Genomic DNA, 69487 nt, shown 5'->3' with positions numbered 1-69487 from the left:
AGCTTCCCTGGCTTCCATTCCAGTAGCCAGAGCCCTCAGGGTCTGGCTAAGTGATCTTACCACTAGTATTGATGAAGGTACCCCCAGAGAGGTGTTATCAGACACTATGCCGATATTGAAATCCGCAGTCGAATTTCTTGCTGATGCTCATTTGGAGGTCCTCAAGTGCTCATCTAGATCCCTAGCAGCCTCAAATTCCCGAAGAGCCCTGTGGCTCAAAATGTGGATGTGGTATCTAAGATTAACTTCTGCAGTTTACCCTTTCAGCCGGCCTCGATGTTTGCTCCTCTGCTATCCACAATATTGGAATCGCTAGAAGGAAACAAAGGAGCGAAATTCCCTGAAAAGAAGTAACAAACTACTAGATTCTTCCGTTCGCAAAGGAGAAAATCTCCAAAAGCCAAATAAGGGAAACTTCCTCCTAAGCAACCCTCCTTCAGAAGGGAAAAGGAACCCTCCTTGGGTAAGAAAGCCGGCTATGCCTCAAAGTTGGGCCTTTGGCGCCAGGAGTCCCTTACCGAAGGTGGGGGCAAGGTTGGGAAACTTTTGGCGTCAATGGTCAGAAACATCGTCAGACGCCTGGGTTTCCTCAGTGATATGCAGAGGATATCAACTGGAGTTCAAACAGTTCCCTCCGAACAGGTTTGTGTACAACACACGATCCAATTAAGTCCTTTGGCAGCTGATCCAAGAGTTCATCCACAAAGCAGCCCTGGAGCCAGTCCCCGCCGATCAAAGGGGACAAGGTTTTATTTGCGTGTGTTTCCAGTTTCGAAACCAGAAGGCAAATGGAGACTAGTGATCAACCTGTCATTCCTCAACAGCTTCCTGGTCCAGAAGGCTTTTCGGATATAAACCATTCGTTCATTGATGACGACTTTACAGAAAGTGGATTTCATGGCCAAAATCGACCTCCGGGATGCATATTTACACATTCCTATCTCCTCACAGGAAGTACCTGAGATTTGCCATCAAAGATGGACTGGGGATTCATCATTTTCAATTCACGTGCCTCCCCTTCAGAATCTCGTCGGCTCCGAGAGTATTCACCAAAGTGGTAATAGTGCTAACTTCAATCTTAAGACTACAGAATATATGCATCATCCCATACCTGGACGACTTGCTGGTCAAGGCCTCATCCCAAGCTTTTCTGGAGTCTCAACTCAAGAGAACCTTACAGACACTGCTAGATCACGGTTTTCTCATAAACCATCAGAAGTCTCACCTTACACCCTCTCGCAACATAATGTTTCTGGGGTTCATCGTAGATTCTGTCAACTGGAGAATCACGTTATCTCCAGAAAGAATACAGTCTATCCAACAAATAGTGTCCAATCTCAAAAGTCAGCGGACAGTGACTATCAGATTCGCTATGAAAGTCCTGGGGAAGATGACCGCGACAATCGACGCAGAGCCTTGGGCCAGAGCAAGAATGAGGTCCCTCCAAAGAGATATTTTGAGGGCTTGGCGACGGGGCAAAAAGGATCTTCAATCATATCTAACAGTCTCTCAACAGACAATCTCAGATCTCTCCTGGTGGCAGACGCCGTCCTCTCTCCTCAAAGGGGTGTCCTTGGTTCCCCGGCCACAGAAGGTCCTCACTACGGATGCATCCTCCTGGGGTTGGGGTGCCCATGTAGATCATCTCCAGTTCCGGGCCAAGTGGAAGAAGAGAGATTCTTACCTATCCTCGAATCTAAAAGAGCTGAAGGTGGTCAGATTGGCCATTTCCAGCCAATATTAAGTGGTTGCAAGATTCTGGTGCAGTCAGCCAACCTAGCCACGGTTTATTATATAAACAAACCAGAAGTTGCTCCATGATGAAGGAGTGCAACCAGCTCATGAGCTGGACACAACTCAATGTCCCGTCCATCACAGCAGTCCACATCAAAGGTCGTCTGAATCATTTGGCAGACAGCCTCAGCAGAAATTGTCTTCCACAAGCGGAATGGTCACTAAATCATCAGATTTTTTCCCTATTGACAAGCAGATGGGGTACACCACTGATAGATGTGATGGCGACGGAGGAGAACTCAAAATGCATTCACTTCTGCTCGATAATTCACTCCCTGAAAGCCCTGGCTCTGGACGGTCTATCAATCAGTTGGTCACATCACCTGATATATGTATTTCCCCCGGTGGTTCTCATCCCGAGGGTCCTGACGAAAATCAGAGAGGACGAGGCGGAAGCCATAGCCATCCTTCCTTTTCGCCCACGCAGGGCCTGGTTCTCACTCGCGTGGTCGCTTTAGAAAGAAAATACTTCCGGTTTCCCACAACTTACTCTCGCAGAGAGGTCAGGTTCTCCCGAACCCAGGAATGCTACAACTAGCTGCCTGGAGACTGACAGGGAAAACTTGAAAAATTTAGGTTTTTCAAAGGAAGTCATAAACACTCTGCTATTATCAAGAAGACAATCTACAGTGAAAGTCTACAATAGAGTCTGGTCTCTGTTTAAGTCATGGTGTGCTCAAAACACCACTACCCCTGATTCCTTGAATTCAGTACTTCAGTTTCTGCAAGAGGGATATCAAAAAGGCCTCAAGATCAATACTCTTAAGGTCCAATTTAATGCGATAAACGCACAATTGCAGAATATCTTCTCAGGTAACCCCTTGATAAGAAATATTTTCAAGGCTCTCTCAAGAATGGATCCAAATCCTCATCCTCCAGCCCCTTCCTGGGACTTGCCTACGGTTCTGGAACAACTGGTAGGTGCACCATTTGAACCTTTGCAAAAGGCTCCGATCAAGTGGTTGTCAGTGAAAATTCTCTTCCTAGTGGCTATCTCTTCAGCAAGGCGCGTTAGCGAGCTACAAGCCTTGTCCCATTGGGATCCATATTTAAGGGACTTAGGAGAATGCCTTATCCTAAGAACCATGCCAGGATTTCTTCCCAAAGTTCCATCTTTCAAGAACATTACACATGAAATCTGTCTACCAGTTTTGTTTCCAAATCCACAAGATGAGGAACAGAGAAAAGGTCATCTGCTGGATGTCAGAAGAGCAATTCTGATATATATCCAAAGAACGAATTTCTTCCGTAAATCCGAAACACTATTTTTAAAGCTAAGAGGCCCCAACAAGGGGCAGAAACCCAGCAAAGCTACGCTAGAGAGGTGGATTAGGTCTGCCATTGAAAAATGTTATCTTCTAGCGAAACTTCCATCTCCCTTGAAGAACAGGGCCCATTCCACCAGGTCAACAGCGACCTCATGGGCTGAGATGGGCCATATTCCTCCGGATGACATTTGCAAGGCTGCAACCTGGTCAAACTCCTCTACATTTATTCGTCACCACAGGCTTGACTCATTAGTGGCAGAGGGGTCTAAGTTTGGCAAAAGAGTGTTGCAGTTGGCGTGCTTGACCCACCCTTCACAGTAGGTATTGCTGGTAAGTCTCATTGTTCTTGTGCTGCCTTAAGGACGATCAGGAATGATAGAATTTACTCATGAAATTCTCTTTTCCTGGAGTCCAAAGGCAGCACAAGGCTCCCTCCCTTCTCAATATGTTTGAAATTATTGCTGTTTAATATTACAAAGTTCCCATGCTCCTATGGGAGCTTATATGGGTGGGGTTAGCTCCACCCCATGGTGATTGATCATTGCTGTGCAAACCTGTCTCTATGTGATTATGCCTAGGGACCATAATCTCATTGTTCTTGTGCTGCCTTTGGACTCCAGGAAAAGAGAATTTCGTGAGTAAATTCTATCATTACCAGAGAAAGTTGGATCTCTCCAACCGTACATAGACAACCATGGTCTAAAAAAAAAAAAAGCTTTGCTTCTCACGAGTATCACTAACCCTTAAGAAGGTGTAAAGAATTCCATTAAAGAGTTTGCTTTCTCTATTAGTATTCAAATTTATTAGGCTAAAAAACACAAAATTAAAGAGTAACTAAATATTTGAATAGTAATCACTGTTATAGTTATCATTAAAGGGAACCTACCGCCATGATTCTACCTATAAAGGTAGATCGGGGGGTAGGTGGATGAATGGGACGTGAGGATAGCCCTTTTTTGGGCTAATCCTCACGTCCCGACTATCTTTTAGAATATTTTAATGCTGCGATATGTAAATTTTTTAAGCATCTACTGGGGCGTGGAGTAGGCGGACATGAGGCTACAAGTCGCGGCTACTCCACGCCCCAGTAGCCTCTTTTCTCCGTCTACCATTTAATCTTCGGCCACGAGGATCTGCGCGCCGAAGATTAAATGGTAGACGGAGAAAAGAGGCTACTGGGGCGTGGAGTAGCCGCGACTTGTAGCCTCATGTCCGCCTACTCCACGCCCCAGTAGACGCTTAAAAAATTTACATATCGCAGCATTAAAGTTTTCTAAAAGATAGTCGGGACGTGAGGATTAGCCCAAAAAAGGGCTATCCTCACGTCCCATTCATCCACCTACCACCCGATCTACATTTATAGGTAGAATAGTGGTGGTAGGTTCCCTTTAAGTAAAGCAGCTTCTCCATGCTTTGTTTTTGCAATTTTTCCTGTAGAAAACAATGTATCTGAAAGACTTTTGATGTCCTACATCTGACAGATAAGGAGGCTAATAATTAACTCTTTCGAAACACAGAGAATATTTTCCTTTGATACAGTTCTCTATGAAAATTAGACTATCCAGGGACTATTTGTAAGGAGATGAGCTGCTAGACACTTTATCAGCTCCTCCTCCGAGCTGTCAGTGAAGGACGGGACACAAAGCTAATGCAGCATCTGTATCAGCATCATCCTTAGACTGAGGAGACGCAGAATTTTTTTTTTTTTTTTACTTTCTATATTAAAGCAGCAAACACCTTTTATGCAATCAACATAAAGTGCACAATGTCAACATATGGGGGTGGAGGGCGGGAAACAGCTGGTTGAGGGAATAACAGGAAGGAAAAAAATGATAAAAAATAAGGGAAGAGGGCAAAATAACAACAAAATTTTTGATGCAAAAATGGTCAGGGGACTAAAATGATTGTTACAATGAATGAAAATGTAGTAACACATCACAAAAAAACATTCAACAAAATAAGGAAACAATCAGGGGATTCATATGTTCAGGAGATGAAAGTCAAGGGGTTCAGCATTGAAAATAAGATTTAGCCGTGGAGTGGAGCTCAGCAGTTTGTTCCTCCATTCTCCTAATGTGTTCAATTTCAGCAACAAATACGTAAACGGTGGAGCTAATATTAATCTGTGATGTGGTCTAGGACTAGGAGCTCTCCTTCACTCCCCAAACGCATCAAATGAATAGTGCCCAAGAGCCAAACTGACCACACAAGTTTTCTGGATAAAATCTTCCATTTACTTCATAATTTCTCGTAAAACATTCACATTTTTTGATAAATTGACCGTAGATTCACTATGATAAAGTTCAAAGAGCTTGCATTTTCAGACCACAAGGTAACGTGAGTGTGTTAACATATTTGTAAACTTATTTGTAAACTTGCATAATCACAGTCCATCCTTTGAATGTCCTTTTAAACAACTCACGTATCCTGGTGCTGACCATTCACAGGATTTGTGACAAATAAGTTTAAATTCTTACCTACTACAAAGTGTTACTATTGTTCAGGGTTAAAGGAGCCTCTTACCGATTGTGTTCATAAAATAGTTTTATTTTAGGGCCCCACTTTGTCTAATACTGGCCCTGGTCACATCCTCTGTTTGCATTGCGGAGCTGATAGTTTGGCCCAGGGGGTTGAGGGATTTGGCTCTGCTGCCCAATAATCATCCCTTTACCCAGCTATGAAGTCTCCTTGCCCCTGGGATTTCCTCCCCATCCCTCCTGTTAGTCCATGTTGGGAACCACTTGCGACCGATAGTATTGGGTGCCCGTTTTCCGTGTGTATATGTGTAACCTGCTCCCAAACACCTCCTAAAAACTGTCAGAACAGTCTAGATAGCAGGAAAATTATTGCGGTGACCTTCCTGTATTCCTGACTCCGATGATGAGCCCCCACTGTAAATATATACTGATGCCATATACAGGGAACATGTACTAGAATAATAAAGTAAATCAAACATGAGATTTGTATGAAAAGTGGGATTTAAGGTAAAAATTGTAATATGTTCCAAAAAAAAATAATTATCCTAAATATTTTATTATGTTTTTCATTATATTATACACGGCTCAAAGTTTTGCAGTTATTTCAATAATTGGGTGACTATTATGGTTAAAAATATTTTCTGAGCAGACAAATTAATCTAAAGGGTAATAGTCAATTCCAGTGATAATTAACCCGAGAAATTAGCACCAGCAATGGGAGTAACACGAGTCTGACACCAGGACAAGCCATCAGGGAATCCGAGAGGAATGGAAAACAAGGTGAAGAGCAAAGAGGAGGGAAGAATGGAGAAAAGAAGATGAACCAGGAGAAAATGGAGAGCAAGGAGAAGATGAAGAGGAAAAAGAAAGTGAAGGGCGAGAAGGAAGAAAGTACAATGAGAAGATATAGAGCAAAAGGTGAAGTAAAGAACAAGATGAAGAACGATGGAGAGCAAGACACATGGCTTCATCTACATCTCAAGCTGCCCTAGGCACGGAGCCCGAGTGTGCTCCCGGTGGAGCCGTGCCCCTGTAAGCAAACAACTTCCGGGTGGCCCCCAGGGCAGCAGGACTCAGGACTTTACGTGTCCTGCTGGCTTCCAGGTGGATGTAGGGGGCTGTGCTACCATTACTGCTGCACAACCCCTCCATCATAACCAAATTGGTTGGGATAGGGATGTAATATTACCACTGTACAAGGCACTGCTTCGGCCTCACCTGGAATATGCTGTTCAGTTCTGGGCACCGGTCCATAAAAAGGAAACCCTGGAGCTGGAGAGGGTTCAACGTAAAGCCACAAAAATGATAAGGGGTATGGAGGGTCTTAGTTATGAGGAAAGATTAAAACAACTAGATTTATTTAGTCTGGAAAAGAGACGACTACGAGGGGACATGATTAATTTATATAAATATATGAATGGTCCATACCAAAAATATGGTGCAAAGACGAGGGGGCACTGTCTCTGTCTGGAGAAATCAAAGTTTAATCATCAGAGATGACAGGGATTTTTTACCATGAGAACTGTCAATCTGTGGAATAGCCGAGCTCAGGCGCTGGTCACAGCAGGGACAGCGGAGAGCTTCAAGAAGGGTCTAGATGCCTTTGTACACCTAAATAACACTGATGGTTATGTTATATAGAATTGTTTCCCCTAAATCCCTTCCTCATCCAATCCCTTCCCTTCCTTGGTTGGACGAGTGTCTTTTTTTCAACTGTATAATCTATGTAACCACTTCCATGTAAGTGATTGGAGGGCAAGTGTGTGATGGAGTTTAATCTTCGTGGCACTTGAGGGCACTGGGACCTCCCATTACGTGGCCTAAGCATATGCGATGTAAGGCACAATAGTTTCATCTTTGTTGGTAATAGAAGACTAGGTCTCTCAGCTAAATCCCTCCAGGACCTGCAGTGATTGGAAGAACTGGAAACAGATGTCCCCTAAATCCTTTGAGTAAATGTCCGACCAGCGATTTATCCACTGCGATGACGCTGCATGAAATCAGTGTCCCAGCAGCACCTAGGAAACGGCTGGAGCCCATTCCTCCGGTCCCCTCTTCTCCCAGAGGTAAAATCTCTGACCCATCATCTTTGTGGAGACAAAATGGGACTGAACTCTATTATATACGACCCCTTATGATAAAGCATCGGAAGCTGCTGCTTATTTCCTAGCATCTAAACAAAATAATGATTTTTTTAGCAACATAGAACCCGTCAGCAGAAACTCATAAACACGAACATTAAGAAGCTTAGCACCTTCCTAGATGCATCATCCCTTTAGGAGAGCAGGATCAGTAACATCACTGGGAGGACCAGGGGGGAGTCCTGCGGAGACTTGACTTCAATGCTGACAATTGATCTGCATCAGGATGCATTTCTTGCATCCAACGGGGCGGGCAATGGCCTTGGGCGCCACCTGATAGAGGAAATGGGGGAGAGGGGGCACAAGCATCCGTACACTGCCCTCAGTAAAGAAACAAAACAAATAAGTACTCACCTTCCAGCGCTCCTGCGGCTACTCTTCTCCCCTCTTTTTAGCAGAGGGGCAGGCAGAGCCAGCTCTGTGCACTCAGCCTGCACTAGTTCTGAAGAATTGATGCTGCCATTGGCTACCTATATACTGAGGTGTGCAGTGTGTTGGCTACCTATATACTGAGGTGTGCAGTGTGTTGGCTACCTATATACTGAGGTGTGCAGCGTGTTGGCTACCTATATACTGAGGGGGGTGCAGCATGTTGGCTACCTATATACTGAGGGGGGCAGTGTGTTGGCTACCTATATACTGGGGGGGGGGCAGTGTGTTGGCTAGCTATATACTGAGGGGGGGTAGTCTGTTGGCTCCCTATATACTGAGGGGGGGCAGTGTGTTGGCTACCTATATACTGAGGTGTGCAGCGTGTTGGCTACCTATATACTGAGGGGGGGGCAGTGTGTTGGCTAGCTATATACTGAGGGGGGGCAGTCTGTTGGCTCCCTATATACTGAGGGGGGGCAGTGTGTTGGCTAGCTATATACTGAGGGTGGGGCAGTGTGTTGGCTACCTATATACTGAGGGGGGGCAGTCTGTTGGCTCCCTATATACTGAGGGCGGGGCAGTGTGTTGGCTACCTATATACTGAGGGGGGGTATCAGTGTGCTAGCTACCTATATACTGGGAGAGGTATCCAGTGGTAAACCAAGGGAGCAACAGTGAAATGGATTTTGGGGGACCACCGACTGCTACATGGGAATATTAAATGTACCGTATAGACTCAAGTATAAACCGAGTTTTACAGCACAAAAAATGTGCTGAAAACCTAACTCGGCTTATACTCGAGTCAATAGGTTTTCCCAGTTTTTGTGTTAAAGTTAGACACCTTGGCTAATACTCGAGTATATACGGTACATTTTTAGGCCACAATGAAAAATGGTGGGTTCCCCTCTCTAATTATGGCCGCCCTAGTATATACCCCTCTCATTGTGGATCCCCTTTTATCCCTGCTCATTTTGTAGCCCCTCATCTGCCCCTCTCTTATTGTGAGCCCCCTGGTATCTCCCCCCTCTTTTTCTGACCTGCCCTCATTGTGCACCCCCCTCATCTCCCTTCTCTTAATGTTTCCTCCTCATTTTTTTAGCCCCTCACTCCCTCTTATTGTGGGTCTCCTGGTACACCCCCCTCATCTCTCTGTATACTCTTATTATGGGCCCCCTTCATCTCTCTCCTCCTCTAATTTTTTTTGTCAGTGTAAATGTAATATATAAGAAAGGAGGGTATATAAAGGGGAGCCATCATCAGCAATTGGCCTAATACACCACTACCAGAATATTGAAAAGCAGAGTAGTGCCTTCTAGTTTCATGACCCTGTGTGGTGGCATCATCCAGAAAATCAACTTTGAAGTGAGATGTAAATTCCTTGTACAAGTCAAGGAGGAGGGTTTAACACTAAAGTCAAGATGGGAAGCTCTGAACGCCTTCTCGGTCATAGAAATCTGGCTAGTGATGCAGGACCATCAATTACAGTGAAAAGGGCTTTCTGAGGAAGAGAGAGCTTGACTTCAGTGTTAAACTCTCCGCCTCCTTGACTTTTGAAAATGTGAAAAATTATCTGATAAAAAAAAAAAAAGTCATGCAGGGCTTACAAGGTCCCCCTGCTCATGCCAAACTGATCCAGAAGAGGCATAGTAGAAGGTCATGTGGTCAGATGAGACCAAAATAGAGCTTTTTAGGACTCCACTTGAATATCACTGGTGGAAGGTAGGATGGATGGGCCATAAACACATTGAAGATGGGCCGTGGATGGATCTTCCAGTATGACAATGACCCAAAACACACAGCCAGGATAACTAAGGAGCGGCTCCGTATGAGGCTTTTCAAGGTCATGGAGTGTTCTAGCCCTTCTCCAAACATGAACCCAATCAGAAATTGAAACCTGAAGGATCTGGAGAAGGTCTGTATGAAGAAACCAATAAAGATGATGGACCTCTCCATTCGTTTGTAGGTGGGAAAACTTGCAAAATCGGCCTGAGATCAAATACTTATTATTAGCAATCTGCAGACATTTACCCTGTATGGAGCTTTATCCAGGCTGTATCCCAACATGGCGGAGAGCGCCCTCCTGTGGGGCCAAATGTATAGGATAAAAAACTAAAATATTCTAATCCCATAAAAATAAATATCAGTAAAAACCTTTATTACTGTTCGTCACATGACCGAGGGAAATAAAAAGATCACACTACAAATCAATGGAGCGAGAAATCCTGGTCATTAGCCCCAATCCAGGCGAGACGTCAGCAGTGGAATCATCATCATCAATGTCCGTACATCACTGCAACCAATCGTCAACTGCGTCCGGGTAAGAACCCAACGTACGATAAAAAAGGGCTCCCTCCACTGCGCAGGGCTCTTCTCCTAGGAACAGTCCAGGCGCGGCCTCCCCTGTGCAGATAAGACTGTGTCACACATCACCTAGAAGAGCAACGAGAGAGAAGCCACACGTGGGAGTAGACCAGTAGACGTGGGAGTAGCACTACAGATTCCCCTGCAGGTTCTGAGCCGGAGACTTGCTTCTACCTGATCTCCCGTACACAAGAGATTGGGAATTGCCTCTCCAGGTGCATCCTGGGACACACAGACTCAGATACATAGCCGCATTTTTTGCCCCTCCACTAGGTGGGGATGTCAGCGTGTGTGCCATTTATACAGACTATACCAGCGCCCCCAAACCTTCTCGTAACCAGGGACCAGAGGGGATGCACCTGCTAAAAAGAGATAAAAGAGATTGTGTGCCCTTCCATTACCTCTCCCCAACCAATATATAACCCTAACCCTTTCCTTCACCCCCTTATAATACCTCCCCTCTTTCTTATAGTTCCCTCTTTCCTGCAGCCACGGGCGTGAGCTGTAAAACGTGTTGGTCTTGTGGATATCGGAATCAAGAATTCAATCTTTTAAAAGAATCCTTGGAAGTGTCCATGGAGCGCTTAGTACTTTGGTTTCCACCTCCTTATAGTATCCCATTTTTGGTGGTCAGGACCACCCACCTCCTCTTATACCTTCTCCTTATAGATTGTAAGCTCCTGAGGTCAGAACCACCCCGCCCCCCTCCTCTTATACCTCCTCCTTATAGTTTGTAAGCTCCTGTGGTCAGGACCACCCACCTCCTCTTATACCTTCTACTTATAGATTGTAAGCTCCTGTGGTCAGAACCACCCCCCCTCCTCTTATACCTCCTCCTTATAGGTTGTAAGCTCCCCCCTAATTTGTTCTCTTTATAACATTTAAGCTCCCATGCAGAGAGCGGTCTACTCAAAATGTAGATAACACTAGATAAGCTGTTCCGGATCAGGGCACGGTATCCTCAGGATTAGTGGTGGTCTCTGTATTTTTGACACAACTGGCTGCCGATCTACGCGTCACAGGACACTTACCTGCCACAAGGTGTTAATGCAGCGTCAGGTCAGGAAACACATTCAGGGACCTGTAGATTTCCTTCAGGATGAGGAGCGCCGTGTCTTCAGATTCCCTGTGGGGAACAATCATGGGGGTTACAGGGGGTAGGAGTAGGCCGGCATTAGGCCTCAGTGGTCTCTCTAATCTTTCCTCCGTATATTCTATCCAGCCTCGTGCAGGTTCTACGCTCCTTCCATCTCTGGACACTCACCAGTAGCAGAGGTGACTCTGCAGCGCAAACAAATACTCATTAAAGCTTTCGATGGGCTTCTCCTGGAGGACGTAATCGATTCTGCGTCCCGCATTCAGCGCGCCAATCTTCACAGACAGCTCCTCTTCCCGCCAGGACTCCGAGCTCTCCAGCTTCTCAGCTGCCATTATAAAAAGAGAGAGTGTAAGGTGTTCAGTTTTAGGGTTTATAAGGAGTCTTGGGGTTCGCTATGAGGCTTGCGGTCACCTTCTACTTGCTGCTTATCCTCCTCTTCTTTAATCTGATCGGCCACTTTCTCCAGCTCCGCCTGAAGCTGAGATGAAGACGTGTGGGCACGGGCAAAGTCATTGAGGGTCTGCCAGGCCAGACGGAGCGAGCTCATGAAGCCCTGCTTTATGTCGGAGCCCATGCGGCTCAGGCTTTCTTTGAGCTCTGCCAGGGAGAAGGAATGATGCATTGTGGGTCATCGCTCATCCCTCTCACACCATCAAGTGACTACTGACATTACTTACAAGCCACATACCAAGATGCAATCGCTTCCTGCCCTTGTGGTGAGGGACCAGCACCGGCTTCAGGTCCAGATCCGGTAAAATCATTGGCTCCAATCTGTAGGCGACAGGATCCAGCTGGGAAGGAAAAGCAACAAAGTCAAGTGTGAAAAACTTAACAAACCCTTTGGGCCACGCTTCGGCCATTGCCGTGGGCTCACGACAACCTACCGGATGGTAGATATTGAAGAAGCCCCCACAAGTCGGCAGTCGGTAGCCCTCTTCGATCCTATTGATGCCCCTGACTGTAAGGAACATACCGATGGGGGAGCCCAGGGCAAAGAAGTTCATCGGCTCAAAGTCCAGAGTGTTATAGCGCACAGATACCTGCCGAGAAAACATGGAGACCATCAGCATAACCAAGAAAGCAGCAGAGCTGTTTGAATAAGCACTACAAGGGTTGGGGCACAAAGAACCTACTAGTACAATTCTTTTCAGAGATATCCCCCCCCCCCTCCCTTGCTGATCCTAAGAATGAAAGCAGCACCCTAAACCTTAGGTTACAGGGTGGTTTTTGGAGGTCCTTGTATAGGGCAGGACACCGCCGGTCAGCACCTCCCATTCAGCTCATGTTCACTCATTACCTGTCCAGTCCCAACATCAAAATGCTCATAATCCACATGAACGGAGGAGACTGAGGCGCCGACGGGCAGTTTCCTCTTTGGAGGCTCCGAACCGTCACTGGTGTCGTACGGCTGCGCCTCAGCTGGCTTGGTGGGGTCAGGATTTCTTCTGTCAGGCACAGCTTTTTTTTCTGCCTACATGGATAATAAAAAGAAGTGGATGGTAAGGATTATCCCGGCTAATCCATCAGTCTCCTCGCTTTCTCTACCAGTCGCTCTATTGGTTACTCATTGCCCAGAGAATTCAATTTAAAATACAAACCGCTTACAAAGTCATCCACACCCTATCCCCTCCATAGATCTCTGAACTCAGCGTCCAATACCGCCCCATACATATTGTCTTCTCCTCGCAGGACCTTCCGCCATTTCCATCCGCTCTTCTCCCAACCACATCCAGAACTTCTCACTGCATCTCCCAAACTCTGGAACTCGCTACCAAAATGTGTCACTGTCCCCCACCTTCCAATCCTTCAAAAGTAAACCCAAAAACCCTCCTACTTATCTCCTGATCGCTGTAATTTTGTATTTGTTAATGATGTAATATGAACCCCAAATAATAATGTGTCCCAGCAGTCAGGTGCAACACTTACCTGCCGGGCAGACAGCTCTGCTACATACTTCGCTATCTTCTTCCTGGGACCAAGAGGTATTCCCATCTCCTTCAGGTCATCGATGGTACACATCAACTAAAGACGAAAGAATGACATGAGCAGAAGGGGCCGAGGTGGATGAAGGTATAAAGGTCCTGGCACGTCAATGGGTGTGGGTATACAGGTGAGCAAGTGCCGGTGGATGACAGTGTGAGGTTGTACCCACAGGCGAGGGTATCCGTCTGTGTGGGATATGATACTGTAAGGATCTCACTTCCTTCTTACAACCAGTGCAGGGGCAAATCTTAATAAAAATTAAGGAAGTCACCATTGGAAATCACTGCAGCTCAGGTTTATAGACGTACAGCGAGTGGAAGATGTACGGAACCAGTGGTAAATCTATTTGTGCAGGGGCTACTGACAAGAAATCCCCATAGATGTCCATAAATGAGGTGGACTAATGAGGAATCAAACCGGGTAACGTTGTGATCATATTCAGGCAACGTTCACATCACGGTTTTGCCCTTCTGTATGGAGACACTAGTGTCCTGCATTGCTCAGGGGAGGTTCTGGCCCATTCCGCACATCCTAAAGGTTCTGTGAGCTCCTTTTAGGACCTGGATCCTATAGGATTCAGGTCAGGTGGTCACCACCACCATAGGCTAAACATTTGGGTTCTTGCTGTAGTGTCCTTCTGGTGTCATCTTCATCATGGTGGTAGACGGCAGCAGATCTTTATCATGAACGTCTCCATATATTCCTCCATCAATGATCCAAAGTCTCCCGCACCATGACGTTCCCTCCTTCACCCTTCACTATTAGTCTGGTGTTTTTTGGGTTATAGTGGCAGGAGTTACATTTTGGTCTCTTCGGACCTCATCTCCCAGTTTCTCTCATGTTTTGTGTTCTGCACAGGAGTCCTGCGTGGTGCCTATAAACCATGGAGGGTGAGGATGTTACCTACTGTTGTAGCTGTTGATTTCTTGTCCTCCAGAAGTTCTCCACACATGGCCCTTGGCCAACTCTTCTGAAAATTATTTTCCCCTCTGTCTGAAGTATGTGATATTATGCCTCCCCCATGTTACCTGGCAGCAGGAGGCCCAGGAGAACGGTATATACATCTCACAGCTTGTCGTTCAGGTAAAAGAAGAAGACTGCACCACCCCCTTTATAAGTGCAGTATGGGTAACCCCTTCATTACCAGCCTAAACTTTGATGACACCATTACTCAGGATTGCTTTCTAATTACTAATAGACTTCAGATGGTGTCTTGACTTTTCAAGTCTTTTTGCTCTGCTCTTTCTTCATGTGTTCAATACTTTTCCCTTTCTCGTTCATCAAAATTACACCTCATTTATGGACATCTATGGGGGATTTCTTTGCCAGTGTGGATCAAATGGGCTGTTTTTGACATCTGGGCAGAATTTACTGATGGTGCTCAGTATTAAACCTGGCTGTATAATATATAGTGAGCATAAGGGAAACCGCAACAGCAGGAGACAGTCATGTCACCCTTGCCCTCTTGCATCACAGAGGTCCAGACCCGGGGATAATGCTCCAGTTACCAGAGACTCCATGTCCATCTTCTCCTTCTCGAGCACAGAGGTGTACTCCGCCAGGCTGAGAGACTCCAGAGCCTCCTGTAAGCTACACAAGTCTTCCTGCTCTAAGCCAACTTCACCGGACTCTCTTGTTTCTGGAAATTGATTCTGGTGAAGGGGGAAAGATGGAAGAGGTTAAAGTTCCCTGTATCTATGATATACTAAAATCAGAGTGATGAGGCTCCATGGCGAAAGCTCAGGAACACTCTCAGCTCTGACTCTTATCTAGTGGCAGGGGGAAGATACTAGACTGACCTGCTTCTCTACCACCGGTTCCTCTCTCGTAATGGCACTGACCATGGCTGGCGGTGTGGACGTAATGTCTGTCTGGTTGGATAATATATCAAACAGAATCAAAGACCCTAGAAATGAAGGAGGAAAGGTGATGGATCTCATCAGAAGACCCCCAGTTCTATTATACATGTTTAAACCAAGACATTAAAGTAAATTGTTAAGATTGTAAAGAGTCTGATTATTAAGGAAGTTGATGACCCTCAGCTCTCACAACAGGCCCCCTCAGTAGGGAGACCATAAGAAGAGCCCTGGAATACACAGAAGAGACCATACCTAAGCTGTGGCCAACAACGGACACTCCGCCCTTATAGTCTGGGTTGCGATTCATGAAGAGCTGGTACAGGCGGTTCACCTCCAAGCTGACTTTATCCACGATGGTCTGGCAGTAGGTGGGACTATTGTAAAAGAGGATGTCCAGCAGAGTCTCATTGGTGAAGTGTCTAAGGCGCCCGATGCTAGGCAGGGTGATCTTCTTTATGTGTCTGGAAGAGAAGACAACAACACTGAGGGGGCTCCAGAAAAGTTTCCCTTACCCGAGAGGTTGTGGGGTCACTCATTAAAGGATCTCAATAAGCGACATGGACAAAGAAAGATATTGGTCAGGACACAGAGGTAGAGGCATGGAGCCCAGGACATGCAACCAACACAGATGACCAGAGAAGAGGGGCTCCTCTGCACCAGGATGACAGTCTGGAGGCAGATGTACAGAGGTCTAGTCCACACAGAGTCCATGGAACAGCCTCTACTGGATATAGTCATTCATACACACCTGTCCACCCCGGTGGCATCTCCATGGAGTGAGCTGTGCCAATGGACCGGCAGGAACTCCACCCGCCGCACTTTACCCTCGTCCACAGACTTCTTATAGTGAGACTGCAGCAATTTCAGAGAGACAGCCCGAAAGTCGTCCACTGCACAGGAGGAAAAAAATATATATATGAGAAAGGAGCGACTCACTCAAGTGTCACTGAGACAACCTCATGACTGTGCAGATACTACCTCTAGGGACTGAAAAAGCTTTGAAACAAAGAACGTGGGACAACCATCAGACATGTATAACATCTAGAACAGATGCCAACCATCCGAATAAAAGGGGTCGACCTCTACAACACGAGTCAACCATCCAAATAAACATATTTAACATCTAGAACAGACATTACCATCTGCATAAAGGGGGTCCAAACCACTCAATGACAACAAAATTGCTACAGAGGGGTTGTTGGATTCTCTGGAATGAGGGAGTTGGTGTCAGACTCATCCCACAAATATTAGAGAATTTCAGAAGTTTGTTTTTACAGTTTTGTTACAATGTTCCGGTGCAGACACTCACCACATTCCACGATGCTCCTGAAGCGGAGGTCACAAACCGGACCAATGCCATGAACCATAAAGACCAGGTGGTCAGCCTGCGGCATCTCCCCTGTGGGCAAAATGAAGATCAAATTATTCCTGTGTTCCCCTGTCATTGGAGACCTAATATTTCCCACACACAAGCCGTCCCTCTCCCATCAGGTCACCTACATTCCTCCTCTGTAATAGGGTTGGGGGTGATTATGAGGTTCACAGCCTGAAGATATCATGACTGAAGTGTCTGCCCGTTTATAAGCCAAGGGTCTTAGATTTAACAATTTATAACAGGTGTATTGTATGTAATCATTCCATCCTCGGGTATATAATGGAAATCTGGGGGTGCATCCACCCGTGAAGTTCTTCAATGATAAAGTCCACCTTTAATAGAAGTAATTCATACTCACAAAAGTAGACATGAGGGAAGGGAGCGATGTGCAGGCAGCCGTCACCTCCTGGCCCCCTGCCCTGATGTCTACTTTCATGTGTACGAACTACTGCTAAAAGAATTTATCATTGAAGAACTTCGAGGGGTTCTGCACACCAGAGGTTGGGTTTCATTACCATCTGGGACTTCATCGTGGTCATCTATGCCCCTCTTTACAACTCGGGGCCTGGCCTGACCGTCCTGCGGGGCGCCCCACTCATCCGGGATGCCGCTGTGCTGGAACTGAACGATCACCTGCAAGACAGAAACAACACAAAGTGAAGGGGGCGGTCACCCCGAAAATATTACACATGTCAAGGGCTGGGAAGAGAGCGTCAGCCAGTTACTGCAAAACCAGATGTGACTCCTGATGGTGGAGGATGGGGGAAGGGGGACAGGGACCTGGATGTGATTCCTCATGATGGAGGAGGCGGGGGCAGGGACCTGGATGTGACTCCTGATGATGGCAGAGGGCATGAGTTTAGCTCCCACCTTGGGATTGTGCATGACAATGGTCTCTCCTCCGGGAAACTCCAACCTTCGGTGCCACTGGTTACTGCTCACCGCCTTCTTGTACTCAGCCTGTAGGAGATGACCACAATTAGAGAGTCCTGGTATCATCTGGGGTACATCCAATGTGAAGAATGAGCTGAGTAGAAATTGTGGTCTGTCCAGGTTGTCAACCTGCAACTGCATAGAAGACCCCCACAGCGATTCATATCCATCATATCAGTGGGAAGAGGTGTGGGCATGCCTCATGTGATTACACATAGGGGGTTCCCTTCATATGCTTGTGGTCATGCTTCAGGTGATGAGAGTGAAGGTCCCTTTAAATGATTAGGATGTGGTGATGGCAGGGAGGGTGGTGCCCCCTTCATACTGTTGTGGGCATGCTCAGTATAATGAGTAATGGTTGTACACTCCTCTTTACTTACTTCCAGCTTTTCACTGAAGTCCTCGCTGTAAGGGATGAACCTACTGTCCGTGTCTCCTTTGTAGAACCAGGAGCAGCGCCGGACCTCGGCGTCCTCCTCCTCCCAGTAGACGGCCTTCATCTCACGGTCATACAGATGGACGTCATAGCGGCCGCCAGCTGTACTCACCACCACACTCTCAGGGTCTGGCTGAACTAAACAAGATGAAACCTGATCATGGCACAAGGTACGTGATGACCCTCGTGAGGTGTGAGCCCCCTCTACCTCCCCACTTACCAGAATTATACACTTCCTCTAGGTTGGCGGAGTCGTAATTGCTGAATGGCAGCCAGACCTCTCGACCTTCTACTAACTTGCAGAAGAACCAGTGCGGCTGGACCGGCTCGTAGAGGTTGGGAAAGAAGGTCGCGATGGGTGGCCCTGGTGGGACCACAGTTCTGGAGTTGGGGTACGTTTGGGCCAAGGGTGGTGGCGGTGGCATGAAGTTTTGTGCTACAGGAGGCTGCAAAACAAAAAACTGTGAGGGCAACGACCCATGAAGATGTAACACCACAGGCTCAGAACCAGAACCAGGACCCAAACCAGACAAAAAGGAGTCTCCATACAGGAATACACAATGTGGAGGCTCATCTTACCGGTGGCATGGGGGCTGGTGCACTGTGGTACATGGAAGGGGGCCCCGAAGCCACCTGGTAGGACGCTAGGCTGGGGCCCACATCCTGTTGCAGCTGTGGAGGGGCCCGGTAGGGGTTCGCCCGACTGCTCTGAATGTTATGGCGGTAAGGATTATACCCCGCCTGAGAGGAGACAGGAGGTGGAGCAGCGTATGCACCCGGGGGAGGACACAGCTCTGAGGGGTCACCAGGGAATGCTGCGGAGGACATGGAAGTCTGGGAGGAGTCCTGACCATTCTGAACTGCAGGTGGTTGTGCCACAGACACCACAGGCTTGTGGAAGAAAACAGAACTAGGCCCCTGAGAAGCTGCCGGAGCGGGGGTCAGACCTATGGAGGCAAACGGGTCACTGCTGCTACTGACGCTTGAGGCTTGGGAGAAGTAACTGAAGGTCTGCGGAGGGTTAACAGTGCTGGACGTCTGCCCCAAAAAACTGTCTTCCTCTCCAACCTCCCCGGAGTCATCTGCAAAAAAAAAAAAAAAAAAAAAAACACACATAAAGCTAATATCAGCAGCTGAACACCACACATGAAAAACAGCTCTGCCTGCCTCTACCACAGCAGGAAACCCCAGCACAGGCATTAGATCCACTCAGCAGCACATAACTACACATGTGCAGCTCTGCTTTCCTCTACCACAGCAGTACACCCCAGCACAGGCAGAAGATCCACTCAGCAGCACATAACTACACATGTACAGCTCTGCTTTCCTCTACCACAGCAGTATACACCAGCACAGCAGCCCATAACCACACATGTACAGCTCTGCCTGCCTCTACCATAGCAGGAAACCCCAGCACAGGCATTAGATCTCATCAGCAGTCCATAACCACACATGTACAGCTTTGCCTGCCTCTACCACAGCAGTATACCCCAGCACAGCAGCACATAACCACCTACGTACAGCTCTGCCACCTCTACCACAGCAGTATACCACAGCACAGGCAGAAAATCCACTCAGCAGCCCATAACCACACACGTACAGCTCTGTCGCCTCTACCACAGCAGGAACCCCCAGCACAGGCATTAGATCTCATCAGCAGTTCGTAACCACACATGTACAGATTTGCCTGCCTCTACCACAGCAGTACACCCCAGCACAGCAGCACATAACCACCTACGTACAGCTCTGCCACCTCTACCACAGCAGTATACCACAGCACAGGCAGAAGATCCACTCAACAGCCCATAACCACACACGTACAGCTCTGCCACCTCTACCACAGCAGTATACCACAGCACAGCAGCACATAACCACCACGTACAGCTCTGCCACCTCTACCACAGCAGTATACCACAGCACAGCAGCCCATAACCACACACGTACAGCGCTGCCGCCTCTACCACAGCAGTACATAACCACCACGTACAGCTCTGCCACCTCTACCACAGCAGTATACCACAGTACAGCAGCCCATAACCACACACGTACAGCTCTGCCACCTCTACCACAGCAGTATACCACAGCACAGCAGCCCATAACCACACACGTACAGCGCTGCCGCCTCTACCACAGCAGTACATAACCACACACGTACAGCGCTGCCGCCTCTCTGACCGGATACTATGCGGATCACATATAAGCCTGCAGTCCCCTGCTCCACCACCGCCATTATCTGCACAGCAGGACTGACCTGAGGGGAAGGGCCCGGGCCGGCTGACAGGGATGAAGGGGACGGAGAAGCTGAGCTCTGAGGGGGAGAACAGTAGGTTGGTGTTCGCCTTCTTCTCGGCCATATCTGCTGACAAGCTCCACGTCCCCGAGCCGGAATCCGGCAGACAGACAGCGAACTGTCCAATCATAGAGCTCCTGGACCCACACGCCCCACCTCCCACGAAAAGACAACCAATGAGAGCCCGGAGGCGGGACCATGCTGACGTGACAGATCGTCTCCGTCCAAGCGAATGAACTTTCTCCCCGCAATCACTGTTCCGCCCACAAATCGCAGCAACCAATCTGCTTCCAGTATACTGTACATGTGACTACGGGAGCTCCGGTCATGTGATCGCCCTCCACAGTATGGCGGCTGGTGCCTGAGTTTCCGTCCGGCGTAGGAAGCCGCGCCCCTTTACGATGACGTCAGTTTCCCGCCGCAGTGTGTGAAGCTCTGAACAGCGGCCCCGTGCTGAATCCCTCCGCCATGAGTGACTGGAGCAGCGCCCCCCTCAGCCTGGTGCAGGCCGTGTACGGTGAGTGTCCTGCGCTGCTCCTGGACTTGTGCTTCCCTGTGGCTGCTGGACTTATCCCTTGTGTCTCTGTAGCTCAGTGCCGGACACTTCCAGACTGGGAGAAGAAAGTCACTGATTACTTCAAGGAGAAGCTCCAGGATGACGGAAGCCGAGAGGTGAGAGAGGCTGCTCCTGACAGTGGCTGATACCAGAGAGCAGTAGCCTGATGCCTCTCTCTCTCTTCTCCAGGTCCCCAGCCTGAATGATGCTCCGCTACACTACCTGCGGCACGGGGAGCTGGTGCACTTCCGCTGTATGATCCAGGACATGTTCGATCCAGAGTATTACATGGGCGTCTATGAGACGGTGGAGCTCAGCACCGGCACCAGGGTGAGGGGGTAGAATGACGGGGAGGGGCGGTGGTGCGCCATGGTGAGGGGGTAGAATGGTGGGGGGGGGTGCCAGGGTGAGGGGGGAGGAATGACATAGAGGGGCCATGGTGCGCCAGGGTGAGAGGGGAGGAGGAATGACAGGGAGGGGCTGTGGTGCGCCAGGGTCGGGGGAAGGAATGACAGGGAGGGGCCGTGGTGCGCCAGGGTGAGAGGGGAGGAGGAATGACAGGGAGAGGCCGTGGTGCGCCAGGGTGAGAGGGGAGGAGGAATGACAGGGAGGGGCCGTGGTGCGCCAGGGTGAGAGGGGAGGAGGAATGACAGGGAGAGGCCGTGGTGCGCCAGGGTGAGAGGGGAGGAGGAATGACAGGGAGAGGCCGTGGTGCGCCAGGGTGAGAGGGGAGGAGGAATGACAGGGAGGGGCCGTGGTGCGCCAGGTTGAGAGGGGAGGAGGAATGACAGGGAGGGGCCGTGGTGCGCCAGGGTGAGAGGGGAGGAGGAATGACAGGGAGGGGCCGTGGTGCGCCAGGGTGAGAGGGGAGGAGGAATGACAGGGAGGGGCCGTGGTGTGCCAGGGTGAAGGGGAGGAGGAATGACAGGGAGGGGCCGTGGTGCGCCAGGGTGAGGGGGGGTGGAGGAATGACAGGGAGGGGCCGTGGTGCGCCAGGGTGAGGGGGGGTGGAGGAATGACAGGGAGGGGCCGTGGTGCGCCAGGGTGAGGGGGGGTGGAGGAATGACAGGGAGGGGCCATGGTGCGCTAGGGTGAGGGGGGGGTGGAAGAATGACAGGGAGGGGCTGTGGTGCGCCACGGTGAGAGAGGGGGGAGGAATGACAGGGAGGGGCTGTGGTGCGCCAGGGTGAGAGAGGGGGGAGGAATGACAGGGAGGGGCTGTGGTGTGCGCCAGGGTGAGAGAGGGGGGAGGAATGACAGGGAGGGGCTGTGGTGCGCCACGGTGAGAGAGGGGGGAGGAATGACAGGGAGGGGCTGTGGTGTGCGCCAGGGTGAGAGAGGGGGGAGGAATGACAGGGAGGGGCTGTGGTGCCCCAGGGTGAGGGGGGAGGAATGCCAGGGTGAGAATGATGGGGAGATGGTGCACTAGGGTGATGGGGAGGGGCGGTTGTCAAGAGGAGGGGAGAATGACGGGGAGGGGGCCGTGGTGTCACCAGGGTGGCTCCCGGTGGGGGTGATTGTTGCACACACATAATTGCCCCCGTGTTATTGTGTGTCTCCAGGCTCTGCACCTTGGGAAGTATCGCGATGTGGCGGATTGTACGGTGAGTGACGCCGGCTCCGGGGTCCATCCTTCTTTCTGCAGGATTGTTAATAATTTAAGGGCATCTGTCACCAGGTCTCCGCTATTATATGTAATGACGGGTTCCCATGACTCCTCCCATGTCTCCAGCATCTCCATCTTCCCCCTTCCCTTCAGCAGAGCACAGGATGCTGGAGACATGGGAGAACCTGTCAGCACTTCTATTATTGTAAATCTGGTGATGGTTTCCCTTTAAGTCTTTGGTTCCCATCTGTTAGGTTATCAGTTACACTGTATTGGTGGAGCACTGCAAGCCCCAGCATGACCTGACTACTGTCCTTACTCCTCGGGGCGGGGCTGACACTTTGCTGTCTCTCTTGTAGCCCCAGCAGGAGGTGGACCTGCACTCCAGTCAGACGGTGACCCTGGAGCGGCAGACGTTCTACTGTGTCCCAGTACCGGGAGAGTCGCTGTGGGTGAAGGAGATATCCTTTTGTGAGAGGCGCATGGCACCCTCTTAGAAATATAAAGAATGGGGCACCCTGCTCTTACACCCCCAACCCCTCCACCACCTTAACCATGCAGAGCCCGCCCCAGACCTGGTGTTACCCCCCTGCCCTGGCTTCTCAGGACACAGGAGTAAATCTCTGCACCATCAATATTGGTAGATTCAACCTTAATAGTCACACATGTACAGCAACTCCCGCCACACCAGAACCTCCGCCTCCACATCCTACACCCCCAATCGGCAAAAGAGAAGCCTTGAAGAGGAGGAGGATGATGTAACTCGCCAGGACACACAGCAAGCAGGTAAGTACTCAGAGCTCAGTATGATACAGGATCAGTAATGTCATGTATGTACACAGTGACTGCACCAGCAGCAGAATAGTGAGTGCAGCTCTGGAGTATAATACAGGATGTAACTCAGGATCAGTACAGGATAAGTAATGTCATGTATGTACACAGTGACTGCACCAGCAGCAGAATAGTGAGTGCAGCTCTGGAGTATAATACTGGATGTAACTCGGGATCAGTACAGGATAAGTAATGTCATGTATGTACACAGTTACTGCACCAGCAGCAGAATAGTGAGTGCAGCTCTGGAGTATAATACAGGATGTAACTCAGGATCAGTACAGGATAAGTAATGTCATGTATGTACACAGTGACTGCACCAGCAGCAGAATAGTGAGTGCAGCTCTGGGGTATAATACAGGATGTAACTCAGGATCAGTACAGGATAAGTAATGTCATGTATGTACACAGTGACTGCACCAGCAGCAGAATAGTGAGTGTAGCTCTGGGGTATAATACAGGATGTAACTCAGGATCAGTACAGGATAAGTAATGTCATGTATGTACACAGTGACTGCACCAGCAGCAGAATAGCGAGTGCAGCTCTGGGGTATAATACAGGATGTAACTCAGGATCAGTACAGGATAAGTAATGTCATGTATGTACACAGTGACTGCACCAGCAGCAGAATAGTGAGTGTAGCTCTGGGGTATAATACTGGATGTAACTCAGGATCAGTACAGGATAAGTAATGTCATGTATGTACACAGTGACTGCACCAGCAGCAGAATAGTGAGTGTAGCTCTGGAGTATAACACAGGATGTAACTCAGGATCAGTACAGGATAAGTAACAACTGCGTCAGAACCTCCTTCACATGTTTCTTCCTACAGGTGATGGTCGGGAGAAGTGTAAAAGACTGGAGACAGAGCAACAATGGAGGTGTCAGACAGCGGAGACCCCCAGTGGTTCTCAGTCATTAGATCGCTACTTTCCTCTCCCTGGAGAGAAGGGTCCTGCCTGCTTGGTGAAGGTGCTGTGAGATAACAGTAGGGGGCAGCACTTTTCTGCTGTGTGGAGGGGAATAACTTTGTATCTTTTGTCAGGTCTATGAGAATTGGGATGGCTTTAAAGTGAACGATGTCCTGGAGGTGTACGGTGTCCTGTGTGTGGAGCCTGCGCTGAGTACCCTAAACGAGGACAGGTAGGACGCCCTCCCGCCTCTCACTGCTGTGTCCTCATGAACTTTAAGGCAGCGCCGCCATCTCTCTGCTGCTCATATTTGTGGCTTTCTACTTTCTGTGTCTGCCAGGGCGCTACCCTGTCCCCAGTTGGTGTATGTAATACCGGACACAACCAGTAGACCAGTGTGGCGCTGTACCCATGTGTACACAGTTCTGTAGCGCCATCCTGTGCAGCTGCTGGTGTGTCTCCATACAGGAACCTGATGGGAGGCCGTTGTTTTGTAGGGACCCCATGTCCTCTCTGCTGGACCCTGCAGATATGGCAGAGACCTTGGAGGAGCAGCGGGCACATAGTCCTCCCACATCACTGGTGCCCAGGATCCATGCCATAGTCATCCAGAAACTGCCGCACACCAACCCCCTGATCCCCAGCTCCGTGTGTGAAAGTGAGGCAAGCAAGCAGAGTAAGTACCAGGAGAACCCCCTCCTCTTGGTTGGGTCCTGCATCCCCCCCCCAATTCTGATCAAATACATTGGCCCAACACCTCCATCTACTCCTCTACTTCCAGGTGTGTCCAGCTTCATGTCTGAACTGTCGTCTGTGCGGTCGGATCTGCTGGGGTTCCTGACGCATGCGCTGCTGGGGGATGGTCTGGCAGCGGAGTATCTCATACTTCATCTCATCTCCACCGTGTGAGTATTAATGAGCCCCCATAAATGCCCCCTATATTTGTATTATCATCTGCTATAGAACAGCCATAAAGCTGAAGATGGATTATACCATTGTCCCCGGACCTCCGTGTGCTGCAGCTGCTCCCTCTGCTATTCTTAACCCTCCGCAACGTCTTGGTGTTTGCTTTGACCCCAAGGCATCTGAGTGTTTCATGGATGTCTTCTCCTTCATTGCTGTGGCCACTTGGGTTTGTGCTTGTTGACAGGTACGCGCGGAGAGATGTTCTCCCTCTTGGAAAGTTCTCCCTGAACCTCAGCGGCTGTCCGCGAAGCAGTGACTTTACCCAACGTTTGTACAGCATCCTACAGCAGATTGTTACTGCGGTGAGTATTCAGGATCTGCCGGTGGAATCCATCAGACATAAATCAATCGTTCTGACGAGGTTCTTCTTGCCTCCGCAGTCCCATTATCTTCCAATGACGATAGACACCATGAACGGCTTGCGTTTCGTGCCTTGCAAAGATTACTCCACAAACCGCCTGGTGAGTGGTCTCCTGCAGCTGCCAGCGCACACTCTGCTGCTGGTGGATGAGACCGTGCTGGAGCAGGGACAGCTCGACACTGCAGGTCAGTGGGGCAAGGGGACTGCAGGTCAACTGTGTACGAGGGTGGAGGTCACAGGTTATCGGGTGGCATTATGGTTAAGTAAAGTATCTTGTGGGAGGGAAAGGTTAGTAATGCTCCATGATGCTTACAATCCTTATATCTGTTCTGTAGGTGTCCGTAATCTGACAGCTCTGGGCAATGTGATCACCTGGCAGAAGGTGGACTACGACTTCAGTTACCATCAGATGGAGTTTCCATGTAATGTGAATGTCCTGGTCACCTCAGAGGGCCGCTCGCTGCTTCCAGTGAGTGGTCGTATATCTTATGTCGTGTATGCCCTGGTGGTGGTCTTGGGTTTGTGCTAGAGGCACTCGGGTGTTATACATCCAGGTTACTGCGGGTCAGGATGGGTCCTGAATGTGATTCTCTCTTTTCTTGGATAATCCAGGGAGCACAATTGTTTTGTTCATTTTTTTTCTTAGTCAGACTGCCAGGTTCACCTGAAGCCACAGACTTGTCCGCCCAGCCTGGAGCCGTACATGGAGGCCCTGCTCTCTGCCACCCTCCCGGCCATGCTTAACAAGTTCCGCATGTACCTGAGTCTCCTGCAGCTGATGGATTACACAATCACGGAGGAGATTACCAAGGTAACAAAAGGGGTTAATCATGACTTGAAAGTGATTATTACAGTAAAGAGCCAACTTTGTGCAAAATGCACATCTCCTGTTCCAGATAAAGGGCCAAAGGTCTTCTGGACCAGACTGGCCCCGCGTGCCCATCTGTAGAGGTGACTGGACAGCCTGGCCCTGCACGTCTGTCTGTAGAGGTGATGGGACCTGAGCCCAAATCATCAGAACTTCCACCATCTGCAAATGGTGCTTGTATCTGAAATGTTGGAGACCTTGATTTCTTTCCTTGGATGCTTACCCCATAGATTTTGGGAGTTCTGTGTCCCTTTTAGTCTTGTGTATCGTGTGCGTGTGTAATATTTGGGTCTTGGTCGTCTTGTTCCTCTAGGCCGTTGAAGATGACTTTGTAGATATGAGAAAGGATGATCCGCAGAGCATGAGCGCTGATGACCTGCACCGCCTGCTGGTGGTGGCTCGGTGAGTCGTTCTGGCTTTGCTTTCCTGCAATGTTGTGTTTAGGGGAAGGGGATAGGATTATGAGTGTTATCTGCTGTCTGGTTCCTCCACTCCTGTAGGTTGCTGTCGCTCAGCGTTGGGCAGACATCATTGTCTCGAGACGGATGGCTCCGGGCCAAAGAGTTGGAAACGCAAAGAAAGAGTCGGCTCCAAGAGCAGAAGTTTCTGAATGGCAATGAACTGTAACCAACCTCTGAGCCCACAGCAGGACTGGGGTATCTCCTGTTATCTAGATACATTCTCACAAATGCTTGTCTTTTATATTCTTGAAATGTAGAGTTTATTTTTTGCTATTAAAGTGTTCACAATTATTCAACCTCCTGGAATGAGCCTAAGGCCAGAAATGAAGTGTCCCTACAGACGGGAACATGAGGCTAAGCAGTGCCGTCACATCTACAAACCATCAACTGGAAATTTTTTAGGAAACGGGACATCTACAGGGAGAGTCTGGATGAGTCTTCAAATCCATGAGAAACTAAGAGCATGTGGCAGCTGCTTGTCCTATGGATATGTTATGTCTGCAAGGGGAAACATGCAATGAAAGGCAGAGGGTCCATCATGGTGATATTCTGCTGGGGCCATACATAGGATCTACTGTTGACTACTGGAGTTCATGTGAATTGGAGCAGTTGTCTTGTAACAGATACAACCTTGGTATCGCTACAATACTAGTCGCAATCCAAATTCCGTGGGACGGACGTGCACAAGGAGTGTATTGGATCTACTCCTATGATTAAGCAAGGACCTGTGCTGGCAATAAAAATTACACATGGAAAACATTCTGGCAAAATTCCTAGAAGAGATGGGCGACTACATGGACTGCTGTGAATGCACAACCCTGGCCCAGGACTACGGAGCCTTCAATATACGCAGGACCTCACTTTTGAGAACAAAACCCTGCAGTCTAAAGGTGGCGTCTGGCCTTGCAATGTAACGCTGGAGACAACCAGGGTCAGTTTAACTCATTTGTTTTTCTAAACTTGTACAACTCTAAACCCAGAGACGCACCTCCAAATACTATCCTTTTGTGGTGCTGGCACAATCTCAGAAGTTATCCACAGAAAGACAGTCTCCGGCCCGGTCCATGTCAACACATGATCATGACCTGTTATCTTCTGCGGTCAGTACGCTCCACAATGTCTAGAAAGTTTAGAGCCTTGTTCGCCCCACACCCCGATGTCACAATTAGTGGAATATTTCACTGCAGCATCAGTGCATTATAGCTGTCATCAAGGTCCTTCTAGGATGCAAAGAAAGTAAAAAGTTGTTTTTTTTTTTTTTAAAAACTGCCTTTATTCCAATAAAAAGTAATTAAAAATTTAAACAAAAAAGAGAACCTGCCATGCAAGATAACCCACCCAAAATAAAGACTTTGGTAAAAAAAAGAAAAAAATAGCATTGCCCTTATCCCTAAATGGTTCCTTTCCTTGGTTGCAACCAGTTTGTAAACTTATTGGCAGTGATTTGCATATATATATATATATATATATCAGAATCTACCACCAGGATGAAAGACTGTATGTAAATGAAACTAAGGGGCTCCATAGGTGTTAAGAGAACCTGGAGCCCCTCAGGCTCATTTGCATACAGTCCTCCATCCAGGTGGCAGATGCCCTTTAGATTTGCATTGCCTCCTTATTCCTAAGTGCTGTGATATTCTTAAGGATAAGGTGTGTGTACAGCCATAGAAGTTACTTGCCAGAAAGTACCAGCCAGTAAAGTGCAACTGGACAACAGCATCTTGTATTTTTTTTTTTTTTTTTATTAAAATAAGTCCCTTTTCTTAAGACGTCTTAAAACACTACAAATCGAGAACGGACAAACTCCTGGAAGGTTAAGGAAGAACTTGAATAAATACATGACGGAGGCACAGAGAATATCACAATATACACAAGGGGCATCACAGGACGGACACGGGGGAGACCGAGCCACACAGTTACGACGTGTATTGCCCAGCTCGTTCCAGTGCGACATCTTATTCAGGGACCCCATTTATAAAGTATGGTAATACTTTAAGGCAAAAAAAAGAAGGGAAGACTGTGTGCAAATTAAAAATGTCAGTGTCAGGCGATTGTGCCGGTGCTTACAGTGTAAAAACAAAAATAAATAGCAAAAAAAAAAGCATGATTTACTGAAAACAGTCTCTAGGTCAAGTAAAAGGACTCCACTAAAATATGTCAAAAATTCTACCTGGAAAAATAGAGATTTCAGGGGAGGAAAAAAAAACAACCTGTAAACATTCGTGTCGCTGCGCTAAACGCTGCTACAGCATGAACTCCTCGCGGTCTCGTGTCCACCACCGACTCAGATCTGGATGATACGCGTTTGACACTGGGTGAACATTTCCTTAAAATCGTTTCTCTGTGTGACAGTCGCAGTCTCCGGATCGGGAGACTTCTGTACCTTTGCCACAGCGAAGTTGATCCCTTGGGCCAGTCCAGCGTGAGTTATGTTCGCCACCTGGACCACTGAACTACGGATCTTGGCGAACGGAGACACTGCCCGACTACTGCTGCTATCGGCCGGAGAGGCTGCGGAACCAGAGCCAGGACTGGACTGTCCAGACAGCGCGGCAGGAGCTGGGTCTACACACAACATATGATGAGCAGGATCTGGGACTAATACGTGGAGCTGGGAAGGCCGGTTCAGTAGATCCACATCAGGTGCATCGGAGGTGGGCAGGATACACCCAGAGTTATTGCCCTCCAGAAAATTCTCCATCTTGTCCTTGTTCTCTTCACCCTTTTGAAGGCCGCCTTTGGTCTGTGCGTCTTGAACAAATTGATGACAGTAAGCCTCAACGGGGGTCCCAAAGTCTATGTGGACATTATCTGCCGGGGAGGCCTCACAATGGGTGACCTGGATCTCCGTAGGAATGTGAAGATTAATCTCTGCACTGCTGACAGACTGCGAGCGGCTCCCCAGCCGGGGGACAGAGGCAATGATGCCACAGCTTGGGAGCACATAGTCTACCTGACAGAGGTTATCCAGCGAGCCAGAGAGTCCTCCGTCGTCAGAATGGAAAGAGTCGCTGTCTGAAGAAAGGTCCAAGTCCGATTCTATGTGACCTTTGACATCACTGCCAGGGTTCTCCAAGCTGCTATCAGACTTCCACAGACTGACCTGCAGGTTGGGTTTAAGAAATCCTTTAACTTCTGACTTGTTTAAGTTTCCTAACTTGCGTAAACTTCCGATGTTGCTTTGTTTGACCTTCTGGTTGAGCGAGGAGAATTTACTCATCAGGAAGTTCTTGCTTTGAGCGAGTGCCACATTGTTGATTCCCAGCTTCGGCTCTTTGGAGCGTATCCCCATTATTTCTTCGTGAGGTTTGCTGTTTTTTCTTTAAAAAAAGTAAATAAAATTCAGTTTTATGGAGAATGGCCATAAATATCCAGTCTAAAGGGTTGGACAATGCCCTCACCTCTCCAGCTTCTTCTCGATGATGGGAACGTCTGAGCCCAGGGCTTGTTTTGTAATTCGCAGCATTTCTGCTATACACAAGAGCGTATCTGCAGGACAGACAAAACAAGTATGAGTGACCCCCTGGATAGAGCGATGTTACCTCCACGCACCCATCTAGAGGATTACACTGGACTATACAATGATGTCATCCCTCCTATCATACCCTACAGACACAGGCAGACCTGAAAGAGACAGTGTCCTCCCTTAATGACCATTATAAACCCAATAAAAATCCAATTCTAAACCCATGAAGAAAAGGGTCTTCTTCCCTACTCTGCTACGTGAGCTCTGGCATAAGGAGCCCGATTTCATAAAGAGGTTCATTGTAAGGTTTGGGGTACTTAGGGAAAGGCAGCATAAGTAAGCAACAATACACCATAATGAATTTTACACAAAAGATCTTCAATCATGTATGGGCAGAATTAATGGCTCACTCAGTGGCTGCAGCCTGCATGGTCCTCTCTATAACAAGCCTGTTAAATGGCAAATTGTAGGGAACACTCAACAGTGTTTCTGCCTTCTGAAGGGATAGTTTAGCCACAATTATAGCCTCTGACAAGGACTACCACTGTACCTTTTCCATCCTCCTCTGGACTCCGAGTCACCGCCCGTAGGGTGTGGAAGTAGCCGCTGTTCCCCTTGTACTTGTAGTGCAGACGCATACACGAAAACTTGGGCTTCCCAAAAAACGTTGGTTCAGGACCTGAGTGAAGAGAACGTTACAAGGTTCATTCTTCATAAATCATTCTCCTACCTAAAGAGAAGGAATTCAACACCACTTGGCCTTGTCTAAAGCTTAGGTCAGGACCTTCACACCACAGAGCTTCGGGAACTCACCAATCTCAATCTTATCCAAATCTTCAAGACTCAATCGCTGGTACTGATTCACTTTATCAACCTCATCATCATAACTGGAAGAGAAGAGGATCCATGAGAGCCCGGAGATTTATGAGGAGATATAGTCATAAGACACAGAGGGGTCACTTACTAAGCCACGTAGTAGGCGCAGTCCGAGAGAAGAAGCAGAACTTCAACATCTTTATGTGTTGCATCAATGAGACTGAAAGAGCAAGTTTAAGTGTTAATAGAGGGTTGGGGGTGAAAGGTTTCGACTATCAACGTGACTTGCAGTTTGGATACGGAACAGAATTTGTAGTGGACACACACAAGATCATAATCCCACCTCTACCACCCGTCATTCCCTTCGGATCCACAGACCTCGGGTCACAATCAATGAGGGCCCATCCTCCGTGAAACTTCTCATTGTCTGGCAGCAGCATCTGCATGTAGTTCTGGAGCAGTTGGCTGATCAGCTCCTGGTGGTTCCTCTGGCTCTGACGCTGTAACAGTTCGTGCTCCTTCTCTTTTGTGAATATCGAATAGAGATCTTCAGTCACTGGGACTCCTTGCATCAAGTCTGCAGAAGGACAGACAACAGCTCAGTGACATAACCCTAACAAACTGGGGTGATGAGGGATCCTACAGGACTGGGTACAGTCTAAGAATGAGGTCACGCTTTGGATGACACTTTGGAGCACCCACCGATCACTGCCTGCCGGTAGGCATCCTTGAACCTGTTGATGTAGTAGCGATTTGCTGAATTTACTCCGTCTTTCATGACCCCTGCCAGCTTCCTTTCACCAGTCCGTGTAAAGTCTCCCTGTGTGAAGACACAAAATATGACACATACAGAAAAATGTCACCACCAAATGTGGTACTTAGAGGAGAGGGCACCGCGTGAGGTCCGGACACTGGCAGAGTTGGATACAGATGCTTACATTCCGACCACTGCATGAAAGTGGCCCATAACCAGAGAGCTGAAGGCCTAGTCTGCTTGTACGCAATGCAGGAAGTTGTACCTTCAATGCTGCTGTTCCGGCATACTGCCTGCTTATGGCATCGCCATTGTTTGCCCACATCATTTGGTAAAGCCTGTAGCATTTCATCGGCAGCGGCTGCTCCGGCGGCATCACTCCAAGCTTTTTAAGCTGAAAAATTAAAATTATATGTGCCTGGATATGGTTCGGAACTGGAGGAAGAATAAAGAGTTACGTAGCACCCAGAGGACAGAGAGGAGCAATCCGGAAGCCTTACCTGCTGCTCCATGACTACCCGGGCAATGGCAGCTTGGACCACATTAGTCCTATCCAGACAGTCCATACAATTCACTCTGAAGATCCCTTCCTGCTTGCAGATGACACCGGCCTGGTCCACCCTGTCACGATACAAGATTATTGGAGCAGACGGCACCCCCTCCTGTTTTCCACACCGTCAACGTGTCTGCTACTCACCAGCACCATTTCATGTCTGTGATGATGTCACTGATGGCGTCTGTCAGAGTCTGAACATTCTCAAACTTCATTCCTCGGCTAAGCAGAGGTGATTAACCAACAGAAAATGGAGGAGAGAGATGTGTAAATGTGAAAATGAACATAAACCAGCAAACCGCTCGTGAACAGTCACTTCTTGCTAATTTCTGGGCAATGTGCAATCCCTATCTACCCCTAGTTATTACAAACTGAATTTACCAATGCTCGTGAAAGTCAAAGGTCACGTAGGTGAGGTGAGGGCAGTTAAACATCAGAACCTGCTTCATGTACGCGTCCCCAATGATCTTCTCGCGGCCAGTCTGGTCAACCAGGTTAATGAGGACCTGTAGGAATCACATAAAGGCCAGTGACCAAAACAAGGTGCATGCCAAAAAGCCCTCAACCGCGACACCCACCAGGTCCTCAACACCCACCTGCTTTTTGTAGATCTCCAGCTCCTTATTGAAGTGTAAGCAGAAGTAGAAGTTCGTCTCGACCTCCCCTGCAAGAGGCAGTGAATGTTTGGTACAGAAGAATAACACCCAAAAAGTCAACCAAAAAGTGGGTTATGAATATCTAATAACAGTGTATGGCTACACGAGTCCACAATGGGGCTATTGTGGCTATAGATCCCAGTACAGGGGTAGCCTACACAGAAGTCACATGGCGCTGACTAGAACATAAGCTGTTCTCTGCCAGATCCCTCCACCAGGCACTTACCCTTGTCAAGACGAGGACGAGGATTGTATCGATATCCGACTTGACTCCAGAACACAGGCACGGAGCCTCGGGTTTGCACAAAAGATAGGGTGTGATTGTGGACGTGGATGAATTGTTCCGTCTCTACGTAGTTTGCAACATCTCCACTTTTATCGACACCTCTGCGTTTATATCTCATTCCTGAGACAGAAGGACACTCTGTTATATGTAATAGTAGACCCCGAATATACTGCTCTACCCCCCACATGACCATCTAGGGAGGCGCCATCGACTATCTCATGATGGTAGATTCAATATACCGTTCTGCCTCCCACAACGATTACCTAGGGTCGGGTGGAAAAATTTTATTTTTTTTCACCTTGGGCCACATCAACCTGGTTGATGCTGTAAAAGGGAAGAATATAATTTTATTACTATAGAAATCTACTCCTTAACAGTGAAGCAAGCGATTTAGAAGTTACTTATTACAATCAGCCCTTTGAGGACAAACCACAACGCTGCATATAACCAATATGAGCCCCTACAGTAGGCAATAGTCACAGTGCTCCCACGCAGCAGCCAATAGTCAAAATGCCCCTTTTTTAATCAATAACAAGTAAACTTTATTACAAGGATAAGACATGCTAAAAGATAGGCTTACAGGCCTGTAATTCCCTGGCAAAGTTCTGGAGCCTTTTTGAAAATAGTGGCACCACATTTCCCTTGTGCCAGTTACTTGGCGTCATAAGAGTTATTAGGGAATCTCGGGAGATCTTAGACAGCAATAACAGAAGTGAGTTCTTTAAGGACTCTGGGGTGTAACCCATCTGGTCCAGGAGCTTTGTACACGTTGATTTTATTGAGCTTAGATTGGATCCTGTCTACATTCATCCAGTCTAGTATTTTACAGGATGCATGACCCGCACTGGCACCACCCACAGGGTTGCTCATGTATACTTTACTGGGGAGAGGGATAATGTCCTATGTTTTTGGAGGGAAATTTAAAACAATGGAAAATTCTCCCTCTCCAAATAACATGGGCCTGAACCTATAATTATTAGCATACCCTAACAGGGTAGGGTCAGGGTGGTTAGCCCTGTCATCTTTTTGAATTTTAAGTCTGTAGCCCTCCAGGAACCGCACCGAATAGCATAACCGCTCCAATTCTGGGCATAAACTTCTCATGTCTTGGGAGACTTTAATATGGTCTGGGATAGAACTCTGAAGCAGAGATCAACAGTGGGGCTGATACCCGACTTCTGGTTTTGGATGATCTGTGGCACCATCTCCAGCCAGAAGTTAGGTCTTACTTATACACACACCATCTTCCTACAATTCTATGCATTAAGTTCCTGGCTGATCATCGTGTTCTCCCCTGCTAGGGGGCGCTTTCTAGCACCACTAGTGCTGCGTTGTGGGATACATCCACCCTGTCTGACTTGGACGCTTAATACCTTCTGGCTGACAAACCAACAAGGCCCGATATATCAGGAATAGAAGGGCATAGGCAGCTCCACAGGGACCACCGCATTGCGATGAGCAAGTACACATTAAAGGGATCAGCCTCTCGGGGGGGGGGCATCACCGTGAGTCCAGGGAGGTTGAAACGTCTTACGAAGTGTAAGAAACAGGATTATCATTAACAGTGCGGATCCTGGAGGTATAGATTGTCGAACTTTAAATTAGCTTCTTGCAGATGCTTCTTGTCATGCACATACTAGGCATACTCCTTCTGAACTTTGGGGGACCTTTGTTCCTTTAAGAGCCGTCAGATTGCTTAATGGGCTCTATAGTTTAGGAACTTGGCGATGAACATTTGATTGTTGAAGGTGGGTTAGGGTTTATACAGTGCGGCCATACCACAGTCATAAGTGAAAGATGACCAGGTCTTCTAGGAAAAAAGCTTCAGAGAGGTCAATGCTCCAGGAAAGATAAAGGCCTCAGTCCCCAGAGATGTCGCCGGTCCAATCAAACTGGGCTGAGGACAGGTACTGGTCTTCCGGACATAGACCCATGATGAAGAGATGAGGAGGTTGCCCACACAAATTTAGGCTGGGGCTTCTACCCTGTGGTAGTCTGCAGTAGGCTGGAAGCTTTCCACACACCCCACGAGCTCAGGAGGTTCCAGTGGTAGTGGATGGTGGCACCTCCAGGGATGCGTAGACAGTGCGGCCCCAGCTCATGTATGTGTAGTGGGCCTCAGATGTAAAAAGGCCTAGAAAGTCCAAAAGGACAGCCCAGATTGGGCTAGACAGCTAGGCAAATCGGCCAGTTCGCCCTAAATGGAGCTCCATTGGTCAGCGTCCCCCACAAGGCCCCTTTTAGTTAATAGTCACAGTGACCCCCATCAAGCCAACAGTCATAGAATAGACCATAGAAACTAGCTGCTGCTTCCTGGGCAAGGTGAATATCGGGGTACCCTAGAGAAAGGGGGTGATCTAGGGCGATGCCAGTGTTACAAGGTGTATTTAAAGGGAACCTGTCAGCAGATACTGACCTAATTCACTGCCACCAGTCTATTGTCAAGTAGATTAACACTTATAAATAAGGATTTATTATTATTGTTATTATTGAGCGTCATCAGATTCTGCAGTGCTTTACAGAACAAGGGTGACATATAATATAAGACAATTACAGGTCCCGTGACCTTCCAGATCAGGATTTTTTAAGGCTCAGTGTAAAGAAGTCATCCAGAAAATTGAGTTTGAAGTGAGATGTATGTTGGTTGTATACAGTCAAGTAGACGGAGCGTTTAGCACAGAGATGTACCACTGTATATAAAGCTGCCCGTCCTCGTGTCTACACTATATATACAGCCGCCAGGATGTATACATTAGATATACACAGCCGCCCCGCATTGTACACACTTTATCTGAGGCCATTGAAGCCCATGCTAATATTTGGATAATAAACAAAACTTGAGGCTCGTCCTCTCCATAATACAGACATAACGAGAAAACACACAGATACAACCCCCCAGGGCCCAATGGATGGACTCACCCGCTCGGTGCCTGCTCCTTCTAGAAATAAGAGCCACCAGGAATCGGGGATAGACATCATCTACACAGGTCGCCTCTTGTGGGGGGGTCTCAGGGCTGCTCTTATCATCATCCGAGGACTCGTTATAGTTTACGATCAGCTCCTCAATCTGTACAAAGCCCTGGATAATAGGAAGGATCCAGTGTCCCCCATGGGCATTCTGCAGAGTGACAGATTCTGGGGTTAGATACAGAGCTAAACAAGGACCAACGTGCAGGGGACGAGCTCTGACCTGCAGTGCAATCAGGTCCTCCAGCATGTGCCTGTTCCAGAAGAATCTTTCATCCACCTAAAAAACAGCAAGTGACCATCAGACCCAAAACTACAACACCCTCCCCAAAGCATAGATGTCCCACCTAACCCTTTCCCATCGTGTGTCCAGTCCTCGGCCACCACTCACCCTCCTCCACATTGGAAGGCCCGAGGCCTCTGCCGAGCTCTGCCGCTGCACAGAGTTGGTTAAGTCGTATGTCCAGCTGTAGTAGAAGGAATCCGAGTCCATGAACATCTTAAATAATTCGTCTAGTAACCGCCGCTCCAGGCGCTCCTTCTCCTTACTCTCCTTACCCTGAAAGGTAACCACTTCAGAACATGGAATACAGCGCTTAGACCCCGAACCCACAATGCCCCCACCATCACCAAAATACAGCACTGAGACCCTGGACTAAACCCCCCAACCAACCACAGATCTCCCACATCACCAAAATACAGCACTAAGACCCTTCACTGAACCCCCAAACCACAGATCTCCCACCATCACCAAAATACAGCAACAAGACCCTGCACTGAACCCCCAAACCACAGATCTCCCACCATCACCAAAATACAGCACTGAGACCCTTCACTGGGCCCCCGAACCACAGATCTCCCACCATCACCAAAATACAGCACTGAGACCCTTCACTGGGCCCCCGAACCACAGATCTCCCACCATCACCAAAATACAGCACTGAGACCCTGGACTACACCCCCCAACCACAGATCCCCCACCATCACCAAAATACAGCACTAAGACCCTTCACTGAACCCCCAAACCACAGATCCCCCACCATCACCAAAATACAGCACTGAGACCCTGGACTAAACCCACAACCACAGATCCCCCATTTCAAAAATATGGTAACGTGACCCTTCATCGACCCCCTTCCTTCGCTTCAACACTAGAACAACCATCGACCAAACACAGCATAGAAGAGGAGTCCTGCCCTTACCATCCGCTTATCCCTTGCAGATCTGTCTCCTGGTTGTAATAAAGATTCTGCAAAACGACCCATTAACCCTTCTCCCGTTACTGCCCGAGCTCTTACCTTCTTCTTGTTGGGGGCGGACACATTGGATTTTATCTGTGTCAGGGTCTTGAGGAGGAACTTGGAGTCATCGGGAGACTGCGTGATCTTCTCCGGTTTGTCGATACCAAAATGGTGTTTTTTGCAAAGCTACAAGATAATAGAGGAAATAGTCAGAGACAAAGTACCACAAAGCCGGAGCACAGCACCCATGTAACATAGGCCCCTACTACACCATCCTCATCTGATACTCCACAGCAACTCCCCTGCTGCCCATAAACCCCAAAGCTCCTGAACTTCTTCTGATTTGGGAACTGTCAGAAGAGATGCACCCAATCTCTGGTAACATTGCCATACTATGCGGTGCACAGAACAAAGACCATGGTACAAGCCAAGCCACCCCTGGGCACAGAACAAAGACCATGGTACAAGCCAAGCCACCCCTGGGCACAGAACAAAGACCATGGTACAAGCCAAGCCACCACCTGGCACAGAACAAAGACCATGGTACAAGCCAAGCCGCCCCTGGGCACAGAACAAAGACCATGGTACAAGCCAAGCCGCCCCTGGGCACAAAACAAAGACCATGGTACAAGCCAAGCCACCCCTGGGCACAGAACAAAGACCATGGTACAAGCCAAGCCACCCCTGGGCACAGAACAAAGACCATGGTACAAGCCAAGCCACCCCTGGGCACAGAACAAAGACCATGGTACAAGCCGAACCACCCCTGGGCACAGAACAAAGACCATGGTACAAGCCGAACCACCCCTGGGCACAGAACAAAGACCATGGTACAAGCCAAGCCACCCCTGGGCACAGAACAAAGACCATGGTACAAGCCAAGCCACCCCTGGGCACAGAACAAAGACCATGGTACAAGCCACGCCACCCCTGGGCACAGAACAAAGACCATGGTACAAGCCACGCCACCCCTGGGCACAGAACAAAGACCATGGTACAAGCCACGCCACCCCTGGGCACAGAACAAAGACCATGGTACAAGCCAAGCCACCCCTGGGCACAGAACAAAGACCATGGTACAAGCCACGCCACCCCTGGGCACAGAACAAAGACCATGGTACAAGCCACGCCACCCCTGGGCACAGAACAAAGACCATGGTACAAGCCACGCCACCCCTGGGCACAGAACAAAGACCATGGTACAAGCCAAGCCACCCCTGGGCACAGAACAAAGACCATGGTACAAGCCAAGCCACCCCTGGGCACAGAACAAAGACCATGGTACAAGCCGAACCACCCCTGGGCACAGAACAAAGACCATGGTACAAGCCAAGCCACCCCTGGGCACAGAACAAAGACCATGGTACAAGCCAAGCCACCCCTGGGCACAGAACAAAGACCATGGTACAAGCCACGCCACCCCTGGGCACAGAACAAAGACCATGGTACAAGCCACGCCACCCCTGGGCACAGAACAAAGACCATGGTACAAGCCAAGCCACCCCTGGGCACAGAACAAAGACCATGGTACAAGCCAAGCCACCCCTGGGCACAGAACAAAGACCATGGTACAAGCCACGCCACCCCTGGGCACAGAACAAAGACCATGGTACAAGCCAAGCCACCCCTGGGCACAGAACAAAGACCATGGTACAAGCCGAGCCACCCCTGGGCACAGAACAAAGACCATGGTACAAGCCAAGCCGCCCCTGGGCACAGAACAAAGACCATGGTACAAGCCAAGCCGCCCCTGGGCACGGAACAAAGACCATGGTACAAGCCAAGCCGCCCCTGGGCACAGAACAAAGACCATGGTACAAGCCAAGCCACCCCTGGGCACAGAACAAAGACCATGGTACAAGCCAAGCCACCCCTGGGCACAGAACAGAGACCATGGTACAAGCCAAGCCACCCCTGGGCACAGAACAAAACCCATGGTACAAGCCAAGCCACCCCTGGGCACAGAACAAAGACCATGGTACAAGCCAAGCCACCCCTGGGCACAGAACAAAGACCATGGTACAAGCCAAGCCACCCCTGGGCACAGAACAAAGACCATGGTACAAGCCAAGCCACCCCTGGGCACAGAACAAAGACCATGGTACAAGCCAAGCCACCCCTGGGCACAGAACAAAACCCATGGTACAAGCCAAGCCACCCCTGGGCACAGAACAAAGACCATGGTACAAGCCAAGCCACCCCTGGGCACAGAACAAAGACCATGGTACAAGCCACGCCATCCCTGGGCACAGAACAAAGACCATGGTACAAGCCAAGCCGCCCCTGGGCACAGAACAAAGACCATGGTACAAGCCAAGCCGCCCCTGGGCACAAAACAAAGACCATGGTACAAGCCAAGCCGCCCCTGGGCACAAAACAAAGACCATGGTACAAGCCAAGCCGCCCCTGGGCACAGAACAAAGACCATGGTACAAGCCAAGCCGCCCCTGGGCACAGAACAAAGACCATGGTACAAGCCAAGCCACCCCTGGGCACAGAACAAAGACCATGGTACAAGCCACGCCACCCCTGGGCACAGAACAAAGACCATGGTACAAGCCAAGCCACCCCTGGGCACAGAACAAAGACCATGGTACAAGCCACGCCACCCCTGGGCACAGAACAAAGACCATGGTACAAGCCAAGCCACCCCTGGGCACAGAACAAAGACCATGGTACAAGCCAAGCCGCCCCTGGGCACAAAACAAAGACCATGGTACAAGCCAAGCCGCCCCTGGGCACAGAACAAAGACCATGGTACAAGCCAAGCCACCCCTGGGCACAGAACAAAACCCATGGTACAAGCCAAGCCACCCCTGGGCACAGAACAAAACCCATGGTACAAGCCAAGCCACCCCTGGGCACAGAACAAAGACCATGGTACAAGCCACGCCATCCCTGAGCACAGAACAAAGACCATGGTACAAGCCAAGCCACCCCTGGGCACAGAACAAAGACCATGGTACAAGCCAAGCCACCCCTGGGCACAGAACAAAGACCATGGTACAAGCCAAGCCACCCCTGGGCACAGAACAAAACCCATGGTACAAACCAAGCCACCCCTGGGCACAGAACAAAACCCATGGTACAAGCCAAGCCACCCCTGGGCACAGAACAAAGACCATGGTACAAGCCAAGCCACCCCTGGGCACAGAACAAAGACCATGGTACAAGCCAAGCCACCCCTGGGCACAGAACAAAGACCATGGTACAAGCCAAGCCACCCCTGGGCACAGAACAAAGACCATGGTACAAGCCAAGCCACCCCTGGGCACAGAACAAAACCCATGGTACAAGCCAAGCCACCCGTGGGCACAGAACAAAACCCATGGTACAAGCCAAGCCACCCATGGGCACAGAACAAAGACCATGGTACAAGCCACGCCATCCCTGGGCACAGAACAAAGACCATGGTACAAGCCAAGCCACCCCTGGGCACAGAACAAAGACCATGGTACAAGCCAAGCCACCCCTGGGCACAAAACAAAGACCATGGTACAAGCCAAGCCGCCCCTGGGCACAAAACAAAGACCATGGTACAAGCCAAGCCGCCCCTGGGCACAAAACAAAGACCATGGTACAAGCCAAGCCGCCCCTGGGCACAGAACAAAGACCATGGTACAAGCCAAGCCACCCCTGGGCACAGAACAAAGACCATGGTACAAGCCAAGCCACCCCTGGGCACAGAACAAAACCCATGGTACAAGCCAAGCCACCCCTGGGCACAGAACAAAGACCATGGTACAAGCCAAGCCACCCCTGGGCACAGAACAAAGACCATGGTACAAGCCACGCCATCCCTGGGCACAGAACAAAGACCATGGTACAAGCCAAGCCACCCCTGGGCACAGAACAAAGACCATGGTACAAGCCAAGCCGCCCCTGGGCACAAAACAAAGACCATGGTACAAGCCAAGCCGCCCCTGGGCACAAAACAAAGACCATGGTACAAGCCAAGCCGCCCCTGGGCACAAAACAAAGACCATGGTACAAGCCAAGCCGCCCCTGGGCACAAAACAAAGACCATGGTACAAGCCGAGCCACCCCTGGGCACAGAACAAAGACCATGGTACAAGCCAAGCCGCCCCTGGGCACAGAACAAAGACCATGGTACAAGCCAAGCCACCCCTGGGCACAGAACAAAGACCGGCCATCCTCCACACCTACCTCATTGACACTTACCTCCAGCTCCAGGTCCTGGGGTTCTGCTGTGGACAGTGGGATGACTGCTAGCTTTGTGATTTTGTAGATTTCATGGCCCTCAGGAAGAACACCGATCAAAGATTTCTGACGAATGAGCAGGAGCCACCAAGGGAGATCTGTGGAGAAGACCCGCAGACAGCGTTACCAGGAGCAGCATATGGAGGCATCTGGGAGGCCCAGGTCCTGAAGGTCTATATGTAAAATCTAACGTTAGCCCCCTGCTGACCCATAACTAGTCTGATCCAGACACAACCACAGACCACTACGAGACCCCCAAACACTCCCTCCGACCACAAACTCCGCTCCAGCTGGAAATGAGCGAGACAGCAGATGACCGCAGAGTATTACCGACCGTCTATTCTAATGCTCCAGAGGAAATCATAACGATAAGGTGGAAGCCAAGGTCATGTTATCTGCATCCGGGGACACCACGGGCCAGACGCCGGGGGGGGGGGGGGGGGAGGGGTTTCTTCTTGTTGTGGAAACATAGAAGACCACGACACACATTACAGCATAAATCACCAATCAGAAGGGGGGGGAGGGGGGAATAAGTTGTTGAATAAATTGCAGTGTCGGTTCTTTGTGGCTGTAGTTTGGGCACTCGGACTCTAAAAGGTTCCCCATCGCGGCTTTAGAGGGACCATGGGCAGACAGGAAATGGGCTACAGGAAATAATTGGACTATCTAATCAGCTAACCAGCATAGCGAGCCTGAAGGCATGAGAAAGCTGAAACATCTTACAGGAGGAGAGGCTCATGGACTCCTATGTATAGACTAGACTTCAATAAGCAGCATTATTCATGCCCTCACCCCACGCCAAGTCACTTCTCAGCAGCCCGATTCCAGACAATGAACACCGCACAAACAGCCTGCACTGACACACTGTAACAAAGCTGGGGGTTGGGGGTTCTCATGCAAAAGAAAAAAAGTCTCAAAAGAGTCTCACACCATTAAAGGGAACCTGTCATCAGAAAGTGACCCAATAACTCACCACCAGCAAGTTGTCAGGTAGCGGAACACCGGCCAGATCCGGTTATTTTCATGGTACAGCGCCCATCATCCAGAAGATCCAAACTGGTGATATAAGACAGACAGAGCCGGCTATGTCCATCCAACCTAAGGAGCCGTCTCCTTGCACTACACTGAAGTGAATACATTGTAACGGAGACCCAGGTACTGGAGGGGTGCAGACTACCCCATTCTCGGGTGGAATTCTCAAAATATTTAGGGTAGCACCCCAACATAAGGAGCAATAATGGGAAACTGTCAAGTAAATCCGGCATTTCAAAATATTACAGCAAAAAAAAACTTCAATTTTAGTCTGACAGCCCATTGGCCGATATCCGTGTGACCTATAACCCGAGGCCTGCACCAGGGTGAAACTTTCATCCATGTGGCTGTAGAGAGAGTCTCCAGAAAGTCCCATTTACTGTAAGCAACACCCCTATGCATGAACAATGCTGATCACAGAGGAATATCAGAGGTGGGAGAGCTGGACTTTAGCGCTGCACCTCCATGACATTATACAACCATAATACATCCAACTTCAAAGTAGATGTCTTAGATGACACCTCCTTGGTCTCGAAGGAATTCATCGGAGTGATAGAGGTACTGGTAGTGGATTATTGGGTCAATTTCTGCTGACAGGTTCCCTTTAAAAGGATCTAATAGTGCAGATAATCTCAGGTATTGTTATCATGAGCAGAGTCCTCACACTGCTGTGCCGTGTTCTCAGCATTACCCTCTACCCTCTGCAGGATGCCAGGGTATAACGGGAACAAAGACGAGGAGTCAGAGGAAACTCACTTCCCATACGTCCAGCACAAGGTCAGCGCAGGATCAGGCAGCGGGGGAGTCACTTACATGTACAAACTACTTACCTCCCGTCCTGCTGACTGCCCCGGAGGCCTCTGCCGGCACCCAACCAGGAACCCAACCCAGGAATGACTCAGAGCCATGGGCACCCTGCCAGGCCCTGCCCGCAGTCCAGAGATAGAGACAAGGGTGATGGGGACTTACCTGTGTGTAGCTGCACCTTCCCAATGATCCCTTCCACCAGTCCCAGGCAGATCGGGTTCCAAGCCAGGAGAAGGTCCGTGGCTGCCACGAGAAAAAAACCACATGAGCGGCCACGAAGGACAGAGGAGAAGACACGGAGAGCAGAGAGGTAGGTAGGTGGTAGGTTGGCAGTATTCATCAACTGACATGGACACAACTAAATACACACAAAGGTTTGGGCTTAGGGTGAAATTTACTAAAATTTAGAAAGTTCAAGCTGCGGTGATATTATAGAGGTTACCACAACACAACCAGAACTTGGTGCGCCCCCCCCCCCCCCCATTCATATATACATGTCACTGTCTATATACCCAGCGCTGTACCCCCCCCCCCCCACATACATGTCACTGTCTATATACCCAGCGCTTCCCCCCCCCCCACATACATGTCACTGTCTATATACCCAGCGCTGTACCCCCCCCCCCACATACATGTCACTGTCTATATACCCAGCGCTTCCCCCCCCCCACATACATGTCACTGTCTATGTACCCAGCGCTTCCCCCCCCCCCACATACATGTCACTGTCTATGTACCCAGCGCTTCCCCCCCCCCCACATACATGTCACTGTCTATATACCCAGCGCTTCCCCCCCCCCACATACATGTCACTGTCTATGTACCCAGCGCTTCCCCCCCCCCACATACATGTCACTGTCTATATACCCAGCGCTTCCCCCCCCCCCACATACATGTCACTGTCTATATACCCAGCGCTGTACCCCCCCCCCCCACATACATGTCACTGTCTATATACCCAGCGCTTCCCCCCCCCACATACATGTCACTGTCTATGTACCCAGCGCTTCCCCCCCCCCCACATACATGTCACTGTCTATATACCCAGCGCTTCCCCCCCCCCACATACATGTCACTGTCTATGTACCCAGCGCTTCCCCCCCCCACATACATGTCACTGTCTATATACCCAGCGCTTCCCCCCCCCCCACATACATGTCACTGTCTATGTACCCAGCGCTTCCCCCCCCCCCACATACATGTCACTGTCTATATACCCAGCGCTTCCCCCCCCCCCCCACATACATGTCACTGTCTATATACCCAGCGCTTCCCCCCCCCCCCACATACATGTCACTGTCTATATACCCAGCGCTTCCCCCCCCCCCACATACATGTCACTGTCTATATACTCAGCGCTGTACCCCCCCCCCCACATACATGTCACTGTCTATATACCCAGCGCTGTACCCCCCCCCCCCACATACATGTCACTGTCTATATACCCAGCGCTTCCCCCCCCCCACATACATGTCACTGTCTATATACCCAGCGCTGTACCCCCCCCCCCCCCACATACATGTCACTGTCTATATACCCAGCACTTCCCCCCCCCCACATACATGTCACTGTCTATATACCCAGCGCTGTACCCCCCCCCCCCCACATACATGTCACTGTCTATATACCCAGCGCTTCCCCCCCCCCACATACATGTCACTGTCTATATACCCAGCGCTGTACCCCCCCCCCCCACATACATGTCACTGTCTATGTACCCAGCGCTTCCCCCCCCCCCACATACATGTCACTGTCTATATACCCAGCGCTGTACCCCCCCCCCCCCCACATACATGTCACTGTCTATATACCCAGCGCTTCCCCCCCCCCCACATACATGTCACTGTCTATATACCCAGCGCTGTACCCCCCCCCAGTCAGGGGTCCTGTACAGGTAGATTAATCGGGCGCACACTGCAGGACGCCGCCTCCTGCCATTCATCCGGGGCTCAGACAGCGCGGCCATTAATGTTAATGAAGAGACGAGGATCCAGCGTCGCTTTCTCGGACGCTCAGGTTACGCGGCTGCAGGTGGATGTCACGCTGAATTATTAATGGAGGAGGAAAATGTGACGAATCCTCAGACACGTCACAGCACATCACCCCCCCCAGGGGGACCAACAGCTGCCTCCTCTACATTCCCAGGGCCCCGCCATCCTCCTCCTCCTCCTCACCCCCTTCCCCCCCCCATCCTCCTCCTCACCCCCTGCCCCCCCCCATCCTCCTCCTCCTCCTCCTCACCCCCTGCCCCCCCCCCATCCTCCTCCTCCTCTACATTCCCAGGGCCCCCCCATCCTCCTCCTCACCCCCTGCCCCCCCCCATCCTCCTCCTCCTCCTCACCCCCTGCCCCCCCCATCCTCCTCCTCCTCCTCACCCCCTGCCCCCCCCATCCTCCTCCTCCTCCTCACCCCCTGCCCCCCCATCCTCCTCCTCCTCCTCACCCCCTGCCCCCCCCATCCTCCTCCTCCTCCTCACCCCCTGCCCCCCCCATCCTCCTCCTCCTCTACATTCCCAGGGCCCCCCCATCCTCCTCCTCTACATTCCCAGGGCCCCCCCATCCTCCTCCTCACCCCCTGCCCCCCCATCCTCCTCCTCCTCACCCCCTGCCCCCCCATCCTCCTCCTCCTCACCCCCTGCCCCCCCCATCCTCCTCCTCCTCACCCCCTGCCCCCCCATCCTCCTCCTCCTCACCCCCTGCCCCCCCCATCCTCCTCCTCCTCACCCCCTGCCCCCCCCATCCTCCTCCTCCTCACCCCCTGCCCCCCCCATCCTCCTCCTCCTCACCCCCTGCCCCCCCCCATCCTCCTCCTCCTCACCCCCTGCCCCCCCCCATCCTCCTCCTCCTCACCCCCTGCCCCCCCCCATCCTCCTCCTCCTCACCCCCTGCCCCCCCCCATCCTCCTCCTCCTCACCCCCTGCCCCCCCCCATCCTCCTCCTCCTCACCCCCTGCCCCCCCCATCCTCCTCCTCCTCACCCCCTGCCCCGCCCCATCCTCCTCCTCCTCACCCCCTGCCCCCCCCATCCTCCTCCTCCTCACCCCCTGCCCCCCCCATCCTCCTCCTCCTCACCCCCTGCCCCCCCCCATCCTCCTCCTCCTCACCCCCTGCCCCCCCCCATCCTCCTCCTCCTCACCCCCTGCCCCCCCCCATCCTCCTCCTCCTCACCCCCTGCCCCCCCCATCCTCCTCCTCCTCACCCCCTGCCCCGCCCCATCCTCCTCCTCCTCACCCCCTGCCCCGCCCCATCCTCCTCCTCCTCACCCCCTGCCCCCCCCCATCCTCCTCCTCCTCACCCCCTGCCCCCCCCATCCTCCTCCTCCTCACCCCCTGCCCCCCCCCATCCTCCTCCTCCTCACCCCCTGCCCCCCCCCATCCTCCTCCTCCTCACCCCCTGCCCCCCCCATCCTCCTCCTCCTCACCCCCTGCCCCCCCCCATCCTCCTCCTCCTCACCCCCTGCCCCCCCCCATCCTCCTCCTCCTCACCCCCTGCCCCCCCATCCTCCTCCTCCTCACCCCCTGCCCCCCCATCCTCCTCCTCCTCACCCCCTGCCCCCCCATCCTCCTCCTCCTCACCCCCTGCCCCCCCCATCCTCATCCTCACCCCCTGCCCCCCCCATCCTCATCCTCCTCCTCACCCCCTGCCCCCCCCATCCTCATCCTCCTCCTCACCCCCTGCCCCCCCCATCCTCATCCTCCTCCTCACCCCCTGCCCCCCCCATCCTCATCCTCCTCCTCACCCCCTGCCCCCCCCATCCTCATCCTCCTCCTCACCCCCTGCCCCCCCCATCCTCATCCTCCTCCTCACCCCCTGCCCCCCCCATCCTCATCCTCCTCCTCACCCCCTGCCCCCCCCATCCTCATCCTCCTCCTCACCCCCTGCCCCCCCCCTCCTCCTCACCCCCTGCCCCCCCCCTCCTCCTCACCCCCTGCCCCCCCGTCCTCCTCACCCCCTGCCCCCCCCGTCCTCCTCACCCCCTGCCCCCCCCGTCCTCCTCACCCCCTGCCCCCCCATCCTCCTCCTCCTCACCCCCTGCCCCCCCATCCTCCTCACCCCCTGCCCCCCCATCCTCCTCACCCCCTGCCCCCCCATCCTCCTCCTCCTCACCCCCTGCCCCCCCTCACCCCCTGCCCCCCCATCCTCCTCCTCCTCACCCCCTGCCCCCCCATCCTCCTCCTCCTCACCCCCTGCCCCCCCTCACCCCCTGCCCCCCCATCCTCCTCCTCCTCACCCCCTGCCCCCCCATCCTCCTCCTCCTCACCCCCTGCCCCCCCATCCTCCTCCTCACCCCCTGCCCCCCCATCCTCTGACCTGGGCGGCTGCTGAGCGCTCCATCGTGGCGGCTGCACCAGAGGGCCCGGTCCCCGCTCTGCAGGATGTAGTGGTCCTTGGCCTGGAAGAGCTCCATGACCGGGAGCGGCGGGTGTGGTGAGGACAGCGGCGCTCACATATCTGACACACGGAAGAGGTGGTACAGTCCAACCCGCCCCCCGAGACGGACATGGAGCGCTCTCGCCGCGCCCATAACAAACTCACTCATCGCTGATTGGACCATGCCGCTGGCCACGCCCCACAACAAATGGCGAATATGAAAGAAAGGGACAGTAGCCCCGCCCATACTAACGTCACCCTGATGGATCCGAAACCAAGGAAACAGAAGAGGAGGCGGAGCCAGAGGACAGTGACAGCGACAGACCCTGAGTGACAAGAGACCCGCCCCCTACTAGTGATGGGGGAGGAGCTGGTGATACTGGTAAAAGGATTGGTTAGTGATGTAGGAGGTGTCGTGTGTTAGTCCACTAGGTGGTGCTGTGTTGTGTTAGTCCGCTAGATGGTGCTGTGTTGTGTTATTCCGCTAGGTGGTGCTGTGTTGTGTTAGTACGCTAGGTGGTGCTGTGTTGTGTTAGTCTGCTAGGTGGTGCTGTGTTAGTCCGCTAGGTGGTGCTGTGCTGTGGTAGTCCACTAGGTGGTGCTGTGTTGTGTTAGTCCACTAGGTGTTGCTGCGCTGTGGTAGTCCACTAGGTGGTGCTGTGTTGTGGTAGTCCACTAGGTGGTGCTGTGTTGTGTTAGTCCACTAGGCGGCACTGTGTTGTGTTAGTCCACTAGGTGGTGCTGTGTTGTGTTAGTCCACTAGATGGTGCTGTGTTGTGTTAGTCCACTAGGTGGTGCTGTGTTGTGTTAGTCCGCTAGGTGGTGCTGTGTTGTGTTAGTCCGCTAGGTGGTGCTGTGTTGTGTTAGTCCGCTAGGTGGTGCTGTGTTGTGTTAGTCCGCTAGGTGGTGCTGTGTTGTGTTAGTCCACTAGGTGGTGCTGTGTTGTGTTAGTCCGCTAGGTGGTGCTGTGCTGTGGTAGTCCACTAGGTGGTGCTGTGTTGTGTTAGTCCGCTGGGTGGTGCTGTGTTGTGTTAGTCTGCTAGGTGGTGCTGTGCTGTGGTAGTCCACTAGGTGGTGCTGTGTTGTGTTAGTCTGCTAGGTGGTGCTGTGTTAGTCCGCTAGGTGGTGCTGGGCTGTGGTAGTCCACTAGGTGGCACTGTGTTGTGTTAGTCCACTAGGCGGCACTGTGTTGTGTTAGTCCACTAGGTGGTGCTGTGTTGTGTTAGTCCGCTAGGTGGTGCTGTGCTGTGGTAGTCCACTAGGTGGCACTGTTTTGTGTTAGTCCGCTAGGTGGTGCTGTGTTGTGTTAGTCCACTAGGTGGTGCTGTGCTGTGGTAGTCCACTAGGTGGTGCTGTGTTGTGTTAGTCCACTAGGTGATGCTGAATGGTAGTCCACTAGGTGGCGCTGTGTTGTGTTAGTCCACTAGGTGGCACTGTGTTGTGTTAGTCCACTAGGTGGTGCTGTGTTAGTCCGCTAGGATGTGCTGTGTTGTGTTAGTCCACTAGGTTTTACTGTGCTGTGGATGTCCACTAGGTGGCACTGTGTTGTGTTAGTCCACTAGGTGGCACTGTGTTGTGTTAGTCCACTAGGTGGTGCTGTGTTGTGTTAGTCCACTAGGTGGTGCTGTGTTGTGTTAGTCCGCTAGGTGGCGCTGTTGCTGTATAAGTCCGCTAGGTGGTGGTGTGTTCTGTTAGTCCGCTAGGTGGTGCTGTGTTGTGTTAGTCCACTAGGTGGTGCTGTGTTGTGTTAGTCCGCTAGGTGGTGCTGTGTTGTGTTAGTCCACTAGGTGGTTCTGTGCTGTGTTAGTCCGCTAGGTGGCGCTGTGTTGTGTTAGTCCGCTACATGGCGCTGTGCTGTGTTAGTCCACTAGGTGGCGGTGTGTTGTGTTAGTCCACTAGGTGGTTCTGTGCTGTGTTAGTCCGCTAGGTGGCGCTGTGTTATGTTAGTCCGCTCGATGCTGCTGTGCTGTGTTAGTCCGCTAGGTGGTGCTGTGTTGTGTTAGTCCGCTAGGTGGTGCTGTGCTGTGGTAGTCCACTAGGTGGCACTGTGTTGTGTTAGTTCACTAGGTGTTGCTGCGCTGTGGTAGTCCACTAGATGGTGCTGTGTTGTGTTAGTCCACTAGGTGGTGCTGTGTTGTGTTAGTCCGCTAAGTGATGCTGTGTTGTGTTAGTCCGCTAGGTGGTGCTGTGTTGTGTTAGTCCGCTAGGTGGTGCTGTGTTGTGTTAGTCCGCTAGGTGGTGCTGTGTTGTGTTAGTCCACTAGGTGGTGCTGTGTTGTGGTAGTCCACTAGGTGATGCTGTGTTGTGTTAGTCCTCTAGGCGGCACTTTGTTGTGTTAGTCCACTAGGTGGTGCTGTGTTGTGTTAGTCCACTAGATGGTGCTGTGTTGTGTTAGTCCACTAGGTGGTGCTGTGTTGTGTTAGTCCGCTAGGTGATGCTGTGTTGTGTTAGTCCGCTAGGTGGTGCTGTGTTGTGTTAGTCCGCTAGGTGGTGCTGTGTTGTGTTAGTCCGCTAGGTGGTGCTGTGTTGTGTTAGTCCACTAGGTGGTGCTGTGTTGTGTTAGTCCGCTAGGTGGTGCTGTGCTGTGGTAGTCCGCTAGGTGGTGCTGTGTTGTGTTAGTCCGCTGGGTGGTGCTGTGTTGTGTTAGTCTGCTAGGTGGTGCTGTGCTGTGGTAGTCCACTAGGTGGTGCTGTGTTGTGTTAGTCTGCTAGGTGGTGCTGTGTTAGTCCGCTAGGTGGTGCTGGGCTGTGGTAGTCCACTAGGTGGCACTGTGTTGTGTTAGTCCACTAGGCAGCACTGTGTTGTGTTAGTCCACTAGGTGGTGCTGTGTTGTGTTAGTCCGCTAGGTGGTGCTGTGCTGTGGTAGTCCACTAGGTGGCACTGTTTTGTGTTAGTCCGCTAGGTGGTGCTGTGTTGTGTTAGTCTACTAGGTGGTGCTGTGCTGTGGTAGTCCACTAGGTGGCACTGTGTTGTGTTAGTCCACTAGGTGGTGCTGTGTTAGTCCGCTAGGATGTGCTGTGTTGTGTTAGTCCACTAGGTTTTGCTGTGCTGTGGATGTCCACTAGGTGGCACTGTGTTGTGTTAGTCCACTAGGTGGCACTGTGTTGTGTTAGTCCACTAGGTGGTGCTGTGTTGTGTTAGTCCACTAGGTGGTGCTGTGTTGTGTTAGTCCGCTAGGTGGTGCTGTGTTGTGTTAGTCCACTAGGTGGTGCTGTGTTGTGTTAGTCCACTAGGTGGTGCTGTGTTGTGTTAGTCCGCTAGGTGGCGCTTTGCTGTGTTAGTCCGCTAGGTGGCGGTGTGTTGTGTTAGTCCACTAGGTGGTTCTGTGCTGTGTTAGTCCGCTAGGTGGCGCTGTGTTGTGTTAGTCCGCTACGTGGCGCTGTGTTGTGTTAGTCCACTAGGTGGTGCTGTGTTGTGTTAGTCCGCTAGGTGGTGCTGTGTTGTGTTAGTCCACTAGGTGGTGCTGTGTTGTGTTAGTCCACTAGGTGGTGCTGTGTTGTGTTAGTCCGCTAGGTGGCGCTTTGCTGTGTTAGTCCGCTAGGTGGCGGTGTGTTGTGTTAGTCCACTAGGTGGTTCTGTGCTGTGTTAGTCCGCTAGGTGGCGCTGTGTTGTGTTAGTCCGCTACGTGGCGCTGTGCTGTGTTAGTCCGCTAGGTGGCGGTTTGTTGTGTTAGTCCACTAGGTGGTTCTGTGCTGTGTTAGTCCGCTAGGTGGCGCTGTGTTATGGTAGTCCGCTCGATGCTGCTGTGCTGTGTTAGTCGGCTAGGTGGTGCTGTGTTGTGTTAGTCCGCTAGGTGGTGCTGTGTTGTGTTAGTCCGCTAGGTGGCGCTGTGTTATGTTAGTCCGCTAGGTGGCGCTGTGTTAGTCCGCTAGGTGGCACTGTGTTGTGGTAATCCACTAGGTGGTGCTGTGTTATGTTAGCCTGCTAGATGGTGCTGTGTTGTGGTAGTCCACTAGGTGGCGCTATGTTATGTTAGTCCGCTAGGTGGCACTGTGTCATGTTAGTCCGCTAGGTGGCACTGTGTCGTGTTAGTCCACTAGGTGGTGCTGTGTTGTTAGTCCACTAGGTGGCGCTGTGTTATGTTAGTCCCCTAGGTGGCACTGTGTTGTGTTAGTCCGCTAGGTGGTGTTATGTTGCGTTAGTCTGCTAGGTGGTGCTGTGTTGTGTTAGTCCACTAGGTGGTGCTGTGTTGTATTAGTCTGCTAGGTGGTGCTGTGTTGTGTTTGTCCGCTAGGTGGCGCTGTGTTATGTTAGTCCGCTAGGTGGCGCTGTGTTTTGTTAGTCCGCTAGGTGGCGCTGTGTTATGTTAGTCCGCTCGGTGCTGCTGTGCTGTGTTAGTCCAGTAGGTGGTGCTGTGTTGTGTTAGTCCGCTAGGTGGTGCTGTGTTAGTCCGCTAGGTGGTGCTGTGTTGTGTTAGTCCGCTAGGTGGTGCTGTGTTATGTTAGTCCGCTAGGTGGCGCTGTGTTATGTTAGTCCGCTAGGTGGCACTGTGTTATGTTAGTCCGCTAGGTGGCACTGTGTTGTGTTAGTCTGCTAGGTGGTGCTGTGTTGTGTTAGTCCGCTAGGTGGCACTGTGTCATGTTAGTCCGCTAGGTGGCACTGTGTTGTGTTAGTCTGCTAGGTGGTGCTTTGTTGTGTTAGTCCGCTAGGTTCACAAATGTTAAATAAATATACTCTCAAAAGAAAAAAATAGCAAAAAAAAAATGGGATATGGGATGGAACATAATGGGGGTCATTTACAAAAGGCCCGATTCGCGTTTTCCCGACTTGTTACCTGAATATTTCCAATTTGCGATGATTTTCCCTGTATTGCCCCAGGATTTTGGCGGACACGATCGGGTTGTGGCGCATCGGCGCTGGCATGCACGCGACAGAAATAGGGGGGCGTGGCCGAATGAAAACCTGACGGATTCGGAAAAACCGCCAGATTTAAAAAGCAAAAAGTGTCGCGGAGCTTGCACTTACCTTCACCAGGAATAGGCCGGTGTACTTGAGTGCATTTCAGCGGACTTCAGCGCAGCAGCGCCACCTGGTGGACGTCGGAGGAACTACCTTAGTGAATCCCGGCCGGACCCGAATCCACCGCAGAGAACGCGCCGCTGGATCGCGAATGGACCGGGTAAGTAAATCTGCCCCAATATGTATATATTTATCATTTTGAATATCCCCTGCACCCCCATAATGGCGCATTGTCAAAATAACAATTTTTTTAATTAATTCTGCATTACTATGTATAATCTCAGGGGGGATGCAAGGACTAAAGCGCAATTTTGATTATATATTTTGTCTATTTTTTTGTTTATTTGACTTTCTTATTTACTTCTTTGATTTATTGCTTGGCAGGTTCTCTGCAGATACATGTTACAAGTAGGGATTATATATATACACTCACCTCCCACTTTATTAGGTCCACCATGCTAGTAACGGGTTGGACCCCCTTTTGCCTTCAGAACTGCCTCAATTCTTCGTGGCATAGATACAACAAGGTGCTGGAAGCTCCTCAGAGATTTTGCTCCATATTGACATGATGGCATCACACAGTTGCCGCAGTTTTGTCGTCTGCACATCCATGATGCGAATCTCCCGTTCCACCACATCCCAAAGATGCTCTATTGGATTGAGATCTGGTGACTGTGGAGGCCATTTGAGTCCAGTGACCTCATTGTCATGTTCAAGAAACCAGTCTGAGATGATTCCAGCTTTATGACATGGCGCATTATCCTGCTGAAAGTAGCCATCAGATGTTACAGGGTACATTGTGCTCATAAAGGGATGGACATGGTCAGCAACAATACTCAGGTAGGCTGTGGCGTTGCAACGATGCTCAATTGGTACCAAGGGGCCCAAAGAGTGCCAAGAAAATATTCCTCACACCATGACCACCACCAGCCTGAACCGTTGATACAAGCAGGATGGATCCATGCTTTCATGTTGTTGACGCCGAATTCTGACCCTACCATCCGAATGTCGCAGCAGAAATCGAGACTCATCAGACCAGGCAACGTTTTTCCAATCTTCTACTGTCCAATTTCGATGAGCTTGTGCAAATTGTAGCCTCAGTTTCCTGTTCTTAGCTGAAAGGAGTGGCACCCGGTGTGGTCTTCTGCTGCTGTAGCCCATCTGCCTCAAAGTTCGACGTACTGTGCGTTCAGAGTTGCTCTTCTGCCTACCTTGGTTGTATCGGGTGGCGATTTGAGTCACTGTTGCCTTTCTATCAGCTCGAACCAGTCTGCCCATTCTCCTCTGACCTCTGGCATCAACAAGATATTTCCGCCCACAGAACTGCCGCTCACTGGATGTTTTTTCTTTTTCGGACCATTCTCTGTAAACCCTAGAGATGGTTGTGCGTGAAAACCCCAGTAGATCAGCAGTTTCTGAAATACTCAGACCAGCCCTTCTGGCACCAACAACCATGCCACGTTCAAAGGCATCAAATCACCTTTCTTCCCCATACTGATGCTCGGGAGAACTGCAGGAGATTGTCTTGACCATGTCTACATGCCTAAATGCACTGAGTTGCCGCCATGTGATTGGCTGATTAGAAATTAAGTGTTAACGAGCAGTTGGACAGGTGTACCTAATAAAGTGGCCGGTGAGTGTATATTCACTAATACCCTGGATCATAGGAGATTGTTGTCCACATGTCGCACTCATCAGCTTATAATAATTTTGGTTATATAGCGCACTCAGATTACGCAGCGCTGCAAAGAACTTTACAAATTGGTCCCTGGCCCCAATGGGGCTCACAATCTAATCACCTACCAGTGTGTTTTGGAATGTGGGAGGAAACTGGAGGACCCGGAGGAAACCCATGTAAACACAGAGAGAACTTTTATTTAGGACAAGAGACAAAAAATAAAAGTTCTCTCTGTGTTTGCATGGGTTTCCTCCGGGTCCTCCAGTTTCCTCCCACACTCCAAAACACACTGATGTGTTTTTTGTTTCTTTTCAATAAAGGTTTTTTTTATATTTACTCATTGGTCACTGCCGTATCTCACAGCTTAACCTTCACGCTGTTATTTTTTTCGCTTCTGTGATCCGGCTCGCCCAGGATTCCATAGAGGAAATCAGATCTGTGCTCCTGCAATGGTGTGAACGGTGCCCTATCCATGGGAATGGGGGGGGGAGATGGTCCCAGAGATATTTTTAGAAATTGCTTCATGACCCTGATAAGTGCGGTGAGACCATTGTCTTCTATTGTGGTTCCAATAAGATAAAGGTTGTAGGACCACAAACTTATTTTTGGACTTTTGTGCTGCAGGATTTGGCATGTTCTTTTTCAGACCTCTGTGTGTCGTGTTGATCCACTGGTTGGCGCTAAATTCCGATGATGCACTGGGCGGTGCTGCGTTTCTTTAATCCACTGGGTTTAGTTGGGTGGTGCTGCTTTTCGGTTACTGTAGTCCAGTAGTTGTTGATGTGTTCTGTTGGTCCACTAGGTGGTGCTGTGTGTTAAAACATTGGGCACATTTACTATGCAGTTTGCCTGTGTATAGTGCACAGGATTCCAGATTTCTGGCGCCCCCTGCAGTACTCAGACAGAGTGCATTACTTTTTTTGGTGCACCTTTAAGATGGGGAGGACACAGTGGCAGATTCAGTGTCCCATGGGCCCCGGGCTGTTTACATGTCTAGGACCCCCCTCCCCAGCATCCAAACCAACATGTGCCCTGATGTTATGTCCTCTGTAGCCTCTATGTCCTGTATATACTCAATGGGGGTCATTTACTAAGGGCCCGATTCGCATTTTCCCGACGTGTTACCCGAATATTTCCGATTTGCGCCGATTTTCCCTGAATTGCCCCGGGATTTTGGCGCACGCGATCGGATTGTGGCGAATCGGCGCCGGCATGCACGCGACGGAAATCGGGGGGCGTGGCCGAGCAAAAACCCGACGGATTCGGAAAAACCTCTGCATTTAAAACAATAAAAGTGTCGCTTGGGACGCGCTTACCTTCACTTGGTCCGGCTGCGTGAATTTGAGTGCGTTCAGATGCTTTTCAGCGCAGCAGCGCCACCTGGTGGATGGCGGAGGAACTACCTTGATGAATCCCAACCGGACCCGAATCCACCGCAGAGAACGCACCGCTGGATCGCGAACGGACCGAGTAAGTAAATCTGCCCCAATGTCCTTTATGTCCACTATATCCTTTGTATACTCTATGACCTTTATATACTCTATATCCTCTATGTCCTCTATATACTCTTTACACTTTAGATCCTCTATATCTTCTATATACTTTATAACCTTAATCTTATATTGTTTGTGAAAGTAATTTAATGATGAACTTCTTATAACCATCTATATAGGAAATCCAATCACATTCCCGAACTGCTTGAAACCTTCCACCCCGACCACCATCCAGACCTGACCACCCAGACAGTGTAGGAGATGCTGCCCCCGGCCTCTGTGCTCTGCAGCTAAACTTCCCCTTATACTGTAAATGCTCACATATAATCTGCAAAATGTCCACAGAAGAGCCCCCTTAATGAAATGTCCACAGAAGAGCCCCCTTAATGAAATGTCCACAGAAGAGCCCCCTTAATGAAATTTCCACAGCCTACTCTGCATGATAAATGTGGCGTGGGGTGTGACAGTGCACCGGAACGTCCTCTTCAGTGCAGAAATTTCTGTTGTGTCAAATATAACACAAATGTATGAAGGACACTTTATAAATACAAGTACAAGCTGTTTGCACTGAAATTATTATGCAAAGTCTGACAGAAAACTGGTGCAGGGTCTTTAATAAATGTGGGTCAATGTGTCTGCACATGGTGGAGGTGGTTCGGTGGCCGCGGCAGGCAGGGCGGAGATGGTGGGGTGGCCGGGGCAGGCAGGGCGGAGGTGGTGCGGTGGCCGGGGCAGGCAGGGGGGAGGTGGTGCGGTGGCCAGGGCAGGCAGGGCGGAGGTGGTGCGGTGGCCGGGGCAGGCAGGGGGGAGGTGGTTCGGTGGCCGGGGCAGGCAGGGCGGAGGTGGTTCGGTGGCCAGGGCAGGCAAGGCGGAGGTGGTTCGGTGGCCGGGGCAGGCAGGGCGGAGGTGGTTCGGTGCCCGGGGCAGGCAAGGCGGAGGTGGTTCGGTGGCCGGGGCAGGCAGGGCGGAGGTGGTGCGGTGGCTGGGGCAGGCAGGGGGGAGGTGGTGCGGTGGCCGCGGCAGGCAGGGCGGAGGTGGTGCGGTGGCCGGGGCAGGCAGGGCGGAGGTGGTTCGGTGGCCGGGGCAGGCAGGGCGGAGGTGGTTCGGTGCCCGGGGCAGGCAGGGCGGAGGTGGTTCGGTGGCCGGGGCAGGCAAGGCAGAGGTGGTTCGGTGGCCGGGGCAGGCAAGGCAGAGGTGGTTCGGTGGCCGGGGCAGGCAAGGCAGAGGTGGTGCGGTGGCCCGGGGCAGGCAAGGCGGAGGTGGTGCGGTGGCCCGGGGCAGGCAGGGCGGAGGTGGTGCGGTGGCCCGGGGCAGGCAGGGCGGAGGTGGTGCGGTGGCCGGGGCAGGCAGGGCGGAGGTGGTGCGGTGGCCGGGGCAGGCAGAGCGGAGGTGGAGAGGTGCCGGGGCAGGCAGGGCGGAGGTGGTGCGGTGGCCGGGGCAGGCAGGGCGGAGGTGGAGCGGTGCCGGGGCAGGTAGGCGAAGGTCTCAATCCTATGGGATTGGTTTGTGTAGATTATCTGTATGGGGGGGCAGACCCTATGGGATCGGTTAGTTTATATTATCTGTAAGGGGCGGTCTAGAGCCTATGGGGCAGATTTACTTACCCGGCCCATTCGCGATCCAGCGGCGCGTTCTCTGAACAGGATTCGGGTCCGGACGGGATTTATGAAGGTAGTTCCTCCGCCGTCCACCAGGTGGCGATGCTGCGCTGAAAATCATCTGAACACGCCGGAATACACCGAGCTGGACCAGGTGAAGGTAAGCGCTTCCCAAGCGACACATTTTCGGTTTTTAAATGCGGCGGTTTTTCCGAATACGTCGGGTTTTTGTTTGGCCACGCCCCCGATTTCCGTTGTGTGCATGCCAGCGCCGATGCGCCACAATCCGATGGCGTGCGCCAAAATCCCGCGGCAATTCAGGTATAATCGGCGCAAGTCGGAAATATTCGGGTAACACGTCGGGAAAACGCGAATCGGGCCCTTAGTAAATGACCCCCTATGTGATTGGTTCGGGTAGATTATCTGGTTGGAGGAGAGACCCTGCAGTAATGGTTGGTGTAGGGTACTGTATCTGGCCTGCGGCATGTAACAGCCTTGCTTCTGTTTCGGCTGCTTCATCCTTCTTTGTGACGGATCCTGTGATGTGTCCAGCAGTGGAATGGGAAAACTCAAACAAACCAGTTCCCCTCCTCCGTCTTAGGAATGTGAAGGATTCCGGCCTCTGAGATCCCGGCCTGGAAATAGTCAGACGCCACAGAAACGCAGTGATCACCAGCAGCACCAGGAATAAAGAGCGAGCGATGACCTGTTTATAAGAGACGCAGGACCTGCTGATCGACATGAACATGTGATCCCCGTGTAGGGAACAGGACCCCCCGATAGATGTTGGGGGGGGGGGGTGAATAGTGAACTAGTTGTCAGTCTTGTATCTTTCTCGGCTTTTCTCCTCCTGTTGCCCCCCGATAGATGCGCCAGTTTTCTGTCTGACTTTGCACTAGAAAGAACGTCTTTGGATTTATAAAGTGTCTGCGCCAGTTCTGTGTGGCGGCTGCTCTGTGTCCAAGAAGACAGAAAATATGTGCACCTAGAGGGGCGACTTACGGTACGATGTTTGCAACACATTGAATACAAAGACTCTACAGAATTGTGTCGCACGCTGTGAACCACATTGATCAGTACTAATGCAGTCTGTAGTAAGTGCAGTTTCCCTCACCTCAATTCTGTCGAGTCGCTGAATTCCTCGCTGAATAACTCACCCTTTAGGAGCATATTTTTTCTGCCTTGCCCCTTTAGGTGCACTTTTTTTTGTCTTGCCCCTTTAGGTGCACATTTTTTTTTATCTTGCCCCTTTAGGTGCACATTTTTTCTGCCTTGCCCCTTTAGGTGCACATTTTTTCTGCCTTGCCCCTTTAGGTGCACATTTTTTCTTTATTGTAAGAAACAGAGCAGCCACGACAAAAAACTGGTGCAGACACTTTATCAATACATGTGCAAGATCCAATGACGTTCTATCCAGTGCAAAGTCAGACAGAAAAGTGGCGCAGATTTATAGATCTGGCCATGTGGGGCACATTTATTAAAGAGGGGGCGCCAGATTCATGAATAGGTGCCAAAAATCCTGAATCTGGCGGCCCCTGCACACAGTAAACACTGCTCTGTTATTAGTAAATGTGCCCCAATCCGTTCTTAACCCCTTAATGACCGCCGTATCGGTTTTCTACGACGGTCATTAAGGGTACTTCTTCTGATGCGATGCTGCCCCTTGTGGCAGGGGCGAACAGCACATAGTCCGGCACATCCGTCCTGCAGTTGGACTCTGGTACTAGGCCCGGCCTGTGATAGAACTATTGGTCCCAAGTAGTGATGGGAATTCCGGCTCTTCTGGCTCCCTATTAAATATATAATAGGGAGCCGCAGGCCAGTCAGGCACCCTGTACCCCTCCACTTTTATCCCGATATTATCGCATGGTGAGCCGTTTAGGGGCGCAGTTTAGTTAGCCAGCTCAGGTAGTTCACGTGAATGAGCCGGCTCGTCTGCGAATGACCCATCACTAGTCCCTGTCTTTACCTGCGTGTTGTGACATTGGAGTATTGGAAAGACAGCTCAGGGTGAGAGCCTTTACCCTCTCTATACTTGTCTTCTCCTGGGGTGTGTACCCAGATGAATATTTCATGCTATTCCTGTAATCTCCACTTCTGATCTTCTGAAGGTGTCACAGAGGGAACGCCCAGACGCTCCTCTCCCAGGTGCTCCCAGTTCCCACGTTCCTCAGCGTCATCCACCTCCGAGACATGTCATGGGTTCTCCTCATGGCTGCTCTCATTTCATAGGTGAATTATTGGTACCCGAGGTGTTAGACCTTGTATCTACAGTTTGTGATAAGGTTTACTCATTCCATGATATGTCTGGGACAGGAGCACTGGTCTACAGTAATCCATGGCCACCATTTTCTCCTGGATGATGATGATGACTCCTCTTTGGTTCTGGGTTTATATTGTGGCCCACATGTCTAAATCCAGCATGACGAGGATTTACCTCCTGAAGGTTTTATGCTTCTCCTCCATGGATCTAGAAAACGCTCAAACCTGCTGCACTATAAGATATCCTACAAGTGGCTATAATCATCCAGATGTGAGGTGAGCGGTGTTCACACTATAACGTCATAAGTTCTCTTATAGGGTCAGACAGATCTGCAGCAGATGCAAAGTCCAGAACCCGCTACATTCCAGTGAATTCTGAACATTTTGGATTTACAACTACAACACATCTCCTGCACTGCCCATCATGCTCTATACTGTACTGCTGGGACTATTACTACAGTTGGACCTCTCCTGCGCTATCCATCATGCTCTATAATGTACTGCGGTGACTACTACTACACAGCCAGACACGTCCTGTCCATCATGCTATATACTGTACTGCGTTGACTACTACACAGCCAGACATCCCCTGCACTGCCCATCGTGCTCTATATTGTACTGCTATCAATATTACACAGCCGGACCTCTCCTGCGCTGTCCATCATGCTCTATAATGTACTGTTGTGACTACTACACAGCCAGACATCTGCTGTCCTGCCCATCATGCTCTATACTGTACCTTCTGCTTTTTTTATCTACGTGATACTGTAATAACCTGGACTTCCCATTAGTATAACCCTTGCAGGAGCTTTCTTATACCCTCTGTGACATAGTTTTAGCTATAAGCTGCACGTACCCCTCCTACCCTGTGAGGTCCCAGATAAGGTACAGGTCGCACTGGTCTCAGGCCTTTCCATTATTCTGTTCATTTTAGAAAAGCAAAATGGAAACAGAAGGTGGACATAAGGTCTCAACATTCACGATTTATAATAAGAACCCAGATGTGCCCTCAGCCTTAGCTCCAGCTCACAATCCAGCCATCCTGGTTCCAGAATCCTTGTGTCCATCGGAAAGTAAATTTAACCCTTTACCATGTGAATGTAACTCACTATACAGAGATGCAGAACATGGAGGCGAGAAATACATGCACAGATCCCAGGCAAACACCAAAAATAGAAAGACAACGTATCAGCTTACATGTCCCGGGTACAGCTACAGAAAGGGCAGCCAACGCAGGCCGGACAGCTGGACACCATCCCACCAAATCATTCACAGAAATCTGATTATACAGTCCAAAGGTTTCAAACAAAAACCCCAGCAAAAAAAAAAAAAACAAAAAAAAAAAAAAAAACAGATGAGTGGAGCCGATCTGTTAGGTTACATCCGGAACATTGCCGCCCATTATGGTCTTCTTTGACCTACTACAATCACCATCTTCTCAAAGGAAACCCCCCACCCTTGATTCAATCATCCTAGAAGATCCGCTCCATTGCTAGGTCCTTGTTGGGGTCTTAAAATATCTCATTTTACCATTTAGGGGCTCCGTGTACTTTAGGCGGCCATGATCGTAAGAAGCCATTTTTCTCATCCAACAATTGGACAGAAGGACCAGTTGTCGTTGCAAAACACTTTTCTAATCCTCATAGTAAAGGAACATAAATATTGAAAGCCCCAAATCCTTCAATCCTAATCTGTAACCATTGTATATGGAATCGCCCCCTTCATTTAATCCACCTACCTACGGAGGGTACACCACAAGCTGCAAGGACCAGCATAGACAGACACATGGGACAGGAGACGACGTCACTTGTGATTATATCAAAGTTTATTTTACATTATCCACATAATGCGTCTCCACACATATAAATATAGATGTATCTAGAACACTCTATACAGAATACATAAAGTGCACAGGACTGTGAGCCACGAGAGTGCCACGTGCTGCAGGGACTAATGCAGGAACACACTAAGTGTCAGCAACCAGATAATACTCGAGGAAGCCACGTGTGATACCTGGGGTGGAGAGGATCCCGTGTCATGTAGAGGGAAGCCATGTGTGATACCTGGGGTGGAGAGGATCCCGTGTCATGTAGAGGGAAGCCATGTGTGATACCTGGGGTGGAGAGGATCCCGTGTCATGTAGAGGGAAGCCATGTGTGATACCTGGGGTGGAGAGGATCCCATGTCATGTAGAGGGAAGCCACGTGTGATACCTGGGGTGGAGATGATCCCATGTCATGTAGAGGGAAGCCACGTGTGATACCTGGGGTGGAGATGATCCCATGTCATGTAGAGGGAAGCCACGTGTAATACCTGGGGTGGAGAGGATCCTGTGTCATGTAGAGGGAAGCCACGTGTGATACCTGGGGTGGAGAGGATCCTGTGTGATGTGGCTTCCCTCTACATGTTATTCCTGGGGTGGAGAGGACCCGTGTGACATAAGGGGGTAGCAGTGCGTAATGAATGATGGGGATTATTAGGTAGGTGGTGATGTCCCCCTCCCCCCTACACTCCGATAGCTGAAATTGATAAATCACGCAGTGGGCAGCAGATACAAGGCAACGCTGGTGAGAAGGGGAGGTCGTGCTGGGGCACTGATCTGCTGCCAGGACTGATAACGGCATCAATAACTTAGAGCACGAGTACATGGCACAAGATCAGGCCTCCTCCAGTCTCCATCAACCTCTACAGGGAAGAGATTGGAGACGAGCCAGTACTTGCATACAATACTACTTGTCCCTACAGTCAACACCTCGTATACTAAAATTGTAAGAGACATTGTCCTATTACAAGAGCTTGGGGACCTGGCCTGTGGGTTACAAGTTGACCCAACACTGGCTAAAAAGAGTAGTACGGGCTACTGAACCCATCCGACAACCATCCATCAGTGCAAATATCAGTAAAGACTTTTGTCAGAACAATGCAGCATCAGACAAAGCAGCTACAAAAATTTCTTTTTGGCCGAATTCTCACCCAGTCTTTCCCCAAAATCATCCTATGGAAAGTGCCGCTCAGTAAATGTTTTTCCCAACATCCACAGAACACAGGCTTATTCCACCGATGGATTTTGAAGCTGTAGAGTTTGTCACACACGCGCAACTTATTAGAATGCTAAATTAAAACCGAAACTCTTCCCCCCCCCAGCCCTACTGTCCTCCACCAGTGGCCGAGCCGGAGCCTTCCTGGGCTGGGGACGTCCCCTGCTGGGGGCTCTCTGGCTGCACCGCTTCTCCTTGGCTTTCTTCCATTTTGCCACCCAAATCCATTAGTTCTTGGGAGTTTGCCGACTTTACTGAAGCTTTTTGTTCCAAAGTCTCTAGAATGTTCTGGACTTTTCTGACCCCATCTCTTCTAGCCTGTCGCACATCTGCACGGCCTTCAGGGTCTACTGAATCTAGGGCTAGAAGCTCCTTAGTCAGATACTCCTCCAACATCAAATACTTCTTTTCATTCTTGTTTCCTTGGAAGTTGTTGACGGCTTCTTGTAGGCCCTCAACGTGATGAAGAATTCTCTCTATCTGCAGGACCCCAGGGTGCTTATTTTGGGGCTGAGCCGCTTCAATGGTGGGAGCCCCGGTATCTGGGACAACACTGTCCTCCGATGGATGTGCACATGGCTGCTCTTCATTTCCCGATTTCTGGGCAGAGGATTTCAAGTTGTCTTCTACAATTCTGGTCTGCTGGTCTTCAGGACTTGGTGGACTTGTCTGAGCCGAGTGGCTGCTGCTTGTAGGGGTGGCTTTGGCCGGAGCAGAGTTCATGTCACTATCCTGTCCCGGAGCGGTTGATGTAAAACTGACATGAATTGGAACATTTGGGGAAGAGGTCTTCTGAGGGAGGACAGAAGCTACAGAACTCGAGTCCACCTCCTGATGACTTCTAGGTGGAGACACCCGTTGTATTGGAATCTGTCAGACAAAATGTAAAAGTGATGAGAAAAACAGCTTCATCTCCTGTCCTAATGTGGACATTAATCATTACAATCATGTTCTCTAAAGTTCACTGGATGAGGTGGCACCCCCTCCATGGGAACCTCTCAGTACAGACAACCCTGACCCACCTCCCCAACCCTTCATTCTCCGGGTCTTCCAAAAGTCTGTCGCGAAAGAATGTGCATAATGGCAGATTTGATGAGTTACAAATTTATGCTGAGAACCTGTAACTCTGCCAACACCTCGCCAATAAGGTCTGATCCACCACTCCAGGGGGGGGGGCCCAGCCTGTGCCAGTCACTGAACCAGGGAAGGGGGGGGGGATCCACGAGAAGATTGTGTGCACCTTGTCAGTCTCCTATGTGTGCACCTTGTCAGTCTCCTACATCTGCCGGCCACTCCCTGGTGGACATTACCTGCACTCTGACGGGAGCAGTGGGGGTCGGAGTCCTTCTTGCCGGTGAACTCTCCCGACTAGACACTGTCCTCGGTGATTGCCTTGAATCTCTTTCATCCTGAATCCTGTGGAAAACTGGCTGGTGCGGGGGGCCCTCTGACTGCGGATTCAGGGTCTTCTGTGGCTGCCGTGGGACATTCCCTTCATGGATGACAGGTATGGGAATATAGCCCCGCGGCAGCTGGTGGCCTTGTCTACCGGGACCCTGCCAGACAGAAGACTGATCCGATGGAGGAGGCTGCAATATAAACCAAGAGTCCACCATGAATTCTACACCAGATCCAGAGGGAACATGAAGAACTTACAACTTCTCTCCACCCCAAGGGGTAGAAGCAGCTTAGTCTCCCCTTAGCTTTATACTTTACATATATAGGTCCTGACTGGGTGTGGGGGGCACACATGGAACATGTTCCTCCAAAGCTTTGACAACTTATAAATTGATCCTTCTTTTCCCAAAGATAAATTATGCAGCCAGCAGAGGTATCAGCCGACATTAGTGTCATAATTAAAAGAAAATCTCCCATCAAAATCCATCCATATAATCCAGGGACATTACTCACAGATCCAGGCACCGGGACTGTTGCATCTTCTTATATGTGTTATCCATGCCTCCTTCCTTCTGAACTCAACTTTTATAGATAGGTTAATGAGCCAGAATGGCTCTGGGGACGTTTCCAGAGCCCACCTGTCCTGTAGCTTCACAGGCTGTTACAATGAGCAGAGTAGACCTTCTACTGTTGCTAGATTACACAGTGAGAAAGGGATGAGACATGCTCTGCTCATTGTAACAACCAGTGAAAAGACATCACTGAGGGGCTCTGGAAACCACCAAGGCTCCTCGGGCTCATTAGCATAAAGTTGATTTCAGAAGGAAGGAGGCCATGGATAATATAATATAAGAAGATGCTCATAGATCCAGGCACCCTGACTGTAGTAATGTCCCTGGTTTATCAGGATGGATTTGGATGGTAGATTTCCTTTAAAGTACAACTGTAAAGTATAAAAAAACGTTTGCCCAACTCTGCACTAAGCAATTCTCTAATTTATTCTAATTATCCAACTACAGCGGTTTAACCCTGTCCCCAAGATCTCAATTTGCCTTGCTTTCTGGTTGTCCTGGGAAACTGTATAGTACAGCTAGAGGCTTGTTGAGAGGGGCTGAAGGACCTGTAGTGATGTCACAGCCATGTGACTCATCACATGCTTCAGATCGGCCAATTATAAACAAGCTTTCCTGTTCTGGCTTCATTGCCCTGTGCTGAGGTCACAGCCTGGAAGTGCCCACCCACATCAGGAATAGCTGAATCTGAATCCACTGTTCTATATACCAAATATATCTCAGGATAGGAAGACGCCAGCAGCCGGATACTGGCATCGTTGAAATTGTTATCACAGTCTCTCTCCAGCTGTGCCAACATTATGTTTTGTCAGTAACTACGGTTACGCCTTAAAGAGGTTTTCAAGATAAAAGTCAAAATGTTGAAGTGATGTCTAATCCAACTGATCACTAAGACTACATTTCCCAATTCACTGAAGGAGAACGTTCATATTTAGAGAGATGGTCAATATCAAATATGGAGACACCACAGTCCTAACACACAGAGGCGCCCAGTTAACCCCATCTAAAGTTTCCGCTGCCACTTCTCAAGACAGATCTGAAAGGCCGATATCGAGGACCTCTCATGCCCACCAATGGCACCTAACGTATATATACTCGAGTATAAGCCAACCCAAGTATAAGTTGAGGCCCCTAATTTTACCACAAAAACCTGGTAACACCTATATTTTTTTTTTACTCGAGTACAAGCAGAGTTTGGGTTTTCAGCACATTTTTTTATGCTGAAAATCTAGGCTTATACTCGAGTATATATGGAAAGGTCATCAGTATTCTCATCCTGGACGACCCTCTTAAAGTCCTCAGGCTACAAAGGGTCAGGAGAAAAGCACAGACGAGAGTAGTAACCGATTGGCCGGGATGAATACGTTACCGATTGTCCTTGTGATGATCCACGTAACGTCTGTCCTCCCGCTTTATCTGACGGAGGAGATTCCGATGGGCTCCAGGCTGGAGACTGAGGTCGGTTTGGGCCCAGTGAAGGAGACTGCGGCCTCTTCGGCATGGAGGGCTCACATTTAACCCTTTGCATTCCTGGCTGATGAACATGGAGGAAGGGAGGCTGTTGCCTGTTTTCTACGCCCTCATGCTGTATGGGAATCGGGATGTAACCAGGACGGAGCTGCGGGTAGTAGCAATTCCCACATTTCGGACCCTCCGTGGTCGGACCATTGGAAAATGTCACCTAAACAAACAGAAATGGTTATCAATGCCAGGGCACCGACGTGATCAATTTGCACTGAGCGGGAGCCACCCCAAAGGAACCCTTTATACTCCGCTGCCATCTCTGTGCCTTCTCACGGTCTCTATGGTGTCATGTCTTGTAAATTGGGAGGGGAAGGACATCCCTGGTAACAGCGAGATGTGACCCAGGAGAGCAGGTGGTCAGTGTGCGGTGGAGGATGGGTCCTGAGTCATTGCTCCCTGTTACGGCCTCTCGACGGCTTCACGTCATAGAGGGAACAGTGTCCCCCATGGAGAGGTCCCCAAAAGCAGCAGCGTCCACCAGGGACAAGACAGAGATGACTCCAGATTAAACAACTAAAAATAAGACAAGGCACAAAACAATGGAGCCTCCAGAGCCGCGGCCTATAAATGGCTCCAGATTTCTGTTGCCCCCGGGACACCGGACAGCTGCAGCCCTGACATGTCCGTGACAGCTGCACCATCCTGGAAGCCAGCCGTACACATCACCTCCAAAAGGTCACAGGGAGGAACAGCGCACCCAGGCCCAGGAGAGGAGAGGATGGGGGACCAACCCCTGGGGAGGCAAGAGGATGGAGGGGGAGCAGACACCAGGTGAGTCAGAAGCTTGGGGGGGGGGGGGGAATAGGGGGGGCATAACCCAGGAGAGGCAGGAGGATGATGGGGGGGGGAATAGGGGGGCATAACCTGGGAGAGGCAGGAGGATGGGGGGGGGGGGGGAAGAATGGTGCCCACCTGGTGAAGCAGAAGGATGAGGGGGTGGCTAGGAGGGCAATCACCAGGAGAGGCAGGAGGTGGGGGGGCGGGTGAAACCCCACCAGGTGAGGATGACTAGGTGAATCAGGAGGATAGGGGGGGGTTGGGTTTTTTCTGCCCAACCACCAATCCCACCTCCTCTCCCCCTTGTAAGGTGGCACCTGATAAGTTACCAAGCAGGTTCCTTAGTATTATAACAAAAACCCCTGGATAAACAAACACACACATATACATATATATATATACATATACATACACACAACGCCCCTCCCCTACAGATCATATACCAGGGTACACATTGGAATAGGGGGCAGTAGGTGTAAGGACGCCCTGCACATACATGTAATATCCACCCTCCTGCCGTATATACATATATATTATAGACAGCCGCTGCTGACCTTATCCGGGGCCCGGGGGTCGCTCCACGTCGTGGTCCGGTTGTTGTGATCCACGTAGAAGGGCCAGCCAGTGTGCGGGTCCAGCTTCATCTCCCAGCCGGGCGGCAGCGGCTCTGCGGGGCTCAGATGACTCTTCATGACGCTGCGATAACCGAGAACTGAGCCGAGCTCCCGGAAAATAGGCTTATCAGCGGCCGGCCCGGGAAGGCGGAGTCACTGAGGGGAGGAGCCTCTAAGCCCACCTCTCGAAGCACAGGCTTATCAGCGGCCGGTCCGGGGAGGCGGAGTCACTGAGGGGAGGAGCCACTGAGCCCACCTCCCGGAGCATAGGCTCGAGATAGTGAGAACTGGAAGGCTCTGGAAGATGCATCGGTGGGCGATGATTCAGAAGAGGGGCGTCTAGAACCGTCTTGAAAGATCCTGGGGGCGGGGTGGCGGACGGAAAAAGGACTACAAGTGTAAAAAGGGGAGGTGTTACAAGGAAAGAGGCGTGGCTGAGTAGACAGTAGTAAGAAACTAATAGTTGACGGGGAACTGCGAATAGGGGGCGGGGTTAGATGAGAAGGCGGCGACGGGGGAGAAGTGAGATTCTGCAAGTATCTACTGGAAACTTCTGTACTTGGCGCTGGACTCCAAGATCCTGACTCATCATCTATCGGGCCCTCCCCCAGTGTATATCTATATGTACCCCCGTGTATAACTATATGTACCGCCCCTCCCCCAGTGTATATCTATATGTACCGACCCTCCTCTAGTGTATATGTGCCGCCCCTCCCCCAGTGTATAACTATATGTACCACCCCTCCCCCAGTGTATATCTATATGTACCACCTGTCCCCTCAGTGTACAACTGTGTACTGCACCTCCAATGTATATATATATGTATATATATATATATACATACATCCTGCACCTCAGTGTATAACTATGTACTGCACCTCCACAGTGTACTGTATATATTATATATATATATGTACTGCACCTCCACAGTGTACTGTATGCATAATATATATGTACTGAACCTCCACCATGTATATCTATATGTACCACACTTACCGTGCCCCTCAGCATGTACTGCACCTCCACAGTGTATACACTCACCGGCCACTTTATTAGGTACACCATGCTAGTAACGGGTTGGACCCCCTTTTGCCTTCAGAACTGCCTCAATTCTTCGTGGCATAAATACAACAAGGTGCTGGAAGCTCCTCAGAGATTTTGGTCCATATTGACATGATGGCATCACACAGTTGCCGCAGATTTGTCGGCTGCACATCCATGATGCGAATCTCCCGTTCCACCACATCCCAAAGATGCTCTATTGGATTGGGATCTGGTGACTGTGGAGGCCATTTGTGTCCAGTGACCTCATTGTCATGTTCAAGAAACCAGTCTGAGATGATTCCAGCTTTATGACATGGCGCATTATCCTGCTGAAAGTAGCCATCAGATGTTACAGGGTACACTGGGGGACATTTACTATGGCGTTTCCGCCAGTTTTGTGGCGCTCTCACCAC

General features: G+C 50.5%; 4 protein-coding genes across 7 annotated transcripts; 1 reads left to right on the top strand and 3 right to left on the bottom strand.

Moving 5' to 3' along the window:
• Positions 1-10186: 10186 nt before the first annotated feature.
• SEC23IP (SEC23 interacting protein) lies at positions 10187-20574 on the bottom strand. 3 transcript variants are annotated; one of them, XM_072129498.1, is made up of 19 exons: positions 20350-20573; positions 18678-19180; positions 18319-18544; positions 18043-18236; positions 17600-17689; positions 17245-17362; positions 16664-16753; positions 16103-16244; positions 15607-15815; positions 15295-15401; positions 15004-15147; positions 13439-13534; positions 12810-12983; positions 12397-12552; positions 12201-12303; positions 11924-12109; positions 11678-11837; positions 11445-11539; positions 10187-10452 (listed from the first exon to the last, which is right to left on the bottom strand). In XM_072129498.1, the coding sequence occupies exons 1-18, from the start codon at positions 20516-20518 to the stop codon at positions 11458-11460; spliced, it is 2949 nt and encodes a 982-aa protein (XP_071985599.1). In that variant the 5' UTR covers positions 20519-20573; the 3' UTR covers positions 10187-10452; positions 11445-11457. The 3 variants fall into 3 exon arrangements, with proteins under 3 accessions (XP_071985599.1, XP_071985598.1, XP_071985600.1); XM_072129497.1 differs by having other exon boundaries at positions 10187-10482; positions 20350-20572; XM_072129499.1 differs by lacking the exons at positions 10187-10452; positions 11445-11539; positions 11678-11837 and having other exon boundaries at positions 11950-12109; positions 12190-12303; positions 20350-20574.
• A 122-nt stretch (positions 20575-20696) lies between these two features.
• On the top strand, positions 20697-27245 carry MCMBP (minichromosome maintenance complex binding protein). The gene is made up of 16 exons (XM_072129500.1): positions 20697-20905; positions 20978-21060; positions 21134-21274; positions 22507-22548; positions 22910-23013; positions 23218-23336; positions 24215-24354; positions 24428-24525; positions 24791-24969; positions 25075-25198; positions 25444-25561; positions 25640-25805; positions 25956-26089; positions 26267-26431; positions 26802-26890; positions 26989-27245. Exons 1-16 carry the CDS (start codon positions 20857-20859, stop codon positions 27113-27115), a joined length of 1878 nt encoding a protein of 625 aa, XP_071985601.1. The 5' UTR covers positions 20697-20856; the 3' UTR covers positions 27116-27245.
• A 1007-nt stretch (positions 27246-28252) lies between these two features.
• Positions 28253-48268, bottom strand: INPP5F (inositol polyphosphate-5-phosphatase F). 2 transcript variants are annotated; one of them, XM_072129495.1, is made up of 20 exons: positions 48058-48268; positions 43911-43991; positions 41871-42007; positions 37746-37874; positions 36839-37006; positions 36671-36727; positions 36400-36598; positions 33421-33600; positions 33135-33202; positions 32920-33044; positions 32683-32760; positions 32486-32606; positions 32251-32379; positions 31934-32051; positions 31610-31808; positions 31380-31451; positions 31229-31302; positions 30966-31094; positions 30351-30438; positions 28253-30269 (listed from the first exon to the last, which is right to left on the bottom strand). In XM_072129495.1, exons 1-20 carry the CDS (start codon positions 48152-48154, stop codon positions 29234-29236), a joined length of 3285 nt encoding a protein of 1094 aa, XP_071985596.1. In that variant the 5' UTR covers positions 48155-48268; the 3' UTR covers positions 28253-29233. The 2 variants fall into 2 exon arrangements, with proteins under 2 accessions (XP_071985596.1, XP_071985597.1); XM_072129496.1 differs by lacking the exons at positions 28253-30269; positions 30351-30438 and having other exon boundaries at positions 31575-31808.
• A 13642-nt stretch (positions 48269-61910) lies between these two features.
• On the bottom strand, positions 61911-68212 carry BAG3 (BAG cochaperone 3). Its single transcript, XM_072131298.1, has 4 exons — positions 67971-68212; positions 66485-66796; positions 64456-64734; positions 61911-64015 (listed from the first exon to the last, which is right to left on the bottom strand). The coding sequence occupies exons 1-4, from the start codon at positions 68106-68108 to the stop codon at positions 63254-63256; spliced, it is 1491 nt and encodes a 496-aa protein (XP_071987399.1). The 5' UTR covers positions 68109-68212; the 3' UTR covers positions 61911-63253.
• Between the last annotated feature and the right edge of the window lie 1275 nt (positions 68213-69487).

This window comes from Engystomops pustulosus, chromosome 11 (genome assembly GCF_040894005.1).
Source record: "Engystomops pustulosus chromosome 11, aEngPut4.maternal, whole genome shotgun sequence".
Taxonomy (NCBI): domain Eukaryota; kingdom Metazoa; phylum Chordata; class Amphibia; order Anura; family Leptodactylidae; genus Engystomops; species Engystomops pustulosus.
Note: the sequence above shows the minus strand (reverse complement) of the source record. Positions and strands in the feature narration are given on the sequence as shown.

Coding starts and splice junctions, on each gene's coding strand:
- BAG3 (XM_072131298.1), bottom strand. CDS start 68,108: ATGAAGAGTCATCTGAGCCCCGCAGAGCCGCTGCCGCCCGGCTGGGAG. Junction 66,797..67,970: donor ACCCCCGGGCCCCGGATAAG/GTCAGCAGCGGC, acceptor CTGTTTGTTTAG/GTGACATTTTCCAATGGTCC. Junction 64,016..64,455: donor CTGCTCCCGTCAGAGTGCAG/GTAATGTCCACC, acceptor TTTGTCTGACAG/ATTCCAATACAACGGGTGTC.
- INPP5F (XM_072129495.1), bottom strand. CDS start 48,154: ATGGAGCTCTTCCAGGCCAAGGACCACTACATCCTGCAGAGCGGGGAC. Junction 36,728..36,838: donor GCCTTCCAATGTGGAGGAGG/GTGAGTGGTGGC, acceptor GCTGTTTTTTAG/GTGGATGAAAGATTCTTCTG. Junction 31,809..31,933: donor CTACCGGCAGGCAGTGATCG/GTGGGTGCTCCA, acceptor GTCCTTCTGCAG/ACTTGATGCAAGGAGTCCCA.
- SEC23IP (XM_072129498.1), bottom strand. CDS start 20,518: ATGATTGGACAGTTCGCTGTCTGTCTGCCGGATTCCGGCTCGGGGACG. Junction 17,363..17,599: donor TTGTCATGCACAATCCCAAG/GTGGGAGCTAAA, acceptor TCTGTCTTGCAG/GTGATCGTTCAGTTCCAGCA. Junction 15,148..15,294: donor AACCGGTGGTAGAGAAGCAG/GTCAGTCTAGTA, acceptor CCCCTTCACCAG/AATCAATTTCCAGAAACAAG.
- MCMBP (XM_072129500.1), top strand. CDS start 20,857: ATGAGTGACTGGAGCAGCGCCCCCCTCAGCCTGGTGCAGGCCGTGTAC. Junction 20,906..20,977: donor CCTGGTGCAGGCCGTGTACG/GTGAGTGTCCTG, acceptor GTGTCTCTGTAG/CTCAGTGCCGGACACTTCCA. Junction 24,355..24,427: donor GTCCTGCCTGCTTGGTGAAG/GTGCTGTGAGAT, acceptor ATCTTTTGTCAG/GTCTATGAGAATTGGGATGG.